Here is a 72,089-nt window from a genome sequence, read left to right on the forward strand (position 1 = left end):
TAGGCGCTTGCTTGTATATAGCCTAAACATGGCGGACGCTATGAACGGCCGGGGCTATTTCTAACAAGGAATTACGGAAATTAATATAAAGCGTGTTTTTTTTATACTAGTTCACTATACTAGCAAGATTGTAAAGACACTTATGGTTAATAAGCTATGGTACTAAACAAGACAGTAGTGTGAAAACTCACTTGGTTTCAAAATCTTAAAAAAATCACACAAAAAATTAACTGAAAATAAAATCCACCAAATCAACACAGTGAACTGCCTTGAAGGTGGATGAAATATGTTACACGCTTGCCGCATGGTAGCAGCACTATCCATGCTTAGATCGCATTGGGAACCTGGGCAGTGCTTGGGCTATATACCTTCTATTATAAGTGCATGCAATTTAATTTTGTTATTTTTAAAACTCACAAAAATTAATACTAGTTCATTTACAAAATTAAAATTTTTTCCTAGAATAATAAAAAATTAGTGAATAAAAGAATCATTTCATATTATTTTCTTTCATAATTTCTAAAACTTCCAAAATATTATCTGTGGCTATAGGAACATTTTTTTATTTGATTGCTTTTATGTGAAAGCAATCAAATCAAAGAATGAAAATTTGAGATTATCTTATGATGATGACTCAGAAAATATCAACATTTTATTCAATATATGTATATATAATTATATGTATATACACTATCTATCTATCTATATATATTGAATAACATGTTGATATTTTCTTAGTCATCATAATAAGATAATCTAAAATTTTCATTCTTTAATAAATGTATATATATATATATATATATATATATATATATATATAATATATATATATATATATATATATATATATACAAAACCCAATCACTCATTTCGGTTAGTCTAATTTTTATCTGATGTTCTTGGAACTAAATTATTGGCAGAATAATAACTTTATTGGCACGCGTAGTAATTTTTCCTCGTTATAAATTTGCCTTTTCATATGAGATCTATTTTGATTGTAATATAAAGTTAATTTGTACCTCATAGATCTCCAACCCCAATTGTTTCGTCCATTCGGTACAGTATAAATAAGCATATTTATTATGAAAGAATGTTTTCAGTGATCTTTCATTATTTGGATGTAGAGTTTTATTATGAGTTTAAACCTAACATATTTGATGATTTCATAGTACATTTAGAGCAAACAGATGAAGAACGATGTACTACAAAACATTCTGGTCTAATTTAGAATTACAATTTAAAAAATATACTTTTTGTATGTTAATAAATGGAGTTCTTAAAAGAAATAAACGACGTTGGAGAATTAAAACTAAAGGAATATAAGAAGTTAACTGAATTAGAAGAAAATAAGATTTTTAATTCAGAGATAATAAAAAAACATTGCTTTATGAACTCTGATATAATTATAAGATTTTAAAGTTAATTAGCCAAGTAGAGTTTTAAGTGTCTCAAGTTATATAAAATTGGATAAATAAAAAATATATATTTTAAATTAAATTATTGTTGGTAAAACAGAAGAACAACGTATTATGAAATTAAATGGGAAATGTCTTTACTAGAGGTGAAGTTAGGAGTCTCTACCAGTATTATGTTAAACTTTGTAGGATAAATTTTATTTTTAATCATAAAAGACTTTTTTAAACCCTTTAAAATATTCATTGAAACATACAACTTTTATGACCATTAAAATATGCTTAACATTTTTTATTTGTTGATTAAAATATAAATACCAAAATATCGATGACTCATAATACTAATGTTTTCTTCTTCTACCGTATATTAGTTATTGTACAAAAAGTTTTGAAATACTTTCAATGCCTAAAAGTTCAACCATTCCTTTTTCATTTGGAGAGGATACCAACATTTCTTTTAGTTATTATGGAAGTTTATTAAATTTGTTATAATTGTCATATTTTACACATTCATTAAATGCTAAAACTCGTAGAGATTTAGCAGAGTTTATTTTCACCCTTTATTAATATTGTACGAATTTTAAAATGTAGTAAAATAATTTTTTATTAAAGAATAGTTTTCATACAATTTTAAAAATCTTTTAATATTAGTAAGTTTTTTCATCGAGTTCTAAAATTTGACTTGAATTTTATTATGATTTAGTGATTGAAAATCAGTGATTCTTAATTTTTTGATTCTTATAAAAAGTGATGAAGAGAGCTTTTTATTTTAATAGACTTCTCAGTACTTTAGCAATAAATTTTAAAGATTTTTGAATGGTACTTTTTTGCGTCGTTGATTCATTTTTGGTAAATTATATATATATATATATATATATATATTTATATTTTTAATTCATTTTTAATCACCAAAAAAGACGTAGGAAGTTTTACTATATAATTTTATAGATCCGTTTATGGTATTTTCTTCAATATTTATATTTAAATTTTGAACGTCTTTGAATGGATCCCTGAAAACATATAGCTACTTTATATAACTTGTCAAGTATAAAATAAAAACGGTTTAATAGGAAAATTAGAGTTTATTTTTAAAATTGGTTAATGCTATATTTTATTCTTCTTGCCTTGATTTTTCAAATGTTTACAGTTTAAATTACAATTAATTATTATAAATACATGCTTAAATTGGATTAATCCTTTAGCTTATCAATGTCCATTTGAATCAAGTCATATTCTTCTTGATCCAGTCCATGTAAAACATCACTTTAGAATAAACGCCAGGATACCCTGGCTCTGCACACTTGAATCCATGTGACACCACTCCAAGGAGGTAGGAGTTGAAGCTACCACCTACCGACGAGATTAACATCAGAGGACCTCCTGAATCCCCCTGGAAACACAGATAGACAATGTGTACTCTTGTATTTCATTATACTGAATGTGTCATTATATGATTTTACGATTTAGTTAACCTTTCTCGATAGTTAGAGTATGATTTTAAATTATTACAGTACATACTATAACGACAACTGGTAAGATGTATAGCCATCTTATGCTATCTTTATCAAGGTCTTTGGATAAGCAACGTTGGTTCTGTTTATGAATTCATTTTTCTTTACGACTATTTTAAGGATTAATATTAATAACAATTCTTTAACTTAAAAATACTCAAAATTACATTGAACTTACTAAATGATTAGTTTTGAGATTTAAGAAAAGTGCAATTGATAAAAATGTGATATTTATCTCATGGAGCCATGAATTAATGATAGTTAAGCTGAGAAATAAAAGTAAATCCTTCCTTAAGCAAAAAGTATATTAGGATTAAATAGCAGATAGTGCGTACATTATAACAGTAAATTGGTTCATGAGCGTTATGATTAAAAACTTACTTGACAAGCATCTTGACCTATGGCAGAGATGGCACAGATGACCCCGTCGTCTATTACAGTCTTATTAAAACGTCTGTAAGCGTTTGAACAGTTGTTATTGTCTGTGATATCTACGCGGGCTTCTTGAAGACGAGTAACAACAGCATTTGGGTTTCCTGTGACCAGTCAAAACAACTTGTATGATATAATATGTTTTGATTTGATTTTAATCTAATACAAACAAAATTACATTTTTCATGAGCTGAGATCTAAAATGCATTGAATAATAAGCACATAATCTTCTCTCTCTTAAAATCAACGAGAACAATTTTCATTAAAAATAAGGGTTGTCAGCCGTCGTTTTGGTGGTAGTACTATAGAAAGGGTTAAAAGTATTAAACGATCATATTTTTCTCATTTGATATTTCCTCAGTCTGACACACTTGTTTGTTTGCTTGCCAACAATGCAGTGTAGCGGGTACGGTGGTTATCGCAAGACAACAGAGACAAACACCGTCCAGCGTGGATTGGTAACAGCTGGAAGTTCTTGCTTGTCCTTACAAGCTGTCCGCCTGCCCGGCCGTAAGTTCAAAAAAGACATCGTAATATTTATATTTTACTTTTAAAACAATCTGTCAGGGACATCATAAAGGTTAAGTCAGAACCATCTGATAACACGTGAAGAGCGAATGTTTGACTGGAAAAGGCGGCCTTTAGGAATAGTTCTTTATCAGAGGGTTTCTCACATCTTTTAGCGTTGCACAAACAAACTAGGCTAAACTCTAAAGGGATCATTTTTGTTCCTTTAACCGTGATGGTGTAATTGAGTCCCACACATTTTCATTAATATGAAAATCGCTATACTAACAAAAACTAGTAATAATTCTGTCATTTCGTTTATAAACATTTCGTTACAATTGTTCAGTTGTTTTAGATTGCGATACATAATACACATAAACGTCAAATGTCATACAATATGAAAGTGTTAATAAGTATTAAGAACGAAAAAACTTAGTGTGAATCATAAACATAGATTTCAATAAATTAAAATTTAAACAAGGAGAAATCTGGCGAATCATGCTAACTGCAGTAATTTAACAACAAGAACTGTAAGTACGTAAAGCATGAATAGCCATATGAATTCAATTTGACAGCTGATATTGTGACATTGACACTGCAGTATAAACTTTGGAACCAATCAGAAACGGGGTAGCATGATCATAGCACTGGTTACCACATATGAGTTTAACTGGGTTTAACTGTAACAGGCGGTTCATAAATGATTAGGAATAGTCTTAAGTGACGATTTTAGAGTTGTTTATATTTATATTATTTTAAACGTAAAACCTTCAGCTTCTATAATAATTACTTTACTTTATAAAACCAATTGAGAATAACTTTTGCTGCAGTAAGTAAATCAAATGTAATAAAACACTATAGAAACTGATTAACTTTTTACTGAAAGAACTAAATTATATCGTCTTACTCAAACATTTTAAAATGCAATTGAAAGTGAAGAGATATGTAGCGTGATATTGTACCAAATGTGTGTGAAGAAGTTTTTTATTCTCACATTTCAAGAAACTTTCAAGGACTTTTTCATGCTTGCTTGTTTTGTTTCGTATGGTAGTGTCATTAAAATTAGTTTTTCTAGTAAGGTAAAGTAATGTAGCTGTTTGGTATAGCCAAAAGCTTTTTAATACTTATGCAATTTTTAATACTTATATTTTTGAGTATTTTATTTTACGGTAATCTGATTGCGTGTTTGTTTTATTTATCTTACCAAAGTTGTTTATTTATCTTACCATAGGCAACTCATTTAACCCACTCTACCATGTTGATGACAATCTCGTTGCTTTTTTTAAAACGATTTTTACATTACTAGCAGTAATTAATAATAGTTAATAGTGGATAGGCTTATTACAATAGAAATCTAAATAATCGCATTCTTGTCTCGCTTCACTTTTTATAGTAGATTAAATAATATGTCATGTGGGAAGTTTTATTATAGTTACAACTAGTCGCACGTTCTATAATTATTTTGTATTGTACATTACACATAATGTTTTGTATTGTATATTAAATACAATACTTTTTTATTTAACTCTACAAAATTTTTGTACCTAATGTGTTGTTGTATATCGTTATAAACTTCAAATGCCTCGTCCTTCACACAATGTCTAATTTTCGCACATTATAAGGTCGTACATGTAGGTATATTTTTTAATTTCCTTACACTTCTGTTCTCTGTATGAAAAATAATAAAGATAATAGAATATAAAAATTATATTTATTATTCATACCTTCTGTTTTACCTCCTATTCTACCTTCAATTGTTAATAAAAAACTACCGATAAAGTTTAACCCCATGGGAACTTTTTGAAGCTTTATGGAAATCGTAATTGTTGGTCAATAATGGTGATGTGAATAAAGTGCAATTTCTCTTTAAATTCAATTACATTTGAATCACAGTGCTTTACTTTTACTTTTAAAAATTTTGTAGTGGATTATTATATTTTGTACATGTTACGTATTATTTAACAAATTGGCTGCGGTGAGCACACAATAATATTACTCAGACTTTCCTAAAGTTGGTACATGATTTTTTTCACAGTGAAAGGTTAATAAATTGAGTATTACGGGTGTAGAGCAATATGTTATAATGAACAAATATTACAGTTTATATTGTGTTGTGTTATACTGTTTACATTATATTGCAGAATATATTGAAAACATAATACATTATTGTTTAGGTTATTGATGTTTTTATAAAGCATTTTATAAGATATACTAGCATATTTGAAGGTACTTCGGTATTATCCGAATGCCACTATTTTAGGCCACTGATGGCCAGTGGCATTTCCGATCGGTACTTCCCGACCTCAGTTCACGTCCTAGATCATAAAACCTTTCCCACTTCAGATCGTCCAACATGAGGTCGCGAAAGTGCTGATTAGAAATGACCCTGTTCATCAGTGCGGGCTTCGGTGGACCCTACACCTCTGGCGAAAAAAGAAAAACTTCCCTCGAGATAGTACTTATATTCAAGCTCAGACTATGTGAGCGCTCGTAAAGGTTATCTTTATCTTGGGTATTGCAGGTAACATACTTATGATAACCTAATCTAAACTTAGCATCTAATGTATAGCCTTACATAAGTAGGTAGGGACAGAGCGGCTCCTTCTGGCTAACATCGTTTCATTTGGGGCGCGGAAAACAAGAGCCGATCGTGATAATGACATGTAATTTTTACAGTAAGTCAAATACATCCCTTTAATTCTAATAATGCAGTTTTATAGGTCTCCGTTAAGACACAGTTCTTCCAAATATAGTGGCGTCCGAATAATACCAAAATACCTATTTGTTTTTTTTTTTTCAGACAAGGAAAATGGAAGAGCTTCTGCCAAAATGACACATAAAACAAATTTAAAATAGTAAATTTGATTATAAATTATTGTTCAGATAACTTAAATGTATTATGAACACATTATGTTTTCCTAGGATTAAATAAATGAACTAATAACAGGTTCAACGAATAGCAGATAATGGAATGTCTGAAAATGTAAATATAATTTAAACTCACTATGAGCCGTTCTTCCCCACCCCGCAATATTACAGGATTTTCCGACCAGGCTGGAAGAACCAAAGGTGTCAGATTCTGGCAGACAGATGGGACGAATGAGAGCTGAAATCAACAGTAAGTTATGATAGTTATCCAAAGAAGCATTGATGTCTTAGAGAACTGAGGAGTGACTCTACAAACAGTCAGCTGGTCATGACCCTTGTACTGAGTCCTATAAAGAGCAGCTTACTTTACAGGGCCCTAGAGAGTGGTTATTTTCTACTTTATGGTATGTTTTTCTTAAATAAGGGCCACCGAATCGGGCACAACCAATGACTGGCCGAAAGCAATTGAATGCCACTCAAATTCCGTGCTGGCAGCTTCAAACAGGTGACTAATGTTAGTCAGTGTCTATATATTCTGTTCAGCGTGTAACCAGGAGACACGCTTGGTAAATTAAATATACGTGGGTTTTGGATGATTTTAAACTCCTCAACGGATCTGTTAATGTAAGGTTTTACTAACTCGCCGTCCGAAAAAGCTTACCAGTCTGTTAATGTGTAACATATTTTTAATGTAGCTCGAATAGCAATCATTCTCATGTCATGTCATGTCTTGGTCTTAGGAACATTTTCACGTTGAGACTACATAGATTTTCAAATATTGCACTTTTTATATTATATTTTATAATTTGATCTTACAACGTATTTAAAATAAAGTTTTATGACGGCAAAACATTTACATTACTTTAACACGAATGTTTTTCTTCACAAACTAAACACAATGTGGCATTGTTTTAAACTACATAGCTGTCTACACTTTACTTATCATTAAATATACGGCATTTACTAACAGCATTTATCATTTTAGACAGGAACATATGTAAAGTAAGAGTTACAAAGCACAAACAAACAAAAACTGAGATCTGCCGTAGAGCGTTAGTCACCGTCAAGAACAGTGTGGAAACTGATACCGAGAGTGAGAAATGCACTAATAACCTACTCGTCCTGCCACATCCTTGCTCATTCTCAGGACATTAGGTGCCTTTAGTATACAATAGACTACAATAGATGGACTTCCTTTTTTATTTTCTATTGCTACGGCTCTAAGCTGTCATTAAGGAGCATGAGAAACTTAATCATAAGAATGCATGGTTTAAGCATTTAGCATTGATTGTAACTATAATCATGTATAGAATGAAATTTACCTTACTATGAAACAATCACATCCTAGTATATATCTAAGTGGGATTTGAAAAGCTATAACATAATGATATTTAAGGTTCCTTTTACATTACTGTTGGTTATTATGTGCTCAAACCTCTTGTATCAGTTTGGTCAATTTAGGTAAAAAAAAAAAAAAAAAAACACAATCTTAAGGTTGTTGAGCACAGTAACATTTTGCATACCGAACTACTAAATGATTGATAATAACGTGTCATTACACACAACTATTGAACACTTCCGTGGAATAGATTTTAGAACAATAAATAATTACTAGTTTTTACTACAGGTGAGAAAGGAAAGCAAGGCTTTTGCATACTAGTCTTAGTTTATTTATATTACAATATTTACTTATGAGGCTTTTTGTTACGGCTGATGATGTGCTCAAACCTTTTGTATCAGTTTGGTCAATTTAGGTTTAAAAAAATAAACACTTTTAAGGGTGTTGAGCACAGTAAAATTTTGCATAAAGAACTACTAAATGATTGACAATAACGTGTCATTACACACAACTATTGGACCCTTCTGATTTAGCATTTAGGTGTAAGATGTCTATTTTTGAAAAAGCCTTTATACGTTTTTTACTAAGTGAAAATTTGTATTAACAAAACTTTCACCATTCTAATTATTGTATTTTATCAAACCATAATGTGTATTACAGTAGGGTTCGTGAATATCTCTCTGTAATCCATCAATTTATTTCAAATCGGACTCTAATTCTTACTTGTTTAGAATAAGTCCTGATTTTATTTTAAAGTAAAGTATGAAGTACATGTTTTAAATATTCTTATGTAAAATATATTTTCAAAAACGAATAATAATTGCTAAGTATCCAATGGTAAAACAAAAAAACCATACAATTGGGTGCTGTGATCAAATATTTAAATTTTTGTCAAGATGAGCTATCAATGAGTATCAAATTTGGCCAAAACGATTTTTTGGATTCCCTGGGCCTCAGGGGATCCACACCTATGAGAGCTAAGTTCAAATTCCTTCTCTAGTAGTTCATATTATTGCTCAAAGAATGCGCTGGTTGTAACAGAGCAGACGCTCCAGTACATTGCCATTGCTGCAAATGATCACAATAGCATGCACTAACAGTAGTACAACACTTTTGTAGTAGACTTTTGTCTAGCTATGAATGCAAGTAAGTAAGATTTTTCTATTAATAATAATGATGCATCAAGTATTTAAAATTAAGCAAAGGAAAATACGTGGTAGTGGCCAACCATACAAGATTGAACAAAGGAGACAACTTCCCTGTAACTCCCATCGCCTACGTATTTTGTTGAATGAATGTTTCATACTCTTCATAGACAAAAGTCTTGTTGCTTTAATATTTATATAATATTTAATATGTTTTTGTTGATAATGTTACGGTGGTGACTATCACTTTTCATGTCTATTGTTGTTAACGTTTTCATTTAAAATAAAGTCAATTGCACTAAAACGCATTCAATTATTAATTTATATAAATCTACATTTAGCTCTGATAGAACTTAACATTAGATAAGTAGCTCTTTTTTAACTTACAAATTCTAATCCCCTGTCCTTGTGTATGTGATGATGTAAAACTACCTAGGCTCTAGCCGCAGTCACTACTTGCTAACACTATAAGTAACATTTTGATACTAACTCGAATATTGAACACGGTGTTTGAGTTTCACCAGACCAATGTCTCCTGAATGGGTAGTATTATTATAGTTATCGTATGCAATGGCTCGCTCTATTGGTACATCGATGGGAGATGCTCCGTCTGCCACCGTGTCGTCCAGGTCCAGATCACCTAGCCTTACCACGTACCTGTGACAAACATTCCTGGGTCATACCGTGGAATAGTTTTACAAAGAAACATGAGTAGAAAGGTTTAGGATTTAATGGACTGATTAAAATTAAACATGTATAATAACTGTTTTAGGCTAGTCTCTTAAATAACATAGCTATAGAGTTCAAAGATTATAATTCGTCTATGGTTTTTGAGAACTAGCCAACTTTGAATGATCACATGACTAGGTTTTGCAAACAGGAGGTTTTACCAGAATTTTTTACATATAACGATGGAACAATCTCGGTAAACCCCCATTATTATTAAATTTTCCAGTTTTAAAGTATCTGCTCGGCAACTAATTTTATCACTGAATCAGTGAATTCATTTTCTCACCATGTTCTTCTATTAATTATATTTTTTCAACCATATGAAAGGGTTGAAACGCTATAATTCTCCCTTGTCTTCCATGTTGGGTGATATTAGTACAAAAACTGAGATGCCACTAGTTTGGCTCAAATTCACTTTAGTTCCATTGTGAATTATAATTATTCACAAAAATGTAATTTCGTCCTAAATTTGTTAATTTAAAAATATGTGTTAGCTCAATATGTTTAAGAGAAGTTGGATTAAAAAGAGGAATTATCGATAAAAATAATGTTTAATCAGCATTATCAGCAGCACCTTAACCTCCTGATCTCCAGGCATTTAACATACAGCAAAACCGACGACAGGGATCAAGAGTTTACTGTATTGTAGTTGTAAATATGCATTAAAGAATTTCAAGTAATTGAAAGGAAGGTCTTGAAAGTAATGTTTTACATGATAATATAGCTAATGTAGCTGATATACGGGTAACAGAGAAATACAAGAACAAACTACTCACTCATGAGTATTACAATAATCAGGTACTTACAAGGAGCCGTCGCCAATGGCGCGAACACAGTGAGCAGCTGTAACCACGTATCTGTCAGATATCAGAGAGCCTCCACAGACCAATTTGAATGTCTTTTTCGGTGTCCTGTACCCCAGAGCCGCCATCCAAGGCCACGTACCTGATCAAAATATATAAAATTACAAGTAGTTACCCGCGGCTTCCACACGCAATTTTCTGTTGAAAAACAGGACATTATATTCATGTATTATTTTTCTACGACATTATAAATAGTCCTGCGATAATTGAAAGTCACTAAAAGCTATTCCAATCTCCTGATTAATTTTAGATTTAAGTTGAGAGAACAGTGTCTTGTGTGTAAGAAAGTATTAAATTAAATTGGAGACAACTTTAATATTAAGTATGTGGTTGCAACCACTGTAAATAAATGTACATAAATATAAAAATATGGTGACCACCTAAATATTATCAGGCAAAAAAGTCATTGTCTTAACTCATGTTGCTTTAGCTATTTCGAGGATAATGCAAACCAAATATTTAGTTTGTTACTGGCAAGACCTTTAGTAATACAGTAATAGTATTTCTAATATTGTTCGAAATATATAGAATTAAAAACAAATTAAAGTTATGTCTTTCTATTGATTTTTAGTTAGATGTACTGAAAACTATAGCAATATTTGTATAATTCTTGATTTTGTAATTTTCATGATTTCCATTGTACTGTTAATTCACAGTGGTATTGTACTATTTGTTTTTTTCTTTTTGAAAGTTCTTTCCTAACTCAGAGTGATATGTAGTATTCTGTTACATGTCTACTAAAAATACTACCTCACATTATGCCAGTGGCGAAACTAAGGGGAGAATGAGAAGGATAGAACTCTCTCCCCCAAAAAAGCCCTAAATAGTAAAAATGTACTTGTAACACCAGTCCAACTTGTTTTATGTAGATAAATAGATTTAAAGTAGTTACACGTTTTATCTTTAATTATGCACTTATAATTGATTTAAAATTAAATTTACTTAATTAGGATGTACAGACTATATAAAAATAAAAATCTTGAAATGGGGTACTTTTGCGCTCAAGGTCTCAAGTTATGAAGAAACTTTCTGTAAGTGCTACCTTGAGGACAACTACAATAAGCTGAATTTGTATACAAAATCTACCTAAAACTGAACATACTCTGGTTCTTTTGGCCAATTTGAAGAAAAGCTGTTATTTATTCACAATAATAAATAAAACATGGTAGGTTATCAACATATCAGGTACACTGCATTTCTCAATTTGTTTTACCTTTTACGGTACAATGATATAAGAACTTTTAATTATTTATGTCGTTTGTTATCAAGGTCAACTGAAACATACAACAATACCAGGTGCCCAATATGTGTGTTATTAAGATAAATATCAGCTGATTTTATTCATTTGTGGTGTACATCTGTCACAACTTACCGAGTGTAGCTGCATACCCATTGACTACTCTTCGACCGCTGGCGCGGGACAAACCACAGATATTACGTCCTGGAAGTGCTACGCTTCTGCCGGATCCAGAGGGGCAGCACACTTTGGGATCCGTGTTCTCGAACCCACACTGGGAAGACCTTATGTGCGGTATCTGTTCATTTTTCACCAGCAGCTCCCATAATTCGGAACAGTTCCTAATATTAATGCAACGGCCAGGCGACCCACTAGGCGTTTGACAGCTGTCAAAACTGTCTGATTCAAAATAAAATATCAATACAATGATAAAGTGCTTAAAAATACAACTATTACATAATTACTTAGAAAATGCTAATTTGTTATTATTATAATATTTAGTTTACAAATATTTTAAATGCATGTTTAACGGTTAAGTAATCATTATGCCATAATTCTTTCCATTCATAGCATGAAATATCAAAGGAACAAGAATGTACAGTTATATAATTAGTATTTATATTTATTAAATTAAAATTGGTTATAGATCTTGTACAACTTTTCTGTAATTTATACTGAAACATATCACATAAATGCCGACGATAATAAAACGAAGCAAAATCAAGTGAGTGGTAGTTGTTTTTGATTCTCAGGTAGGAGAAGCTACAAAACTGTCACTTGTAAACACCGGTAAGTTTTCCCTTTACCATTTTGACTGTGAATTAGACAAGTGGAAATATTATTTACAAAGGTTTGAACTCGAATTGCACATTTTTGTTCTACAAGAGACACGCGAGATGAAAAATAAACATGTTATTGAAATAGATTGGACCGGAGGTTTACAAGCTATATGCGGAAAAGTTTGTTTCTCGTCATTTATCACAGGTGCTTTACGATACAATTGTAATAATTTTGAGCTCATACTTTTAACTAACATTATATTTCATGTCAGAACGTGTGAAATGAATGAAAACTAGACGAACATCAACGTAAACAAATTAAGAATATGTCATTTTTCAAGACATGGTTTCTGACCACATACGCCAAACATTTCAAATAACAAGTCTTGAAAACTAGTTGATTGATTTATGTAACACATGGGGAGATCTTTACTTTTGTTGAGAGTATGTGTTCCAAATTTCCAGTTCGCTTATACTTAAATAAGGTGTACCATTACAACAAAACTAGACCAGTTGTAAAGGCTCTTAAGGATAGCATAAGATAGGAAATCGACCGCCTATTAAAAAAACGGCATTCTGGAAGAGACTGATTATTCCGAGTGGGTTTGTCAGGAAGCCGAATGGAATTTAAGAATGTTTCGCAGATTTCTTCACGGATTTAAATTCAGTTTCGGAGGTGCAAACATTTCCCCTTCTTAGCTAAGACGAGTTATTCACAAACATAAACCCACCTCACCCTTGGTATGAGTCGGTGAGAAAAATTACCATTTTATATTTGACTGATGCTTATCTATCTATACCTATGGAGGCAGAGTCGATGAAATTTTTAGTAATTAACACATCTTTTCTCCTATGGGGAACAAAAGACTTTGTATTGGTGTTACCCCTGCAACTGCTTTTTCCCAAAAGAGAGTGTAATCTCCATTCAACATAGACTGCAATGTGCTGCAGACAAATTTACTTGATGATGTTGTCACTGGGGAAAACGATGAAGAGCATCTCAAAACATTTTGTTTGAACTGATCAAAGTGAAAATTTATACAGAGTAACGTAGATTATGAGTATGAGAATATCCAAGAGGGAATATCTACAAATGTTGATAAGTTAATATTGATCCTGCCTAAACAAAAAAGCACCAAACAACTGGAAACTTTTATAAACATGGCAAATTTTTATTCAAGTTTCGTTTCTAGAGTTCTTGATATTTTTCCTCCTCGCAACGCTCTTCGCAAAAAAGAAGTTTTTTGGATTGTGGATTGTTCAAAGGAAGTGAACAAATTCAAAGAAGCATTACTATCTGCTCCAGTATAAGTGGTATTTGAAAAAAATGTTGCATATTGTATTAGCAGCAGATGCATCATGAGTAGGCGTCGATGAAAACATTGTTAAACGGTATCCAGATGGCAAAGATAAATTAATTGCTTTTAGCTGAAGGACCTTGATATTTATAGAGAGAAACAATTTACCCGTTGAAGAAATTACGTATTTATATTTGGGGTACCGAACTTTTATTACTTATATATCACCATTCCTGTCTGTTATTAGATCGATGAAAGGATCTCCTTAGTTATTTCACGCAGATTACAGCGGTGGGCTTTGTACACAACTCAATTTCTTTTCAAAATAGAGTATGATTCCACCACAAAATTTACTAGTCAACTGTATTAGTTAGGTATACAGTTGAATATACATGAATATACAAAAGTATACATGCTCGTCTGAATGCATAGGAGAAGACCAAGAATTTGACGATGTTTAAGGAAGTTGCAATACTGTAATGTATTCAAATTTTCAGGAAGCATGTAGTCTCTTCCAATTACTTACAAACATGTGAGTGGAGAATCTGAGACAAATATTGTTCTTAGTGAAATAGTGCATTGTGAATGGTAGACTGACTTTCGATATTTAACCTGAAATTAAAGATTATACAACATAAAAAAACAAATCTTACACAAAGTTGTATCATGTGGAGTGTAAAAACTGTCATTCCGGATAAACTTTACAAATAAAATATTGAATGATCTTAAAGATGTGCATCAAAGAATAGTAGAAATAAAATCTTGAGCCTCTGAATACGTTTGGTGGCCTAACGTCAATAAATCCATAGAGTTCGTTTGACAGTCATGCTCCCTATGTACCTACAGAGAATGCTTCTTGTTATTTGGTTATGCTGCAAGTCACTTTGGACCAGAATACATGTGAATTTTGTGTTTAATCATTATCTGTATAAGTGTTTTCTACTTCTCGTTAATACCTTTTAATCATTAGAGAAACAGTCGCAATGAAGTCCAACACTATAATAGCAACTGTAAACGAACAAAACTCCTGAACTTTCAATACGGATAATCTACAACTATTATATCAGACAATAGCACCTGTTTCACTTCTTCAGACTTTTCAACCTTCTTTAAAAAGTTTGGCGTAGAACATATCACAGTATAGAACAGGTGAACAATCCTTTGCCAAATGCGCAAGTTGAGAAATATGTGGAGACAATGAATGATTCTTTTGGAAAGCCATGCAAAGAAGGTTACTCTCGAAATAGCAAAGTAAAATCAAATAGTGTGAGTAAAATTGGTTATAGTTTTTAAAAACATTTATAATATGATTATTTTAATCTAATATCGCATATGTGTTTTAGTAACGCATGAGTCAAAAATGCAGAATATAGCGTATGAGAGACATGCATCTTGTAGACCTTTATTACAATGGACACATTTAAATGTACACCACCTTGATTTTTATTGTGGGTTATAAAAAGTGGGTAATTCAAGATTAATTATGTAATTGTTATTATTTTTCAGCGTGTCGTTATTTAAAAACATTTAAAACAACTAACCTTGCCTACGCTGTCTCGTACTCTCATGGCTGAGTCCAAGGCAGAACATCAGGAGAACATAAGAGGACACTAGCAGATATGATGTCTCCATCTGAAACAATCGTGTGTTTAAAAAATAAATCGTCATCAAATGAATTGTGAAACTAAAATGTACATGAGCTTGATGACTTGCTCTTACTAGTTCTAAAACTGTTGCGTATAAAACAGGAATATAATAACAAAATCATATTTCTTTATTTTGCACATATTATAAGTGCATTAGAAATAACGGGTTGATCAGAGAGATAACCATCAGATATTCATATATCGAGATTTTAATGTGCATACAACAGTGCAAACATCTCTATCTCATTTGAAATATTATTGCTTAACAAGGAAGAAACTGAAATTTTAACTTGCACCCGCTATAGAAATGTGTTATTTTCTACTTAATTGTAAATAACAAAATGTAAGCGTATGCTCCATTAATTTTTATGATAAAAACGTGACAGCTCTTCAAATGGAGCGGGAAGAAAATGTGAATAGAAAACTTAAGTTTTAGACATTACTTGAAATAGTGAATTGTATTTCTTTCTTAAGAAAAAACCTACAATAAACCATTTTATCTCTTATAAAACCCTCTACCTGTAACAATATGTAGTTTTTGGATAAAATGATAAATTGACTTACGACTTGGGATGGCTTAGACGTCTGTGTTAATACCAAGAACACCAGAACTGGGAAACTTTCAGCGGGCACCTGCTTTCACTCATTCACACAACAGTTGTAGTCATTGGAATGAGCAAAGAATGAATAAAAAAAGTATAGTTAAAAGGTCTAATAAAGATAAACTGCATACAGATAACCTAAAAGGTCGATTTCGTCTTCACAGAAAACACTGATACATGTGGCATTGAACGTACGAACGTTAGAATATGAAATGCCGGTTTCTCTTATTGTCTTAATCCGGTGGATTAAGTACTTCTGTGAATCAATCTTTATTGGAATTAAAGTAGGCTATTGCAGCTTGTACAAATTTAATGTATATTAATTATATATAATGAGACAGCTTAGAATAATTTGACTGAGAAGTCAGTGCAACGTATGACCTGCTTATCATGTTTGATAACTTACTACAACAAAGTTACTTTGAAGAATCGAGTGAAAAGGATTTTAAGGCAATAATTCTAAGTCAGTATTTGAATTTTATAATACCATATAATTCCAAATTTTTAAGGTATTCAAAGGTCATGTCAAATAAAAATAGTTACCAACTCGCAAAAAGGATACTTGGTAAATTTCAATAGCTTATGTTAGGTTAGGTTATGTTATGTTATAACTAAAGGTAATAACAGGTAATAGGTAAAAGATAATAACCTAATCTAAAGGTCAGGTTAGGTTAGGTTATGTTAGGTTAGGTTGCAAATGGCACAGTTTCAGTACAACGGTTATATGGTAATCAACGCCGAGCGTGGCTGCTGTTTGGATGGGTGACCGCTGAGCGATCCTGTCCTTGCAAGCAGTCCGCATGCCCGGCCATTAATGGTGGTTCAGAAGTCACTTTTAAACCGTAGTTCTCCAGGTTAAGTGTTAGAGAGGGCTTCTTAGTCCTGTCGTCGCCTGGTAAATAATAAGACATGCATACTTTGTTTTGACTTTGCTGCAGCCTTGAAGTCACACGTTGCAAGTGAAAATTAATTATTTTAAAAAAACCTTCTCTCGATCATTCACATAACCTTTTAAGTTCACTTTTGTGTTATCCGTTATTGCTGTAAGTAAATAACACAGTATGAAACAGCTAATTGCTTGCCTTAAACATTTTCATGAAGAAGTCAATATAAATTTCAGGGCCTTTTCGATTCCTAAACTAAGAGCTCAAATCCACCTGGTTTTGCCCTGAATGCTTGTTAAAATGTGAAATGTTGTCCATATGAAGAAGCTTCCTTTAAAGATTGAGACAACTCAAATCTAGTGTTAGAAAAAAGTTAGGAAGTCTCTTTTCAAGTATGAACACAAGGTGTATCGTAAATCTAATCCGCTAATGTACAGTATTGGGTTAAGTTATTAGGTGATAAATATCTTTGTGTAGCTGGAAAGAATTAAAATACCACAAATTGTCAGTTGTGAAATTAAAAATTCATAACTCCAGAGTATTGGAAATTTCAAGTTCAAAATTCTTTTGCATGTTAAAATGCTCTGCATGAATTAAATGTTCTAATGAAGTTACCTTGGAAAAATGTCCAAGCATGAAGCGTAACATGGTTTTCAAAGTTACACAATTTTTGAAGTGCTCTTTCAATTTTAAATTACGTTACCAACATAAACTTATAAAAATAATTTTAATAGGCTCATGAGGTAACTTAATTTAAAATAATTTCAATCGGCTAGAGGGCTAAGTTTATATTTTTAAATACATTGAAACCTAAAATGTATTTAAATTTTTTTAAATTCGGAATTAGCATAAAAATAAGATTTTGATCTAATGATAAAATGTAATTCATAATTTACATATACATTTGAGAACGTGGTATTAAAACGAGACTGTTTGCATTAACATAGAATTGGCTGTCATGGCGTTTTCCATTTTATCTTATAACAAAGATATTCAGTTATTCATATGGTAGAAAATTCCTAATTTATGGTACTTAATGGTGGTTATGTTAATAAAATGTTCAGGTGAGGTTAATTAAGTTTGCTGAGGAGTTATTTTATTTGTTATTATTACAAATGAGGAAGAATGTAATAAATCCTTAGTTATTCAATTTCCTTCCTGAAGGAACAAATAAAAAACTCGTGGTATATTGATAATACCTGTATCATTCTAATTTAAAAGTTCACTACAGCTCTTGGCGGAATTATATGTTAACTACACAAATTACAGGCTTACCTTGCCTGTTAAAATTGTTAGTACCTTGCACCAATTTAGGATTAACTAGACGTTACGTCGATCAACTCAAAGTGGCTATCTGATAGCAGAGTTACTCTTATGGGCTTTAACTCGCGAAATTCTCGTCAAGGGCTGATGTAGGAATACCTTTAAATCTTATTCATTTTCGCTAGTCGTAACTCAGTGCATCTCATATGAGTTCCTTATCTTGCCGGTTTGGATGGCAATAATAAAGTTGAAGAACTAGCAAATATGTATCAAATAAGTCTTTTTGTTAAATTGCTGGTTATTATTATAAAGTTTTAGCTTCTAGAAATAGTTGTTCTTAAGTAAAACCTTTTTATTTTACTCCTGCTGAAAATCGTGCCTGTTAAAAATGAATTTTCATAATGAATTTTCATGTTATATCTAAAGTTTTTAACAAATTTTGTAACCCACTCATGTCATAACAGTTACACATGTAGAACATGTAGTTAAACTTGATACCAGCTAAATGTTTATAACAGCCAAGTAGAGATTCTGAAACTGTGTTAATTCAATTACTGCAGGAGTAAAATTAATATGTGGGAATAAATAAATTGTTCCAAATATCTCATAAATATATTTATTTTAGTTATAAAAGTATTAGTAAGGATACGAACATATTTTGTACAGAGTTAAATTTAAAATTATCTTACTCTAAGTAAATACACGATTCAATGTCACATGTAAATGAAAACATTTGGTTGTGAAAGTGAAAGAGTTAATTTATAGTTTGCTTCATGTTATTTTTTATTTGGTTCGCTTTGATTCTTTGAATGTTTATATTATAAATTATGAATACTGAAACATTACATTAAAAATAAAGCTTTCGCGTTTAAAGAAAGCTGAAATAATAAATTACAACACACAAGAAGCCTGTTCAAGTACACAGATAATTGTGAACCTTTTCTAGTCTCACTTTCCTTCTCAGACTTTAATTGGACCAAGCCTTTTAACTCATCACTGTCCATTTGGATCAACTCATATTCTTCTTGATCCAATCAACGTATAAAGCCACCTTGCTGTAAATGCCGGGGTACCCGGGCTCAGCACACTTGTATCCGTACGATACCACTCCCAGGAGGTAGAAGTTAATCTTATCGTTTATCCGCTTGGGTAATATCAGAGGACCTCCTGAATCTCCCTGCAAACATATATAATGTACATTTGTATTTTATATTTAATTTACTTAATAGCACATTTGATTTTACAATGTAGAAAAAACATTTTACATCAGTTAAACTTATGTTTTTCGAACAATATAAACACACTATACCGGCCGCACAAATGTATTTAACCAGCCTGATCTAATTTTGTTGAAATATTTTGATGTAAAATATTCTCTTCGTTGAATCATGTTTTCTTAGAAATACTATAGAGTAATAAATATCAATACTCCTAAGAAAGAAATCAATTTTCATCAACGATAATACTCGAAATTTTGGTGAAAGTTGGATGAGAGGTCCGAACATTGACATATATTTTCGTATACAATTGTTTTAGCTTTACACACTTATACCAACCGTCGTATTCGTAAAAAAATGTTACGTTAACGTCAGCTAACCATATAAAAACCCTTAAAGCGATGACTCAGCCTGAATCTAATTATCTAAAACAGCGTTCTACGAAAAAAATAATTTGGAGAAAAAGTATTTTTTTCATATGTTAAACCCTTTTGATACCTTCTCATTTTGAACTCCGCCAAAATTCCTATATCGGTTGTAAAAAAACATATATTGTGTGCTTAAGTAGGTAAGTAATGTAGAAGAATCTTGAATTTAGGCTTATACAAAATAATTGTGATCTAATGACTGTTAAATTGAAAATTAAAGTGAATTACACACTTTTCTTGAGCAATAAGTACATTAGGATTCTATTAATAGCAGATAGTAGCCTACATATATAACAACTTACTTGACAAGCATCTTGACCTCCAGGGGATAAAGCACAGATGACCCTGTCGTCTATCGTGGCTCCCTTGATACTCCTGTAGGCGTTTGAACAGGTGTCCAAGTCTGTGATATCTATCTGGGCTTCCTGAAGGTGAGTAGCAGTAGGGCCCCCTGTGAACAACACGCTTTGATACTGTAATCGTGTCTGATGTAAACATAAGTATTAGCATCCAGGAATCAATCAATCAAATATTTGTAGTGAATAAGCACACAAGCATTTCCCTTCATGAAACTGATGGAGGAATTAAACAAAAAGAAATTTATCAGCCGTGCTAGTTTTGTTGGTATTAATATTGAAAGAGTTAAAAAATATCAAACCATAATTTTATTCCCATTTTATATATTTTTAGAATAACATGAAATGGATTGTCAATGTACATTTGAAATTTAAATCACATTCATCTAATCATGTCAGGATTGACTATTTGACTCGAAATGCAAAACTCAGTTTCTTTATATCCTTGGATGATATACAGTAACTATTACTTATGTGTCTGAAAATTCAGTTTTTTTAGTATAAAACAAGAATTATGTGAGAAAACAATAATTGTTTGGTATTATAAATTCTTTTAATTTGAGTGTCGCAGGTGGGAAGAAAAGAAATATTTAGAGTGATTTCACGACCGCGAATAGTGTAATTGAAAAAGACTACCCACTAAATTCAACACTGAGAATAGGTGAAGCAGTTTAAATCTCAACTAAACGGTATACATTTTTCTGAATCTGAAAATATCCCTGTGAAGAAGTTGGTGGATATAGTTACGGATTACTTGGAATAATTCTACAATTTTGCATTGCAATTGTCACAATTACAATTAGCACTTTATATTAAAACTGTAAATATTTAGAACTATCCAGTAGCATATCTTTAAAATATTTAGTGCGTACATGCAATATGTTAATTTGATTTAATGAATTAAAAGTATATAACAACAAAACAGATATAAAAATTATTAAAATAGATAAAATTGGATGTTTTATAAAGGCTATTAACAATAAAGACAGTGAAGAAAATTTGCTTCATTAAATTACATAACTATGATTGAGATTTATACATGAGAAGGTTTGGTTAAAATAAATCTATTTTGCAGTCAAGCCGCCATTTACGATAAGTCGAAAACTGGTTTTCAATAATCCCAGCGTGTCTCCATAAAACTAAGTAGAATGCCTTGGACTCAAGATAGCTTTGAACTGACTGATATTGACTATCTTGAAACCTGGTGAACCCTCAGGGAGTCGGTTGATAAATCAAACACCATCCTAAGATGGCAGAATTTCAAAGGCTACTGTTCTGTGCTATTTAATGTGTTGTCTATATAATATATATATAGACTTATAATATATATATATATATATATATATATATAATTATATAAACTATATAATATAGTTGTCCCTGTTCCTGTTCTCATAGTAATGGAGGTCTCTGGCCTGTACCATAACACAATTCGAGCAGTAATAAATTGACACCACAAAGATGTAAAGTTAGTTACTCGAGCTCCCCGAAAGCATTCTGACACGATTCTCTAAATTTTAGTTTTGTACTTGTACACCTGGGCCAAACTACAATTCCATAAGAAAGGTGTGGGCAAATGAGCCCATAATAGGTCATTCTTAATATATCAGCTTAGCAATATTTAGCTAGGTTACTCAAGGCATAAACAGCTCATGTAACCCTACTGCAGACTTGGTCAATCTGGTCGTTTCAGGTAAGACCATGATCGAGGATAAGTCCTTGGAACTTGTGGATTCTGTTTCTTCTAGAATGACGTCACCTATCATCACTGCAGAAGAAATAACAGTACATATATATATATATATATATATATATATATATATATATATATATATAAACGTATATATATACGTTTAAATAAGCAAAGTTACATATAAACTCGGAAGACCAAATACCTGTCAAAGGACTTTTATTTACATTACATTTGTATAAATGGCAATAGCTTTCTTTATTTAATTTCAATATACATTGAATCACAAAAAATACTTGCTCCGCCGGGATTCGAACCCGGATCTCTCACTTGCCGGGTGAATGTACTACCATATATATATATATATATATAAATATATCTTAATCCGCTTGGTAAAGGGGTCAGTATAGTAGAGTACATTAGTGATAAAGTCACTATTTCTGAGAAAATATTTATATCTTGTACATAAAAAGGATAATCCTTATTAAAGGATTCAAATTTTTTGAAGCACATTGTCACGACCACTTTGAGATCTTCATAGGCCAAAGTGGTCACTTGTTTGTTGTGCTTTAAGAGAATATTGACTTAGTAGGTGAAATAGATAACTTGAATGAAAGACAACTTTCTTTTCTATTATGCGTTAAATGCTGTGTAAACCTGTGTTACTGTATCCTAGTTTTCAGTTTTAAATATAGCATAACCTGATACATTATTCAAAATACACCAAAATGTACTCACTCTCACCAATACCTCCCCTCCCTGCCCCGCCTGAGCTTATCTATCTGCTGTTACGTCTGCTGAAGCTGGGGGGGGGGAGGTCGCTGTAATCCGTATTTATAGCTCAATTGATCAATGTCTCTATTATTGTGTTGTATTTGTAATATTGTATTTCAATAGCTCTATTTACTGACACTGATATTATAATTTAAATGTACACAATTATTACTGAGTTTGGTTTACAATGTATTAGTTTTACTATTTCACCTTTAGTCAAGTATATGAAGGTTATGTATTTCATTTGTATATTATTCTGTCAGCCGTAAAAATGTTGTACGTTTTTTTAAAGTACATAGTGGTATTTCGGGTTGATATGAAATTGTAAATGTTCATGCATATATGTAAAAAATGAGAGGTATAAAGAAAGATTATTTTATTATTAAAGAAATATGTAAACTCACTATAAGCAGTTGCTCCCCATCCAACAACAAAAGGGGAGTATCCGTACAGGTCAGACCCAAAGGTGTCAGCTGCTGGTAGACAGATAGGACGGATAAGATCTGAAATTAACGTCATATGATTACCAAAAGATGAGAACTATAATAGAAATGACCACTCGAACAGTCTGCTGGTCGTCACTCTAGTGGTGATTCCTCTAAAGCGCAAGTTACCTTACAGGATCACTGGGGTGTTTACTCTAAATAGGAGATTCTTTTTTTGAAGTTTATTTTTGACGATGGAAGGATTGTGAGGGAAACAGGATTTTCCAGACATTTGCTATCGTTCAGTGAAACAAATAATCAGTAACATCAGTGGTAATCTGTTTTTTTCACTGAACGATGACAAATGTCCGGAAAAATCCTGTTTCCTTCACAATTAGGAGATAATCTTAAATTATGGTAATGGTATCTTAGGGCGAGGTATTTCTTTAAGGTAGGGCGGTATGTGTTTAGAAGAAATGTATGGTATGTGGGTAACTGCGAAAAACTTATCGAAAACAGCTTGGAAAAATCATAAACGACTTTTCTCGTGATACACACCAGATAAAAAAAACACAAAAAAGAAATCGCAATTAAAAATTGAAGACAAAATTGTTGAAAAACCGAGCTCAAGTGGTAGACGAATTTAATAAATACTTCTCTTCCGTGGCTACAGTGGGTTTCGGCATTTAACTGAACCTCGGTTTTCACGGAGGAGATGCTGTTGTATCGGTTGCAATCCATGGCCATGGCTCCTGTGTGTGAAGGGGAGGTTGCACGAGTCACACAGGGACTCAACTCAAAAAAATCTTGTGACGCAAACGGGATGTCAGTGTGGCTACTCAAACACTGCTTCAGGCATATATTGAGACCACTCACAAAATTGATCAACTTTTCTTTTGAAAAAGGAACCTTCCCATCACTTTTGAAGACATCCAAAGTCATTTCCGATCTTCAAACAGGACGATCCTTGCCTTGCAAGCAACTATCGTCCAATCTCAATTCTTCCAGTCTTCAGCAAAATTTTTGAAAAAATTTTCTATGAAAAGCTTGCAAGCTTTCTAGAAAATAAACAATATCCTAAATCCGGAACAATTTGGATTTAGGAAAAACAGATCCACAATAGGACGCGGTGAAACAATCTTTTGGTCAATGTTGTCGATGGATTGGAAGGACGAGAAACATGTGCTCAGTATATTCCTCGACCTATCCAAAGCGTTTGACTGTGTGCATCATGAAACACTTTTGCTCCAGTTGGATAAATGCGGCGTTCGGGGGTCTCTCGCACTTATGGCTCACTTCTTACCTCAAGGATCGAGACCAGTGCGTTGAGGTATCGAACGTCGTCTCAAACAAAATTAAAATGACCCATGGTGTCCCTCAGGGCTCCATCCTTGGGCCTCTTTTGTTCCTAGTTTACGTCTGCAGACTGAATTCAGTGATCCAGCATGGAAAACTGGTTCAGTATGCTGACGACACAAACTCTCTGTATCAAAAAAAACAAATCAACTCAAGACCTGGAAATCACATCCTTCATGGGAACTGAATGCATGCATTCAGTATTTTGCTGAATTGAACCTGAAAACAAATCATTCAAAAACAAATGTCATGTGTTTTAGCCTCCGACAAAATGATCACGAAGTTCAGCCTGCCGTGTTTGTGGATGATGTGCTTTTAGAGGAAACTAACTCCACAAAGTTTCTGGGAATGTTCCTAGACAGAGGACTGACCTGGGCTGATCATGTTGACAATGTATGTGCTAGAGTGGCCTCAGGCATATATGCCTTGCGGCACCTGGCAAAGTTCTGTTCCCCCAGAGTTCTGAAAATGGCATATTTCGGCCTGATTCATCCACACTTTGCGTATGGAGTGAGAATCTGGGGAGGTTGTGCCAAAAACAAAATGGAAAGAATTTTCAAGCTCCAAAAAAAGGCAATCAGAATCATTGCAAATTTAAATTACAGAGAGTCGTGTAGGGAATCTTTCAGGGAGTTAGAATTGCTGACTTTGCCCTGCCTTTATGTTCTGGAGGTGATCATGTACTGCAAATCAAAGTGTGATTTGGTTCGTGGCGGTAGCGTTCAACACTATGAGACGAGAGGCAGGGACAACTTCCGAACTCGGCAATACAGACTGACATTATCACAACATCTCCCTCAACAAGTTGGTGTCAGACTAATAAACAAGCTCCCTGAAAGTGTTCAAACTTTCCGCCAATCAACATCAATTCAAAACTCGTCTTAAACGCCTTTTGGTGTCCAAAGCGTTTTATTTCTGTCGATGAATTCATGGTCAGCCGCTGGGATGTCTAAATCTAAATTTAACTTGGATCTGAAGTCAGTTTGAATGTGTTTGAGTGAATGCATGAATTGTAAGTATGAATGTGTTTTGAACGTCTAAGCCTGTGGTTTATCTTACTTACTTCTGACTTTTGCAATACAATGTCCATTGTCAAAATGCAATAAAGAGATTGATTTGATTTGATTTGATTGATTTGATTTGATTGATTGATTTGATTGATTGATTTGATTTGATTTGATTTGATTTGATTTGATTTGATTTGAAGAATGAATGAATATTTGTTTATTTCCTCATAGCCACAACGATCTCAACATATATGCAAAAACAGGAAATGATCTCCACATGGGCATGACATAGATTGATGCTCTAATTGACAACAACATAGACCATCTGTGTTTGTAGGAAAGACAATGGATTATCGTACGGCTTAATTTCAGTAAATAAATAATGAACTAATCTTAAATTAAATTATCTGAACATCAAATATTTGATTCTCTACTATCCTTAGGAAGGCCTGAATCATTTATTTAAGTTCTTTTGCACCACCAAACACAACAAGCAAAAATAAGCGTAAGATATTCTGGAGCTGCCGCTTATTAAATGTTTGTACTGTTGGTCTCAATTTGAGAGCCTCAATTTGACCTATTCCTTGTATAAGTAAATCTGCTCTAAATTAGTTATTTACTATTAGATTTAAATAAATTTGTAATAAAGATATTCCAATTTAAAAGGTTATAATAGTTACCATTTTGAAAGTATTAAAGGTAATATCATAATATTTTTTATAGAAACTGGTAACTTGGTAACCATAAAGATGTTAGCCAAATTCGTTAGGATTTAATCTATTAGTTTTTAATATAGTTTTATAATAGAAAAACACATACAGATGGAAAACTAAGGTCCAGAGAATGTTCCTATGACGAAATATGTTTGTCGTGACCTTGGCTATAATGTGATATATACGTCCAGAGAGTTACGGACACACTGTATAATAGTAGTAAGTTTAGAAAAAGTATTTTTTTTTAGTAACCTTTAAATATTTATTTTATAGTCTTAGTAAATACCTTATTATATCAAAGACTATATCAATATCGTAATTTATATAACATGACACGCGATGTCACTATGATGGGTAAAATTTAAAAAGGTTTAAACATTTTAATGAAAGGTAAACAGATTAACAACTAATAATAATGTGTACAAATACAAATCTTGTGTTTACTTTGGTGGTATGATTTAGAAAACATACATGAGGTTCACAGATCAAATTCTAATCATCATAAATACAAATATAAATTAAACTTTTTTTAAGTTGTCACATACTTGAATATTGAACTCGGTTTTTGAGTTTGACGAGGCCAATGTCCACTGTATGGAGGGCTGCATTGTAGTTTTCATGGGCAATGGCTCGCTCTACTGGTACATCGATGGGAGATGCTCTGTCTGCAACCTTGTCGTCCAGATTTAGATCACCTAGCCTTGCCACGTACCTGTGATAAACATTAAAAGATGTTAGAGTCATAGCAAGAAAACTGTTTATAAATAAACGAAGGTAAAAAGGTGTGGACTTCAATGGCCAGAATACAATTTTACATGCATAAGAATTGTTTGAAGTCAGTTATTTACACACATAGTTGACGAGTTCAAAGATTAAAATTTGTCTGTGACTTTAGAGTTCTTTGAACGATGATATCAATGGAGTAGCCTCTAATAAATGAAGAGAAAATTACCAGAAGGTTGTACAATGAACCTAAAAGAAGGGAAAAACGACGGCAAAAGGTACCAAGATTATCCATCTTGTCCGATTAACATTATCGCATTGGCAATTTATTTCTTTGGTACTGCACAGCGTAGTAACGTATTTAAAACAAGTGCGATTCATTAGATGAGCAATATAAAAAGACGAGCACTCTAAAGAGACAATTTCCTTCTTAATAACACTAGACAGAGAGAGAGAGGGAGGAGGGAAGAGAGAAAGGGGGAAAGGAAGAGAGAGAGAGAGCGCACTTTTTACGTCGGAGAATTATTTTTTTTTAAGAATGAATCCGCGGTATTTACGAACCAGAGGTGCATTACTAAATAATTTGAAGTCGTTGTCAAGAAAGGCTCGGAGAACTACCTAGACCTTATACTGTTTATATACCGGTAATCGAGAAGTACAGGAATCAAAATGCTCACGATCAGCCACTTACATGGTTCTGCTGCCAATGTTGGTGATGCAGTGAGCAGCTGTGACCACATATCTGTCAGAGATTAGAGAGCCTCCACACAGCCAGTCCAGTGGCTTCCTGGGTGACCTGTACCCCAGAGCCACCATCCAAGGCCAAGAACCTGTATATATTATAAAGTAAAGTTTAAAAATATCTATTTCTTAAATTTATTTATTAGTTAGTTTTATAATAGAATTTATTACCCTACTATATTAGTATCATATAAAAGGTTCAGGGTATTTGGAGTGCGATCACTCCAAACATTTGTTGAAAACCAAAAGAAGTAAAGTTTTATTCTACATGTTATACTAATCTCAAGCTTTTTTTACCACATTTCTGAGTTTATCTATGAAAATTCATAATTCTAAAACGGTTTAAGTTACATTATTGCAAATTTAATTAGTTATTTATCAGATCAGAACTGAACTACAAAAACGTTGGGGGGTTATTATATCTGGAAAAGTTATTTTTAGTGGGACCTTAAAAAATGTACATTTAAATCTAACTGTTTCAATTGCATGTTAACTTACAATCAATTTTTATCTTTTGCAACTCTTTATCTGTAGCGTTTGGAGAATGGTATTTGCTTAGTATAAAATTTAGTGACTAATCAATACCGTAACGGCTGTTTTTAGAGATTGTTGTGCAAAACCCATAACCTAAGTAGATATTATGGTTTATTGGACTAAAAAAATAAAAAAAATGTATAGGGCTACCACATAAGATTGAAATGAGCTCGTTTAAAAGAGTTTTGTAAGCTAGACGTAGTAAATGCCATACTTAAAAAATTAAATTATCAATTTGAAGCCTATCAGGTTTTGGAATTTCTACACAAAACTAGTATTTAGTATTTCAACATGTATCGAATGATGATTGTTATGCGATTGTAATTTATACAATTTTGTGTTTATTGAGCAATGTTTTAAGCGTACTCTCAATGTAAACCTTAAACGTTCCGTTTAGGGAAAATTTTGGTTTTACCAAAACACATTTTAAATAAACAAACAATATAAAAAATAATTTAAAATCAGAAAATATTCATAGATAACACTTATATGCCAAAACTCATATGAATGGATGGATACAGACAGTGTTTTACAAAACTATTACTACCAACGTTTGAAAATACTGTTATCACAACACTTTCTATTTCATCTGTGTGCACATAAAAAATTTAAAATAACAAACTAATTGCAAAAACTTTGAGCAAATAGCGTGTGGTTGGAGTCGCACACAAAGGTGAACATTAATGTTCTTGGAAATAGAAACACGGTACACATATTCAATAGGAGCAACAGATTAAAATTAATCGATTCATTGATGGTATAACATGTAAACCTTTGCTCTAAATCTTTATTCATCAAAGCCAAGTATAAAAAAAACAAATAACTAAAAATGGACACTATTAAAATTAAAAAAAAAAAAAAAAACTATCATGGAAATTATTTAATTGCGTTGTACATTTGTGACGACTCACCGAGCGCTGCTGGCTGGCCGTTGACCACCCTGTTGTTGGGGAAATCTGATACACCACAGACATCACGTCCTGGAAGTGCCTCTCGTCTCTCTGGCTGGCGCTCAGGCTTTGGCTGCTCTATGTTTGATCCCAAGGGACAGCACACTTTGGGATCTCTGTTTTCGAATCCACACAGGGAAGACTTCAGGTACTCTGTCTGTTCCCGTTTCACCAGCAGATCCAGTAACTCGTTGCACTTCCTAATATTCACGCAACGGCCAGGCGACTCACGGGGCGTTTGGCAGTCACTCCCACCCTTGTTAGTCTCAAAACTTACTCCTGATAGAAGAATAATTTATTTAATTCATTTTTCAGAGTTAAAATGCTTAAAAATGCAATAACTACATTTTAAACTTTAAATGTTAATGTTTGCAGTATTTACTCTTCAAATATTTAAAATACACATTTTATTACTGTACAGTGATTATTATGAACAGAATCTTTACTCAGCATTAAAAATCCACAATAAATCAGTTAATATACAGTGGTCAGCTGTTAATAAACAAATGTAAACTGCTATTTACATCTAGTGCAGAAAAACTTATTTTAAATATAATATTATAGTAGAGGAAGAAAGAAGTATGAGGTGTAAAACTTATTGTAAAGATAGATAAAGAAGAGGCATAAACGAAAATAAAATAAGCTTCAGATAGTTAGTTTATGAAAGATCTCTTGACTCTTTTCATATTGTTTTTAATTTTAAAATTGTTGGAGCTACTTTTTATGAAGGGTGAAAACAATTTGGCGTTCATTTTAAATTTCGACTGGAAAAGTATTTTCAAAAGTGCATTCAATATTTTTACAGACATTTACAGACATATTAACTGTTTTAGTGAGTTTAAAAAATGCATAACTTCTTGAAATTGGTGGAAGAAAAAGGGGAATGGAAGCTGAAATATTTAAAATGAGGGAACTTAACTAATGACATGTGTATTAAATGTATTTTTGAAAAAGAAACGTTAAGATCAGTCCAAAAAAATCTAACAACAACCCTTTACCCAACTTTAGTTCTAAGGCTTACATGGCTGTTCTCACAACTAACGCGTTAACCGTTCCATACATTTTTTATTCTTCATAACGTAAATAAAGAATGCTCAATTTCAATCAAAAATTTAAAAGCACAGAATAGAGTCAATACCTTTAATATACTATAAAGTACGTTATTATAGTATAATCTCATATGTAAAAGATTACATAAATGTAATCAAACATACAATTTGATTGGCTTATTTACTTACATATTTATTTAGTTAGATAAATTATGAAACAGTTCATCGTACAGTTTTTAACTTTTACGAATTTAAATTGATATAAGATCTATTCCTAGTAGTACTATAATCATGGCTAAGACCCAACATATTCCCATTGTTATCATCTTTGAAATAACATATCAGTTTTAAAATATGAATATAAGCAAAAACAGCTATTATACCTAATTGTGACATATATTGCTCATATCGTTTTACATATAAATAATCCATATGAACCGTTTCTACAATATCAAAATGTTTAATGTTATCATAATAGGACTACCGAATAAAGATATTTGAAAAAAATGGGGATATAAACATGTAATATATACAGACTTTCATGATTTCAGGTCACAAAACAGTGGCGAAAAATTGTGTATATAAATTTATATATTCCATATGTAACATGCAATTTAAATTTTTGTCAACGAATAGTTCAGGACATTTCTATTTGTTACATTATTCTGCAGCATGTTAATTAAGATATTTGTTTTGGCACTGAAAATTCTAGTAATCCCAGAACATGGAATGTATTGTTTCTTTATATTTAGCAATACATTTAGCTGCAATAAATGTAGCTGAATTTTATAAGATAACAAATACAGAAATTTCATTATTGATTAATTTATTATCAGATAATTTTTCATTGATATGTTCAACATGTAAAACAGTATTACACATGTTACTTAATTGGGAAAATAAATACATTCAATTGTTGTATTACAAGAGTAAAAATGGTCCTAAGACTGATCCTAGAAAAACTCAATATTTAACTAGAATCTTTGGTGGTAAAAAGTATTTACGTTTATTTATTTTTTAAACAATGTAATTCAACAAACCTGTCGGTTAGCTGCGATTCTAACAAGAATATCTTATTATTCCAGTCATTTAGGATATCAAGAAATATGAAATGACAGACACTATATTATTTTGGAATGGAATCGTTTAATTTTTATTCCCTCAAATAACGTAAACTCCTCAAACTGTTTAGGTAAAACTGCTGATACACAGAAAAAAAAATCATTTCGCCCTTCCTATTCAAAACAACATTTAATCCTTCACATAAATTTAGGAAATAAGTAGGTTCACATAAAACATTTATCACTGACATTGCTAGAAATTCGTGAATATATAATTTTTTAACTAAAAAAATTAGATTGTGCGACTGAACTTCTCATAATATTGTATAATAACTGTTATTCCCTCATTGAATTATAAGTTTCTTGCGTTTCAAAGCATCGCGAAACAGCTCCATAAACGTTAATAAGCTGATTTTACTTATATAACACAAATGTCTAAGAGATCTTTCATAAACAAACTAAACAAGGAATACAAAAAATAATAAATTATTACGTAAATTAAAGTTTGTCAGTGCATACCAATGTATACCCATAGTGTGATGATGGAATTGAAATGGACTGAAAATTTAGTGATCGATGATTAAAACCACAGTCGATGAGTGGGGATTTTTCATTTGCAATGTGCAATTAAAAAAAGTAACAGCAATATATTAATTAATACAATTAATACAGCCCATGTGGTCGTTGAATTCAGCTCCATTTCAACTTTCACTTAGTAAAGCGTCTGAAATCTGACGTTGTTAGACTTGACTCCTGGAATCTGGAGTCCACGACTGTCTGAAGAGATCCAAAAAAATCGTCCATGAAGAAGCTTAAAACGAACTTGTTGCATCGTTACGACAAAAACCAAGTGTAATCTATATGTAGAGGTATTCTAATTATCTTCTGTATGCACCAGATTCCAGAAGTCAAGGCCAAAATATCATATTTCAAACACTAGAATAAGCGAAAGGTGAAAAATAGCGGAACAACATTCGCACTGGATTAACCCTTCCTACCACAACTACGTTAATACAGTCATTTACAGTTTCTTTCTATGACACAAAGACTACTAAACTTCTAGTCGGGACTAACCAGGCTTTGTCTAAGGCTGTTTGGGACTTGGAATCACGTACTTTTCTCAATCGGACAGCAGGTGTATACTTGGGAACCTTGCTTGTAGCAAAGTGCTGCTTGGAGATATTCTTTGACTCCAGGTTGCCATCGCTTGTTCACGAGGTAATCGAGATGCACTGAGCAATCTTTGATGTCCACGCAAACGCCGGCGGCATTTTGTGGCGTCCTACACGGCTCACTGCTAGCGAGATTAAGGCCTGAACAAGAAATATCTAGTTTACGGAAATAGCTTTTAAGGTCAACTTTAACTCTGTTAAATTCCTTTCAGTCACTGGTTTGTTCTATGGATTGACTCTCTAATTGTATTTATTTTACTACTCAAGTAGGACGCACTATACACGTACTGTACACAAATTATTATGTTTATTCTAAAACCATTGAAATTTATTTAAATGGTAAACATCAAACTAAGAAAAGTTATGGCGGTTTAACCCTTTTTCACTCAACCTCAATATGTTCAGTGACGTTTTTAAAATTACAACTGAATATTGTTATAGAAAAAAGGTTAAATAAGTATAATTTTGTAAGTTTAAATTTGCCTGATGGAATAAACTCTTTGTACAATTGATTTTTTTATAAAATTCAAATGATCATAAAAAACAAATAATATACTAAAATGAAGGAATAGCTAATTGTTGTTTACTTGAAATTAAATTAAATTAATTTTTATTCGTATGCGTGTTTTATTAGCTAAGGTTTTTGTGCATAAACTTATACATTCTAGTACTTGTAGAATATATTTTACTATAATAAAATAATAGATTTTGAAATAGTATGTTTAGAAGGGGGGGGGGGGTAAATACCTTGAGTAATATGCAATTTATTGTTGATATAAATATCTTGATAATCTGAGATGTTATTGCAGGAAAACTTTTATTAACTCCTCATTGGCAAAAATTTATAACTTGATAACAGTTTGTGAAAGAAAATAATAAAATTGTTTTCAAAATTACAATATTGGAAATTAAAATATAAAATGTCAACTATAGTTTTATTTATAAGCGTGAATGAGATGACTCAATGTTGAAGCCCTATTTTATTATTTAATACACGCATTTGTTTTATTTTACTAAAAATAAAAATATTTATATAATTTGGTATTATAATAATTTAGACCATCTGGTTAATAATTGCACTACTAAAGAAGTATTGACATATTTTACTATTTAGTACATTTTTTTGTTTATTAATATTCAACTGTCCATTTTAAACTAAATATTAACAAATCTCTGTAATGAATCTTTATTAAATGATAAACTCTTTTTACAGGGGGCATTATTTAAATAATAGATTTCTTACCAAATAGCCGATTGTACATACGATAATTGTGAGAACGGATTTAAATTAATGTTCAAAGTAATAATCTAATCATCATATAATTAAATATTTTTGTTATCAATAGACAATAAGTGACTGAAAGGATGAATGAAACAAAAGCTAAATTCGTTAAAGCTTATATTGCATCAAGGTTATTTTAAGCTTATATTGCTTGGGAATTATAAGCACCGCTGTAGGGGTTAAGCATAAACGCAAGCATTTCTAGATGAGCGAGGTTAGTAATTATTATTATTCCGTATACTAAATTAACAAGTAAAACCACCTTTACGCTAGTAAAAAATATACGTTTTGTTTCCTCGCATCTTAAAAGCAAGTCAAGTACTCTACATTTTTATTACTTTACTATCAATATAAATGTCATGGTAAGCGAAACAAATTTATTCCTAAGGGCCCAAAAGGCTCTTCTTAAAATCATACCGTTCCCTAATAAAAGTCTCTTACGCTGGTATGGCAATATTGAAATCCAGATATCGCTTGAAACAATTTTAGAATATGGAACTAACCAATATTTAGGTATTGCTTAAATATTGATAGTTGTTAATAGGTAAAGAAGGCTATGTTGTTATGATGTTGATGAAGTGTAACAAAGTTGAGAGGTTATGGTTTTCCTAATAGTTAAAATATGATCCATGGCTATTTACACAATATGTATTTATATTGACTCCTGCATACCTTTTTATAGAACACACAATAATTAATATCGCAATTACTTTTGGAATAACAGGAATACAATTTTTTTTGAAACAATGTTATTTAATATACAACTTTCCATTATTATGAGCTTTTAGTAATCCATAAGGTTTTCAATTATATTCTAATTCCATATTTATCATCGTCTAAAACTATACAATTACTTTGCTCTGTTTTATTTTAACTGTCTAACAATTTTAATCTAAACAGCATATCATTATGAACTGTATAGGTAGTTGATTTTTATAGTAAAATGTTAAAACGAGGGGACTCAATCAAAGATTTCCTCTCTTGCCAAAAGTCTGTTATACTGTCGTTTTACGTACCAAATAAAAATATTGAAAAATTTAGTAATTTATAAATTATGGGGATTATGCAAATGATGACTGACGAATCATGAGAATTTGTATAAGATGATTGATAAATCATGAGGATTATGTACAATCATGAGGATGTACAAGATGAGTAAGATGACTGATAAATCATGGGGATTATGTACAAGATGAGTAAGATGACTGATAAATCATGGGGATTATGTACAAGAGGAGTAAGATGACTGATAAATCATGAGGATTATGTACAAGATGAGTAAGATGACTGATAAATCATGAGGATTATGTACAAGATGAGTAAGATGACTGATAAATCATGAGGATTATGTACAAGATGAGTAAGATGACTGATAAATCATGGGGATTATGTACAAGAGGAGTGAGATGACTGATAAATCATGAAGAGTATAACATAACCAAGAAATATAAAAATTAATAAAGCAAAATCGGCGCCTAAAACAGATTAAGTTTACTAAGAACCTTAGGCTTAATTCGTGTACTAGAAGAGTTATGATATGTAGTCAAGATGACTACTATCTTTCACGAGCGGAACATAATCGCTCGCACCACTAAGTTTATCACATGTGTAAATCAATGCGCGCTCTCTCTCTCACACACACACACAAGTGGTACTTGCAGTTGCGACTGGAAGAAGCATGTGCAAACGTGTCCTACAGGTATGCACATGTCCATGTGACTTTGAGCGTATTAGACGAGTTAGGAATATAATTTTGTTATTTAAAAATTTACTGTGAATTTTTCCCTTTTAGTGCCAAAGACCTGTTATCTAGACGTCTAAGTATAGACTTCCTGCATAGGCATGAAGTGCCAAAGCCCGGTCGACCAAACGTCATGAAAAGAAATCATACAAAATTTTGATATATTTGGAAATCTTTTCTTATTTATAAACATATGGTTTTACGTAATAAACCATTATTGTAGTACATATGTATAAGATTTTATTACGGTAGAATATAAAACAGTGGTTCTCAGAACAAGAGTCTACATGAAATGTGGCTGACCTAACAAATGTTTACGCCGAGGAGTCCTGCCAGAGGTTCCGTAGAGATAAAAATCCTGACATGTATTTTGAAAAAAGTTCTAATAGTAGGAAAAAAACTGCTGTATTTGTAGTGCAGCAAGTATACAAAGGCTGGTGGAAAGAAAAGAAAATCAACATTTATGTGCAGAAAATACAAAAAGGCTTTGTTCCATAAGTTTTTCCTTTCACCGTTAAATTGTTAGGGTTTTTTAATGTTGTCCCATTAAAAAAATTAAACAACTTTTACAATTTATAATAATTGATAGTTTAATTTTAATTGTGTGTTTGTTAATGTTATAAGATCTATATTTTTCTTTAACTTTGTATTTTGTGTAGAATCATAAACTGTTGTAAGACTTAATTTATGCGTTTTATTCTAAAACAAACAACAATCTTTTTTATTTGTGAACATTTTACCATTAAACTTCAACAGTGTGTTCATAATTTAGTGGACTTTACAGTGAATTTATTGAATGGAGCCCAAATATTTTTTCATTGCCATAAGGAGAACTAAATGAATAAAATCTGAAAAATTGTTCATGTAAACACACTTCTTGTAGCAAAAATATTTTAATTTGAGTCATATTTTTAGTATTTTATTCTAATAGATGGAGTTTCAATCCATAATTAGGTACAAACTATTAAATTTGTGTAACAAATAATAGAGATACAAATTTTTTACCAAAACATTGCAAAAAGGGATGGAAACCTTCTGGTGCTGGCAAGTACACCCTTGTAATAATTGCTTAAGACAGAGCACAACTTTAAAAACACATATGGCAATAAAAGGGTTAAATTATGTTAATCTGTAAGAAAAGTAAACAAATTACTATTGTGTAATGTTGACACGTCGACTCGGCAATATTACAAAAAGGAAAGAATATTTGTCAGCACTGTTGTGAATGTAACTATTCGTCATCTGTTTTAATATTAACGATGCTGTACCTTATACGGTAGTTCTAAGGTAACAAATGTATAATATTTTACACTTTGAAAATAAAGATTTATTGTGATTAAATCCATTTCACTGGGTTTAAAAATATTATAATTAATAAAAGCTCGCGAAATGTTTTTGGGGATGATCCAACCACTCCTTTTGCTTGGAAAGAAAGCTTCAATAATCTTTATATCCATTTTCCGTAACCGTTATCTTCGTACAGATAATATAGAGACTCCCTTGAGGGTCTCTTTAGCCCTCATAAGAAATACGCGCTCCTTTCGTTAATTCATTCATTTCTATCAGTAAAATAAGTAACAAACTTTCAAATTGTATATTTTACTACTCATTTGAACTAAAATGAGTCATAAAAGAAACGTAATCAGATAATAATGCTAACCTGCTTATTTTCTGTACTATAAGCTGAACCAGCTTATTTATCAACTCGTAGTAGTAAAAGTTATCATATCGCGTCGATGAGGGGTCTAAGAGAGAGTCATTTTGAAAAGTCACTAAATAGGAGCGTTTCCATACGACCACTTTCAGTGACTTCAGGCACGTTACTATAAATTTGAGCGTGAGAGCACCAAAATACTTGAATAATGCACAACAAGTCAGTGTAGAAGCATAAAAAGGCAATTCCACGAACAACGATCGGATTGCGTCGCCAGTGGTGTTTACTGCATCATTATCTGCAGCGTGGTTGACTGCATGAGGCACTGGCACTACGCGACCTGCATTATTCATTGTTGGACTTGACCAGTTGGTCTGGTCAGCTGGACACAACTCAATTATTTGTTGACCTCAGCATTGGCTTGCTTCAGGTGGTTTCCATTTTGTTATTTGCTCTTCCTCGTGATATTTCTGGAAATAGAAAGGAAGAAATGAAAATGGTAATGGCCAGACAACTGGTTAGAGTGACATCGATATGTCAAGAACAGATTCCGTAAGTTCACTCTCATAGCAGAAAATTTTATTTAACCACATGGTTTTAGATAGGTCGACTTTTCTATAAAGGATTCTTTATCGTTGCATAATATTTTATTCATGTTTTAATAATAAATTCTCAAAATTACATAGAATATCGCTTTAAGGAGAGCCGATTGCCGCACGATCTCACGCATCGGACTTTGGAATTTGAGTGTGAGAGAGCGCAGGTTCAAATAATATCTATGAACGAAGCACTTATTATCAGCAGTTTATCCCTTTTAATGTTTTATAAAATCCTTTTACAAGCCAGTGGCCTACAAAAATAGCTAAAAAGACCATCGGCTTCTCTTTCTTAAAAAATGATATGAAACACTTGCGTCTTGTAAACCTTTTTATAAATTTACAGAGCAGACAGTAGAAACATCTAATCTCATTATACTGAATAAAATACAGAGTTATATTTATAAATAAATTTTATATCCATGCACCACCTTGATTTTATTACATGTTGTAAAAAGTGTAACCAGAGTATGATTAATGATGATGATGATGGCTATCATGATCATTCTTTTAGTTTGTCGTAATTTAGAACAATTTTGAGAACCATACCTTGCCTACGTTGCCTCGTGCTCTGATGGCTGACGCCGAGGCATAACAGCAGGACGAGGTATGAGGTCACCAGCCTTTGCCATGTATCCATCTGAAACAATAAAACTTTATTAAGATTTAAAAATTGTAAAATTAATTGTTTGAACAAAAGGCAAACATAACTCTATTAGATAAACTGTGGAACGGAAATTTACATGAGGTTGTTTTAATAGGTCAGTATATTACAAGTATTTGTTACTCAAACCATCATTTCGGACAACTTGTAGCACGCGTAATGGAAAACCTTGTATTGATATAAATCTTGGTTTGTAGGTTCCCAAGCAACACAAAGACAAAACTTAATCGACGACAATAGATCACACTGCCTTACGTACAACACCAAGTATTGCACACGTTGCCTATTCCGCTTCTAAGGGCTTGACACAATTATTTTTGTATCATGTACATTTAATTTTCCAACAGCAAAAGTTGAAGTCAAGGTTAGTAAGGTTATAAATACGAAAGAAATTAAGATGAGCCAACAACTTAAGAACTTTATTTTTAGCGCATCCCGCATTGGAAGCTTTTGTTTAATATCCTTGATATCACCAATACTCTCAGAACTAAAAACCTGGTTCATACATTCGTCTAAATATCAAAGAGGTCAGAATATCGAATAGAAACAAAGTTAAGGTCCGGGAAAGTTACATATGCATAGAAAAATATCTGTTGTATAGGTTATTTTAAATAATGTTAGCAGACCTATTCTTCATTATCAGTTCATCAGTGGTATTATTATCTTGCCATTTGTCTTGTATGTTCCTGTTATTTACTACCATTCTTGCTACATTACTTTCCATTTTTTGTTTTAGGTGTGAAATATAATCAAATACTTTTGTTTAATATTTTAATTTTTTATTGATTACATTTTATCACACAACAATTTAAGCCCCCACCAAGACCTTTTTGAGCATGTACACTAAATTTTTGTACTGATAGTATTTCTTAGTTCAGTACAAAGGTAGTAAAGTAGTAAAGGTTTTCAGTTCATCAGAAATAACGCAATAAAAAGGTACCACATATGTTAATAATTTGGTGATCAGAGAAGTAACGAATAATTCAAAATTGTTTATTAACTTTCTCCAAAAATCTAGATAAATCTCGCAAATTAATGTGCTTGGAACAGCAGTTGTATAACCTACGAACTATATTACATGGCTACTCGTATGTTGGCTACCGTCTGGAGTATCGGTCAGTTGGATAGCCAAAAGTTCGTATAATCGAAGCATAAATCAGAAATACAAGCAGTTGATTGTTATCAGAGTAATCGAATCACCACAACTTTAAGTTAATGAGAGACAGTTTGTAAAATAGTAACTGTTATAATCGTTAATTGATTAGCAAACTGGGATATTATCATGTTTCTGTATCCTCACAAAACAAAGGTAAACGATCTTGACCATTATTACGACGGAGAATTCGTTACAGGCAAAATATAAGCAAATTAATGATTATCACAAGTGTTTATTGCGCGTGTTGAAACTAGACTTGATTATAGAAACCAGTTTGTTCGGCGGTTTAATGCTTCAAGGCTGACCAGGAGCCGCATCCGCCTGGCTGAGGAAAGAACCGAGAAACCCGCGGCTCTTCCCACATTACACTTACAAAGCGTTAGTTCACGTTTATTGTAATATTTCCAGAAGAATTTGAAATAATACGTCGTTTACTACTTTAGTTTACATTAATATTTTGGAAAGTAAATCTTTTGTAGTAAAACGTAAACAGGTTTAATGTTTGCTACGTCATTAATATCTCTATTGTTAACTGCTCAGCAGTTCTAGTGGCACTTAATTATAATTATAAAATTAATGGTATATGAAAGTTTATTTAATCACACTCAAAATTTTAGAAATCAAATATATACATATTCAATTATGGTTTTATGTGTTATTTTTTATAGTTCGTACAAAATATTACGTAGAAATATTTTGTAGTGATAAATCCTATCTGTAAACACATAGAAAATAAAGGTTAATGACCTGTTTTATGCCATTATTTCAGATTATACACTTCACTTACAAAATTATCAAAATTACCATCAGAAAGATAAATAAATAAAAATATTTTAAACACGTTGGACATAAATTTAACCTTTATTTTTTCAGGATTATAGTTTATTGTATATCGTAACATCTTACACAGAAACATTTCATTTCATAATATGATTTATGAACTTGATGTAATTGAGATAATTTTATAAATTGTATACCTAGTACACAATGGAAATAACTTATTTTATCCATTTACGTGTGATTGCTGCTAACAAAAATATGTCTTTCTTTTTTGGGGACTTTAAGATTAGTTTACACTCCAACTATGGGATTGAACAAATGTGGACATCGATGGCACACTAATGAACAAGATTAACACACATGAGATGAGTTATTATTTTCGTACTAGGTAAAAAATTGAAGATGATGAATTAAAATATAGTTGATAACCTAATGTATATTATGTTCTCAGTAGTCCCTCCGCTATTTTACAACTCTCGCCCTATTGGAATTTCCATTCAAGAAATCTTAAATTCCACATAGACTTTGGACCTCAAAAATCCAAACCTTCCTAAAACATAAATATTCTAAAAGGTATAATCGACGTCATATCCATACCGAGCATGGATACGTATGTTCTGAACAATATTATTATATTCAATGTATTTTTAAATCGGTGTGGATAGAGCAAACCAGGCAGTCTGTTGTTGAAGAACGGAAGTCGGAGAGGCTGCCGCCGTAGCGGGAATTCCACTGACCGTGATTTCGTCAGTCTGTTACAATACATCGACCCTTCCACCTCCTCTCTACTTTCAGCTGTGCGCAAACGTAGAAGAAATTAAGAACTGAATGCAAGGGATTATAACTTTCCGATTAAACTAAACATGGTTTGAACGATATTTTACTAGCAAAATTAAAAAATGTTTGATGAACGAAAGTTGTTCGACTTTCTTACCAACTATCCTACTTGAGAAACAGTAGGAAAAGGGAGAAAACCGCGACTTCTGACTGTTGACATCAGCTCGCTGTAAAAATTTAATTTGTTATATGATTTAGAACTCTAAAGCATTTGCAGATTTTTCTATGTAAATTCGTTTCCTAGAGGAGAACAATCATGGGATTTTACCATGCAACATCTTTATAAAAAACAGATATAACTTATTCATACAGTAAACAAATAATAATGCAGAGATTTAATGTTGAAAGTCTGAGACAAAATTTAATTTCAATGCAGTCTTGCGTTCAAGTAACCTCTCGACCTTACTGCAACTTTTATTATTTAAAACTGCTAAGGAACTTAACTCAATGAGTAAAACGTAAAAAATATCGTGCAGCACATATCTCGAAGAACATTAACTGTAGAGTTTGAATGTTGCTAGAAGCTTGAATGAGTTCTATAATGGTGAATGTCCAACCACGCAATGTAACTAAGCGTTATTGAAGCTTATCACTCAATAGGCAGACTATTTTGTCTGGGGGATGTAAACATTTTTTGGTATGATATATGCCCGTCTATCAGTCTGCAGGCAATTACGAGAATAAAAGGATATAGATTTGAATTGCAATCTCAAGGAAGTGTGTTGGCGTACTTTGCAACGTATAAGATACCTGTTTAGTATTTTGTCAAGGTAATGATAATATTGTAAGATTTACTGTATTAATCTACATTAATTGTGGTTGCAAAATAAAATAAACTCATATATTATTACCAGTTTTTGTCTTCTACTGACTATTACTCTGACCTTCTTTATAAGTTAACAAGTACATAAAATCCACAAGTGCAAGAATGCAATGCGGGTGATTAATATGTGTTTAATGTCTGAATAAATTTGCATGATAAATAGTAATTTGAGGAAGGAGGGAAACTCCTCCAAGGTCTCATAATATGTCTCTCGGATCACACGAATTTAAGCAATAACCGCTGCGTACTTCGTGTCGTTTATTAAAATCTGACGTTTTTTTAGAAATCCAATTGAAACAATGTTTCTTATCTTATCCTTCACCCAGTACCCATGACTAATCTAAACCGGTATACAATTGCGTTCTATTGATAATTCGAGATAATGCAAGTAGAAACCATCTCCTTGATTACATACAATAATACACACGATTACAGGCCTTTTAATGGTAAAATTACGCGTGACTGATGGAAATCGTGAGCAGGAGTGATGCTTTTTATTAATGGCGTAGATTAATTCTCGGGAGTTTCCAGATGTGGCTTAAACAATCCCAGTCCGTTCTTTGAACACTGAAAAATCCCGATATAAGCATGTTTTTGGAAATGCGACTAACCAGATACTATAACGGAAACCAAAGATGAAAAGAGTATAGGTTTCTGTCACATGGTGCTTTCAAAAAACCTTTACCCAATAAATGCAATTATAGTATGCGTAAATTATGTTTTCACTCGCTATGACATGATTGAGTCCTTCCACCAGTATTCAATTTGGATCGAGTCTTTACCCATCATGATAATTAAGTAACATATTTTCACGTCATGTTTTTGAGTTGGAAAAAATTCTTTAAGTTTTATATATATATATATATATATATATATATATATATAAATTGTATAAATTGACTCCTGCCATCATAAAGTCTGACCTCCTCCTTTATGAAAATTCTTGGGTTCGATTATAGAGAAGGATAATAATAATTGGCCAGAGTTAACAGTTTAGTAGGCTCTATAACCGAATAAAAATATCCAGTTCATCGATCTATTCTCAAAAAACTATTATGTTAAAATTATTTTGCCATATTTTAAGATCCTGGCAAAATGTACTGTTGTAGTGTGTACAGTGACAGGTTGGCCAACCTAATATCGGCCAGAAGGAATTTTCCAGCGAAAGTAATTTATGAGACCCAAAACTCGTTATTAGAAGAGAATTTTTTCTAATATTGTAATATCTGTACCTAGTGTAGGCATATGGTCAAAGTAGTATTTACAATATTAAAATCCTAATATGAGGTTAATTATGCAAATTGAATCTTAAAATCCAGCAGAACAAATTTTTATTAATAATATAAAAAGGATTAAAAATAATTTTTTTAATAAATTAAGAAAAATATTATTATTATAGAAATTATAACTTCTAGAATCTCTGGTTTAAAGCTTTTTGAAATTGTTTTGAAGTTTGTATATATCAAATATTTTAATACATAAAATTTAAGAAATAAAAATGTTGTATGTAGATATTTTGTTACTTACTTATTTTGAGCGATGAGGGAAACTAATATAAACAGTCTCACTTGGTAGTCTATCCAGAAGCCTCCAGTTTCTCCAGCGACCGAGTGGGGACTGGAGACCTTCCGCATGCAACGTGTTATAAATACATAAGGAACGGACACTCCTCGGAGCCAGGGCTGCGCTGACTTGGAGCATTACGGTGAGTAATCTGTTTAAGTCGCGGAAGTCACTTGTAGACTGGGGAGTTTCCCGACACAATGCGAAAGGACCACAAGCCGCGCTGTCGGTGACTAAGAGCTCTTATCGAGAAGTTGGGTTACCGTGGAGAGTGATAACCACAGTGCTGACCCGAGCTACGCATGCTAAACAGCTGTGGACACCTGGGACTACTGCGCTACGGATGTACTCGCTAATGAAATGGTAAACAGTCACTATAAATACTAGTGACTACTGCCAGTACTATCTTCTCTCAAGATACTCATGAGTTGTCAATGGAGGCTACAGACCATTGAGACTGTTGATGCTCTTAACGTAGTTGTGTAATACAGCTACTAATACATGAAGGCAGATTTGAAGTTTAAATGAGGAGGTATCTTTCGGGTTGGCTTGATGACCACGTATAGTTTCTGCTCAAAATATACAGTATCATGGAATTTCTGTGTTGCGATGGCGTTTGCACAACTCAAGCAAAAGCTATCTTGAAAACAAGTAAATTTGTATTAATTACAGGAAGACTATTAAAAGAACATTAATTTATAGGTCCCTTCTTACTATAAAATTAAACATCTAGACTCAATCGACTGTAATTCAACATTAATAGGAACACAAACCGACATAACGAGAAGTGTGGACTACCATGACCCGCAAAAACTTCTGCAGTTCTGGAAGATATCTTGTTTCGCTTAAGGAAAGATTTTAGCGTCTTCGACATTTGTCATGATTTCACTGAGACACTGAGGCAGGAGATCCAGTATTTTAAAGACCTCTGCTCTCTTACAGAACCAAATCCCAAATGAAATGATCTTACCGAATTTCCACAAACTAAATGACAGTACTAGGGAAGATTCCGTACAGTAAGACATGTGTACGAGAAAATCCTACAAAAATATCGTACGTGACCAAATTCTATACACTAAGCGATCATGTACGACAAATTGTAAATTAATCAGTCGTGCACGACTAAATTCCATACGGTAAGATATTCCGAGAGAGATTTCATCCGTAGAATTAAAGTTTTGCCTGAAACTTTATTTATACATAAACAAGAAATACTCTAACAATAATACATGTCCAGTATTTGTAATTTAGCTGATAGTAATTGTTGTGTCAAATTTTCTCTGCATTATTATCTTTCTGTCTATCTGATACCAAGATATCTCAAGAAGGAAATTTATTATAAACTTAATCATAATAGATTTTCATGTATCCTCAGCGAAGCCTGTTACGCAACACGTTGTGTGGCGTACTTCTACCTTGTTTATATAATGAACTGATTGTTGAACAAATGAACAGAGAAGACATGATGGAATTCATTAGGTTAAATTAAAAATAATACCAACTCGTCTTATTAAACCAGTCTAAGTGAGTTTGTATTCCAAAATTCATATTATGGAAAAATGTTTAACTAGCAGCGTTGTAAGTTTAGGCGGTCTTTTATCTAATTAGGACCATTACAAATATTTTTCGTTTGATTGAGGGAGTCTTTTCTCATGGAATTTAAAAATATAATTTACGTCCTCATCCTTTAAATAGTGATAAGGTAACAGGAATTAATTCAAATATTTCCATTTCCTAGTACAATGGCAAACATGTTTTAATATAGCTGCTCTGTGGGAAACATAAAATTAAAACCCTGTAATAGCAGTAACAGTTCTTGAATTTAACACATCATAGACTAAGGCAATCAATTTAAACAGATTAAAGTTTTCAATGGGGTTTAATACATTGATATTAACAGGTCTATAATATCACGAAAAGGGAATTCTGGCCCACAAATTAAATTTATTTGTCTAAACTATGATTACTGTACTACATATTCAAGTAGCTCGATCCGATTAATATTCTTTTCTCCCGCCGAAACCTTCGCAACTATCTCGGGAGTTCAAGGACCAGGTCTTAAATTTAGGTGAAAGTATCAGAGGCGAAGCTGCCATTCCTAGAGCAGAATATCTGTTTTTGGTTTGAGATTTTATAATTGAAAACGAATTTAATCAATTTCTATTTCATCTAGTACTAAAATAAAAGTATATCCTCAACAAAGTATATCACCATTTTTACTCTGTTTGTAGAGACATGTTTATTAGTTACTACTGGAAACAACTTTATTGCTTTTCGTTACTCTCAATTTTCAATAGATATTTGTTTAGTCACCGTGTTTTTAGTCACCACAAATCTATAACATGGGATATGTACTCTAAAAACACATCGTCTTCTTCTTTTAGTTGATGTCGATTTAAAAACAAACAGTATTTTGAGGATTCCCTTCCATAACTGGTCTAAATTCTTTTCTTAAATAGTTCTCTAACAGTATAAAAATGGTCAAACTTATTAAAGAAATAAAGCAGGAATGTTATTAAAAACATCACATTATCACAGTAGTTTGTACTAGCTTAGAGTTAAAATTTTATTAAGGCAAGAAAATCGCAGAGAAAAAACTAAAAACGAACTGTGATAATATGTAAATGTATGAATAATAAAGAGTTTATTTGACTATAACGATATTTTTATATTAACCATGAGCCGAAATGAGTGTTTACAAAAAATCCGAGTTAAAGAAGAAAAATAGTAAAATAGTATTGAAGATTTTGGTATTTTATCCATGAAAACTGAGCTCAACCATAAAAAGTGAAAAAAAGAAAATGAAAAAAAGAATGAAAATGAGAATGATGTTGAAAGAAATGTTCAAAAAGTAATGGGCGAAGCGTCCGATAATCTTGTTGACACGACATTGTTAATAACAAAACAAAACACAAAGATCCCCATTCATTGCAGTCCATTCGCAGCTTATAAATCTCAAAGGTAAGAGATAAAATCAGAGTATGTGACCACAGATCCAGTGACCTTAGCGGTATTCCCGGCGCGGCCGCAATTTGTCGCAATGATCCCCATTATTATATATCACACAGCGCCGCCGATCCGTGCCGCGGCCCAACTGCTGGACTCCTCTCGTGAGTCATCGTCTCGGACGTCACTGCAACATCCAATATGACGTCAAGGCCGTAAGTCACACGTGGCAGTGAAAATCGATTCTATTTTTAGAAGAAAAAAAACATCACTGCAAAATTCATATAACTCTGTTGAGGTTACTGTTGTCTTTTATGGTACTTTATGATGGTTATATCAGTAAAAAACAATAAAGTGCGGCTGTTAATGTTTCTTCCAGATTATGCTAGATTCTTCGCTGGTTATTACTCACTATTTTTGCATTAATTTATCCTAAATATTTCAATAGTGGGTCTAGTGTCACACCATTTCAATAGGCAGAGTTGGTTGACATCATGTTTTCTTCATTTTCCATGAACGTTCGTGGTTTAATGAGCCACTAAAACCAGTCATTGCTGAAATTTATGGTAATTTTATGGTTGTTATGGTGGTGAGATATTCAGGTGAGGTTGTTCTCTACAGTTTATATTAGTTTCTTAGTATTTACGGCTGTTTTCTTAATGCAAGAGGAAATAAAATAACTCTGTAACAACATTGGGTCTCATATCATTATAATTTAAAAGTATAGTTCACCTCCCAGAATAGGTTTAGCAGAAGTTTTGACAAATGACTGCACAGTTTTCCAGGCTGATATTCACTCTGAGCTAATATGAGCTGTCGAAAAGTTACGCCAATCAACTCATAATAAATCTAAGCAGCTCATATGGCCCAAAACGCAACAGAATTCACTTCAAATCGGGCATTTAAATGCTATAATATCTCATTCTCGCTAGTTAGTCGTAATTTAGTATGTCTTATTGAGGTTTCTTATCACTGACCATGCCCGTTTTTACCACAATGAACACGTTGATAACATGACAAGAATACTTTAGACAAGTTTACAATAAACTGAATCAGTATTGTTATACATATAATTAAATGTTCCTTCAGAGACGAGCATATCTTTTGCAGAGGTTTCTCTGGATATATATATATATATATATATATATATATATATATATATATATATATATATATATATGGTAAGAAATGTATTAAACACATCGAAAGTGGGTTCACGAACTGGCTAGTGAGATCGAGTACGGCATTAAAAAAATATTATTTTTCTCTGCACATTTAGGAATCTTCTCTAAAGGTCCTAACAGTAGACTTTTGCATCAACCTGAGTAAATTTCCAAACACTGAAACTAGCTGTAACCCACGGCTTTGCAGGCAATTTTCATCATAATACTTATTAAGAGCTTTTACGATGTAATGTAATGGATTCCTATGATATATATGTATACTATATATCTATATATAAACATAATATACATATATATCATAGGAGTTTTTAAATGTAAGTAGGCATATAATATCGGAGATTAACCTGAATTATATTATGTTTTCGTTTTGTAATCTATTTTTGGTCTAAGATATTTCCAGTACAATATTTGAATTTGCCTTGGTGTCCCGATGAGGATATATACAACATATATACATAGAACTGAGAAGTCTAGTACGCCTAGGGGGAAATTCTACCTACTTCCGATATTAGGAGGAAATCCTTATTAAGTTTACGCATCTTAATCGTTTATACATTTTTGTACCATAGAAGTCTTGTTGTTACCGGACTTTAGTATGAGAAAGAATGAATCAGTGTTGCATGTCAGTGTTTCATTTCTCTGTTTTCTCTTAAGCCACTGTTAAAATGCTATATCACAATGTAAAGGAAGCCCACCAGTTTGGAGTACTCTTGTGAAAACATTCTCAGCTTCCTTCATTAAGTTTGGTTTTATAGCAGAGTTTACATAAAATGTACAATGCATTAGATTTCTTAAATCGTCATTGGCAAAATCTGGAGTAAAAGTTAGATATTAACATTGTATTTGCTATCTCCATTACAGTACTCCTCAAACACTATTTTTTATCTTTATCTTTACAAGAAATATCGTGTCTCTATGTTCTTTTACACTAATCTCTGAAACTATTGAATAGATTTCAATGAAGTTTTATAGATATGTATTGTTTGGTCCAACTTAAAAGATAAGGTAGCTTTTATCTAGATTACTAAACGTAATTTTTTATTGCGAATGTAAGGTTGTTTATAGATAAAGAGTTGGATTCACTCCTAGAGCGTGGTACATGTAATCAACTGTTCTGTGTAAACGTAGTTTTATGACAGTACCATGTTTAATTAATTTAACCACAAGTTTCAATCTGTTTACATTAAGTCTTGCAAGCATAAAGTAAGCTTCATAGTAATTTCTTATATTAACGTTTTCTGCAACTGTTGTTTAGCATAGAGTAATAAAATATCCAGATAAGAAAATTAAAAATTTTTATAAAAGATATACTTTTAACTGTACATTTGATCAAATGTTATGTATGCTTGGTTATTACTGTAATGTTGATAAAAAAGGCAAAATTGCTATCTAACTTTTACTGTATATTTAAAGTGTTATAAAACCCATCTTAGTTGTCTTATGACATACGTAGGATTCTTTGTCCTGTGTATGAAACCAACTATGGAACGAGAAATACTAGACGACATTACAACGGCCATAAGTATAAACTTTTTTTAAGATTTTCTTGATCGTGGCACAAAGCAAACTCAACATTGGTGACGGAAATATACTTTAAAAATGAAACACTTGAGAATACCCCATGGCCTAAATAAAGGAGTATAATAGCTCATAGGTTAACGGTTACTATGTCGCGGCATTGCAGCCAGCTCTTAAACACTGGATATATTTTGTTTTACTAAAATCATATTATTGATGTTACTTTCTTTAACTTGAAGTATGTACTTTAACTATGTGGTAGGAATAATAAAACATTACTATTGTGTTTAAAGCTACTCGCGTTTATGAATGGTTTGGTAAACCAGTATTGATCCTTTCGCTTCAAATTTCATTAAAACATTTAACGACATTTACAGAGAAAAATTGTTGTTTGCTTTTAAATTTTTAATATTTCCAAATTATGTAAAGTAGAAAATAATATTTAGCGAGAAACTTGGAACTTAAATCTGGAAATATTACAATATTATTTATGACAAATAAATGTTATAATTTTTGAGCGGTTAAAATTTTAAAATGGAAGTAAAAAAAAAGCTATTATTATATTAAATCATACCTCATTCACTCTCATGCACTTATTAATATTTAATATAAATACTGTTTATATTAATAACAAAAACCTCTGTACGTCAGGTTCCAACTGTTTAACAAAGTTTAGCAGTTAGCCGCTAAACATTTCCGTCTGTATCTTTAACCTTGCGGATTCTGGAGACAAACAGGATTGTAACTAAAATGGAACCTATGAGCCAAGCGAGCAGAATTCCCCGCAGCCCCAGCAGTGACAATGTCCTGTGACCTTCCCCGGCTCCGGTGACCTTACTCTATGGAAGTGAAGGATGCAGACCACTTAGTCACTTCCACCTGACTAGAACAACAACACTGCCAGAGTAGACTAGGTGAGTAATCACGTCACTTAGGAGTCACCGAGTTCTGTAAAACTGGGTGCGGCGCTTACCGAAAATAGAAAACAAAGGGGATGTAATTTATTAAGGTATATTTACTATGTAAATTTACTAAGGTGCAATTAATTATAACTTACTACCTGATTTGGATCTCTTTATTTCCTATTTGCATCCACAACTGGTAAATATGGTAAGTATGATATAAAAAACTGCGCAAGGCAACGCTATGTAGCAAATAAATTATCGCCATAAACTTTGACAGTTTTATGCTTCCTAAAAATATGACGATGGAAAACTTCTAAAGTCAGTGAAGGCGTGGAGCAAACAACAAAGCAGTGTTTTTAGTACGGTGGAGAGTTCAATAATTTTTTAAGGAGAATTCGCCCAAACCTCGCTTGATATCAATCAGTAGAATGTGTGTGCATATCCTGTGTAGATGGCAGTATTATTACATGACTGTGTTAGAATTCCTTCTGCAAGTATACAGGGTGTTCTAACTGTGTCGACTTCACTTCGACCTTTTTCTTAGTTTTAGGATAAATTTGTGGCTCTTTCTTTCGTGTTTGAGTAGAATGTTTCTTTTATCGAAATGCCGTCAAATTTTATAGTTTTGGTATGCTTTTCATAAAAAAAGTATTACTTTACTGAGTAAATACCACTGGTGTTGACAGAAACCACGCGGAAATGCTTTATTTTCGCCTTCCCTCAATTCTGTATTTCGCCTTCTAGTAGCTCACGTACATCTAGCTAACGAAACATCAGAATGCCATTATATCTCGAATCTTCCAGTTACTCCTCTTACGCTACGAATGCCGTGAATAACATTTTCTAGCAATGATTCGAATTGTGATCTTGGTTGTTGCGGAAGGCATTACGATGCATGTGTGTTACTTTTTATATACGATATGGAGTAACCCTCTTGGTTACTAAGGACAGAGCCTTTTTATAATCGTACCCCCTCGTCTGAGCAAGAAATCGTCTAACCCTATTTATTTTAGGGTCAGAAGGTTAAAGAGCAATCCGTCCCTCTGTGCAATATATTTTGATAAAAAGTTCTTACTGACTTGAAACTTGATATATAGGTTTCTCTTAGTCCAATAAAGAACTGTTCTACTTTTGGAATCACAAAGTCAAGTGCAGCTTAACCGCCTGTACGATAGGGAGGCTCTAAACTTTAAATTTGGTATTTATTTTCTTCTAGGCTCAAGGAATAACTGTATTAATTTTGGCCAGAGCTCTTTAGTTATGCTTTACTGGGTCCATAAACACTTCGTTGTATTCGTTTATTACTCCAGCGATAAAACAAAGCAACGTTGTATTCGTCATTGACGTTTTATATAATATGTATGATTTGCTGATTGTTGAGGTAGTAGCCAAGGAGCATGGACGTTACCAGGCTTATGTAATTAATTACGCAGTATTTCAGCTTCTATGCCATGTATTACGATCCAAAACGTCTAATTATTGATTCTTTCTAACCCACCATATCTCGACTCTTTAGAGGAACGAGTGGGATTTTTAGATAGCTTCATAGTATATCTTTTAATTCTAACCTATTTCCATCTCGGTTAAAAATATTTGGACCATTTTCTAAGGCTAAAAGTAGACAAGGAAACATCTTAACATACAATCACTGAATGACTATCTTCGAGAGGTTTGCCAACGAGGTTGCGTAAAATAAAACTGAGGTCGTTTGAAAAACACGTCACCTGGACAGACGACAACTTTGGAATCTGAAGTCCCTGACTCACATTTGCAACTTAGCATACGTACGACGTGCAGATAAATCTCTTCCACATGGCTGGTGGTGAGACACTGCGGCAGGTCTGGCGCAGAGCCAGTACTAGGTAGAGCCGGGACTCACTGCATGCCAGGTGAGCGATCTTGACACAATGTTAATTTTTACCTTCAGTTTAGGGCCCTTTTTAGAGTTATGCATCAGTTTCTGGTTGGGTAAATTTTTTATTTCGAAGTCATGGCCCTTCCAGATAACTTCAGAACATAACCAAAGAGAAGACAGAAACATAAGAAACTTCAGGAGGAGTTAGAGGTATTTTTCCGTTCCTACTTTTAGCTTGCAAGTATCTTCTTCGTGTATAATGTAATATACCTACTTTTTATTACTCGATTGAGCTTAAATTTTGCATATAAACTCAAATTCCGTGATATTTGTTTTATATATATTAATAAATGTCTTTAAAAGGAAATTAAATTTTGTAATTAAAATTCACGTCATGTCCTCCAACCATCCTTCACATACATACTCTAAACCAGTTTGCCTTTGGCCTTGATAATAAGATGCACCTAAATTCTGCAATAATGCCAACCACTCTTCATTAAACGATAAAAACGTTTTCGTGTCCTTAGAAAAAGTAAATTTAAGAGCTTTAAACGAACATTTGCTTAAAAATTCCAACCAACACTGATTACACCTTAAAGAACAGATTTCTTAATTAATTCAGAGCTGGCATTTCTTTCTTGGCTTTAAATTCTTTGAGAGCTTGAGAGAATTTTAAAGCGAAAGATGAACGGATATGTCACGAAAATATAAAACTTTGACTAGAGAATCTGGGATGTAAACTGTATTGTATATCAGCAAAACGTTTTTGGTATGATTAATTAAATACTTATTAAGGATTTTACTAAAATAAAATGTACTGTATCGTATATATACATGTGTGGGTAGTTGGAAATGGCAACCCAAGGTCTGCAGGAAGGATATAAGGCAGATAGCGAACAAGCCTTGTAACAAATGCAGACCGAGCAATAATATTTGTAATCTTAATATGATGAAATAATTGGTTTAGACTTGAGATCAAGAGTTTTGAGAGAATTCGGCGCACAAACAGTAGCGTTTGAATTAAGGTTTTGAGTTTGAAGCGCCTGAACCTATAATTTCATATTTCACGGTTGGGTTGCCGAGGTCAACTTGAACTCATTATCATAATTACTTTCCCTAATATATTAAGAGAAACTGTCATTTTTGGATTCACCTCTGTATCGTGTTCCAGTTTCAATCAAGAACATGCTTTAGTAGTAAACATATGAAATACCTGTACATATTAACAATTAGGAAATTAATATCGCCCGATTATCATACTAACGTATGAGTTTAATTTAAATTAAGTCAAAAGATTTCTATCATACTTTATAATGAAAATGAGATATAAATAAGTACTTATTCTTATTATCTAAATTACTCTATTTAGATACATTTACATACATTTTCATTAGATATATATACAAACTTTAATTTAGCGAGCTTCAAACCTATTTGACACAAGGGCTCACCAGACGCTGAAACTTTAAGTTCTGTTTCAGAAGTTGTATCTTTGTCTTGAAAATAGATGGACATAAATAATGGAAATGTATCACTCCTTAATCAATATTTATGTTTATAAAACTAAAATTATGAAAGTTTTCATTTTAGTATAAATGTAAAATTATTTTCATAATTCAATTTCCCCCCTCCCCTTGAATAAACCACTAGTCACATGTGTACATGCTCATTAGACCCAAGAAGATTCAATGTTATTGATTAAAAAATATATTACATCTGCTAAAATTTTGAATTAAGGCTTAAATTTTGCTTAATCCAAAATTCTGTTATGTTATTCTGGGTGAGTGATTGTGAGTTCTAGATTAGGGGTCTCTTTTTCGTTCAAGGGCATAAATGCAAGATTGCATTAGATAAACGGATCATGTATTTTATTGGTAACAAATGTATTCTAACTGCCAAGAATAAAGGTTCTACAGAAACTAAACTAATGCAATAAGTTGACTGTTATATATTGATCCATACGCTGAAATCAATCCACTTGGAAAGTGCTCTGTTCCCTTTACGCCGTCACTCAAAGATATTCAACAAAAAATATAGAAAAATATGTAATGTTTTGTAGCTCTGTTTATAGTAATGAAAATAATATTAAACCGTTCTCGGGACTTAATCGTCATCCTATATAATATAGAAGTATTTGTTTTTAACAAGCCCTATCTAAATAGTTGAGTAAGCCTGTCTGGCATGAATGTCTCATTCATGTTACTAAAATCTATCGCCATTTCACTATTGACGTAAATTTATTTTTACTGATCAAACACGGGCCGGGTGATATTCTAGAGCTTGATTATGCTGGAATTTAGATAGAGGCTCGTGAAGCCTGTAATCGATTTTAATACAAATATGAACTTCAGAATATATTAAGATATCATTTAATTTATATAAATACGTATAGGATAATGAAAGCAGCATATATAATTGATCCATAATTCAAATTATATGAGCCATTCAGTTGGAGTGACTCCGAATGTGAACCTAATTATAACACACCTTTCCACTATTCAAGTCACCTCTATCAATCATGAGATGAAACAATCTTAGTTCTCATCTAACCTGGTAGGTGTTGAATGTTTAAAGTAAACGAACATTGACACGTTGATAATCTCTCCACCGCTTTAATTTAAATTCCAGATTAATTTCCAGGAACCCTCGTCCGCCCAATAAGCATTCCTCTGAAAAAAAAAATACTTGTTTTCCACTGGATCCGGACACGTACCCGGAACTTTTTGGATCTGAAGGCGATGCTGCGTGGGATAACCAACAGATTGGATGTTCACCAGAGAATAAAATGCTTATTTTAGAATGGGATAGCCACACAAACTTCAAGATATAATCACACATAGTTTGAAGACAAGCATTCAAACTATTTATATATTTAATATTATTTATTGCATTTAAACTTTCAATATATTAAAATAATTCAATTATGAAAATGTACATTCGTAAAAAGTGCTGAATGTATTAAAAATTAGAACGAGTAAAAATAACTAAACATATTATCATTGTGATAGTTTTTTTTCAAAATTTAGTACTGAATTATTTATTTAAGCTCTAATAGCCAATATTCACAATACATTTTGGTTGCTCAAACTGGTGATATCAGGTATTTATTTTACATAAAAATCTATATTAGTACTCTTTTGAAATTTGAAATCTTGTTTTTTCTACTTCTTGGAAACTAAATTTGGCAATTAATACATGATTTTAAAGTATGAATTCCATCGTAATCATAGGTATTCAACAAATTACGTTAATCAAAACATTTATGGATAAAAAAACAGCTGTCCTAAGTGCCAGCTTGTCTTTAGGTTTTATTTTGTTTTTGTTGCTCCTTACCTACCATTATTTTCACAAATGAAAGAATTACCTGTATATGGTACGACCTTACCGTTTTTTGCATCCACATGCATCATTCATCAGAACAAACAATGCAACACCACAAAATATTTTATTTTTATATTTTAAAATTACCGACAACTTTATCCATTCAATATTGTTCTAAACATTTTGAAAAGTTGTTCCGTTACTCGAATACCTAAGAAAACATAAAGCAAACATTTAATGCTAGAGATTCTGTATATTCCTTTTGAATGCACGTTTGAAGGCTTTATTTTAGTATTCGACTTTAAGGTAAGAAGCGCAGGAAAAGGATATCTTACCTACAGGTGTAACTGAAGCTTGACGGAATTATAAAAGAATTATAACTAATCAGACTAAATGCTACTAGAATCATAACAATTGATTTGAATGAGAGCAATACGAAGAACTAGGTCCAATAGTTCCTTACTTTATGAGCAATTCGTCCTTGTGTTCAAGTACAATCTGTGGGACGCGCTCATTGTCTACACAAGTATTCTTACAAGTACATTATAAATCAATTACTATAAATCAAAAGCATTGAAAGTAATGTAATAGTTTTATTATATACGTTTTAAAGCATTATAAACGGTTTCTTAATGTTATATTTTTCATACGAGATTCTAATGGATTCGGGTAAGACAAGGGAACAATATGAGTTGGCTACGATATAGTTGACTCATTCACTGCTTTGGCAAGTACGCAAAAGTATTAAAGAGGTTACTTTCCATTTACCTGCATAAAAGTTAAAAATTCAAAACCAGGGTTGCAAAAATTAAAAAGTAAATAATATAAATAAAATATTTGAGATAGGGAATAAAATGAAAAAGACTATTTTTAAAATTATGATATCTCATTTTTGAAATCTTACCAAACATCAAGAAGACATTTTTCATCACCGTCTGCCACAGAAGAATTGATACCAACACTCTTTTTACAGGCCTTTACCTTAAAACTTTTGAAAATAAAATATTCCAACATAAAGGTGTTTGTTATTCAAATGTACCTTCGTTCACTGTTCTCAATTTAACGGCTATTGCCGCGAAAATACATAAGAGGTTTCTAAGTAATTTTAAAATCAAAGAACGAAATAAATATTTCTGTCAACAAACCCTTTCTTATTTTTAACACATTTATAAACAAGGAACTACTATTATATTTTTGCAACTAACTGATAAAACCTTTTCTGAGCAAACTTTGGCGCGTAAACTGTTAAACTTACAGGAAAAACTTAAAGGTTACAGGCAAAATTGAAATATTTAATGTTTTAAAGAAATAATTAACCAGAAATTGACTGATATCATTCTAGAATAAATGCGTAAGGAAAAATTTTTCCTTTTTGGGGCTTCTTTTGAAAAATAAGAGTAAAATACCAAACATTTAACCATTAATAAATATAACGTACCATAAAAATTGTGTGTTTCTGCAAAATATAGGATGGTAGTGACGTCAGGATCCTGAAGTATTCGATCTAGTACATTACCTATTCTATAGAGGTTTCAAGAGTTACTTGGGTTGTTTGCAAAAGTAATTAAAAATACAAAAAATCGAGAAAAAGTACAGTAGTTTCACAACTGTTTTCAAAGTACATAATTGTTGCTTAAATTTGCAAATAAAAGTCACAAAGCATTAAATTGATATGACGAATACTTTATAAATCACCTTATCTTAGCAAGATAATAATGTTAGTATTTTTACATACGGCACACGTGGGTAATAAATATGCATTTTTATTAGTATAACCGCATAAAACTTATGAAATGAAATACAAATACAAGATTTGCTCCCATCACTGCTAACATGTATCTTTTGATCCTGTAACAAACTGTATTAACAATCCAACTAGAAAGTAATCTAGTTTTGAAAACTGTGCCCTCACCAGCGGAAACTTTAACGATCGGGTGTACGGATGATGAGTATATGACCGCTTGAAGTCGAGATAAATAAAACAAATTTAACTTACAAAACGCGGAACTATTTGAATGTCTAAACTTCAAGTGCACACTGTATTACATTAAAATACATATGTATTATTTTCAATATTCAAATATTGTAGGGTTAAAATATTTAAAAAAATGTTTACTAATCAAAATATCGAGAAAAAGTAAGATTTTATGAGTATTACCTACTTTTCAATTGAGTTATCTTCCACATGTCTACGATTAAAATAAGGGAGTAAAATTGTTTGAAGTTTAACATCGCTCCTATGCAGCAAAAATCAAAATGGCCTTCAGTATATCCGCTCTTGATGCCCTTAATTGTGGCCTGTTGAGACAATAAAATACCAATACATCTACATGGTATTATATTTTTATATTTTGTAGTCTTGATGTCTCTGATGTCGAACGTTACATAAAAAATCGTAAAGAATTCGTTTTCCGCTTCTTTGTCTCTAACTTTTTTTTGGATCTCTTCAGACGAACATGACTCCAGATTGCAGGATTAAGCCTGTGAAAACTTCAGATTGCAGACGCTGCACTAAAAGGAAGGCGAACTGGAGCTTAATTAAGCATTCACAGTGTAATTTTGTCAAAGGACATTACGTGTTAGAAGTAAATTAATTCAAACACAAAGAACGTTGTGGTAAAACATATTTAAGAGTTATTCCAGGAGTGTATAAAATATAAACACTCATTCAGTTATACACATTGCACAGAAGATGAATTATTTATTATTGTAAAAGGTACTCTAGGTATCAAAGTGTTCCTTTATTGAAAATATCAAAGGTTTTTCGTTGGAAAAACAATTTAAAATAGTTTTGATTCTACTCACTAGAAAACCTTGATATACTCCGGCCATAAACCGGACGCGGTTAACCTTTCGTACTAGTGATAAGAAACCATACTATCAGTGGAAGCCACAGAAGGTCTTTTAGTGATAAGAACGAATTAATTGTATGTTGAGTGCTGTGTTAAAACTAAATGGTACATTTTAGGATAATTTTGATAACTCATTCACTCGATGTATATCAATGAATCAAAAACTAATTATAAACTGTAAAATCGTCAAATCTAATCATAGTGAGAGTGCTAATCAACTTCTGACATAATGTTGAATGATGGATACGTGAAGTAATTTAGTCGACTCATGCCTGTGAGTTCAGGGTCTACCTCTATAGACATTATTCCTGGTATCCCCGGAGGCTATTAGTGTAAACAAACAACGTTACAGAATAACGCGCTTTGCGGAGAGTTGGGAGACATCCACTCAGTACTTCAGTTCTCAAGCTTATACAACGTGTGACATGAGTATCATCAAGTTTTCGTTTTAACGTCTGTTCGACTGAAGGTCCACTGCGTTGCCAAAATATTCCAAGAATTTATTTGTGAAAGAAATGTTTCGACAAGGTGTAAATCGGAAAATTTTGACGTTAGTCACTCAGTATTTGTTATTTTGTTGTTGTGTGTTTGACGTTATCAACTCAATTGTGTCCATGGATAAACCAAACCGATTTGGTAAAACTTTCATTCACTTGTATTTGATTTCATTCAGATTATTTGTAAAAAAAAAACATAGTTAATTGTCTTCAGGCAGATTATCTGTTCAAATTACCATTTGCAACAAAGTTAGATTGGATTGACCTTAATATAAAAATGTTCAAAGAGCAAAAGATCCGCTAATTTGAATGACTAATGTTGCAATTGGTATTTTAGCAATAACATCTCAGTGGATTGTGTCCTGTAAAATGTATTTGATAGTCAGACCTATCAATTAGCTGAAAACTACAACTAAACATAACATTCTGGTAAAGCTAATCGTGTGTATCTGTAGATAACTAAACGACTAACCTCAATGTTGAAAAGCACCGTTTCCAACGAGGACAAGAGAGGTGGCCCAGAGGAGAGCAGAAGAAGAAGATTGCTACTGGCAGCGGTTGCCACTAACAGCTGATAATGACCTTGCCCCCCACCACTCCACCTTTACCTCAATCAGCTGGCACTGGACACGACACTGGTTTGTACGGACCGCGCGTTCGTTATCAAGTAAGTCTTGTTTTGGGCCGGGAAAGTCAGACAGCTCCGGGAAACAATCTAATATACAATTGGAATAGTCGTTGTTTCTAACGTTTTCAGAAAATTTAATTCATACTGTGGTCGACGTTCCAGGAATTGCACCTCAAGTGTTATTGTAGGATATATTTAAACCTCCTACTAGTGGCCGTAGGAGGATTTATCAACAGAAGGAATTTATTTGCCTAATTAAAATTAATAAATAATTTAAATAACCAATCATTTGCTGTGTATGAATCACGGATGATTCAACGGCAAGCACACGCATATGAGCGTTTTCGTAGTCGAAAGGATATGAAACTTAACAAATAGCACGACTCCTACGGTGGATATGATATGATATATATATATATATATATATATATATATATATATATATAAATCCTTTTATCACGATAACATAGCTCTGAACCAACCACAGATAGTAATATGCCAAAAGTGTATTCCTTGGGAAATTTAACATATAAAAAAAAACGTTTTCAATCAATAACATTAACATCAAAATTTTAAGTAGAAATTAACATTCAATTCTGTAACAATACTTAAAATTTTCCATAAAAATATATTGCTGCATATACATTATGTGCTTTACTTTATATACAGGGTGTAAAAAAAGGCTAGCCTAGATGTGCATTTTTAGATTTTATGTGTGATTTTAAGCTAAAAATGAATAATATCTTTTCACCAATTTCCACTTCGTTTAGCCGCTAGCCACCATTTTGTATTGTTTTATTACAAATTATCTCTAATACTAGTAAAACTTAAGAAACCAAATTTGGCATATTAGGTTTGAATACGTAAAAGGAAAAAAAATCGTGTTATTTTCTTTAACACTAACAAAATGGCATCTGGTGAAAATTTTAAGTGAAATAAAAAAAACCAGTATAGTCATATTGTAATGTTCACATATGGGTTGATGATATTTAACAGGCTCTTTTAAGTAATACAATTTATCTACACCAATATATTTCTTATGAGAATTGTCATCGCCTTTAGTGAGGAGGAACCTTAGATCGGGGAGAAAAATTCTTCCTTGGTGTACCCTTGTCTCTATCTTTCATTGTTTTTGCTGGATCTTAATGAATCAATCAGTCAATCGATGCAGCTTTAAAGAGAATGTTTAAAACACCTGGAAAATTGAATATCCGAATTTCCACATACGTGGTTGAACACTTTCCGTCACACCACAAAATTACACATAACAAAGATATAAAATTCGCCAGAATATAATCAAATTAGTGTATACGAAAAGTAAAAAAAAGTAACTTAAAACTAACAAATAAATTTGATACACACAATTTTTAAAACATAAATAAATCAAAACAGTTAAAATTAGTGTAAATGACTGATTGATAACTGATCGAAGCAGTCAATTCACCTAGATCCAGCATTGTGTGCACAACCGTTGGTTGCTGCCCAGTGATACGGTATTGAATAAAATTTAGTCTTTCGTCAAGACTGTACGTAATGTTTGTTTATATCTTCCCACAACACAATAACTTTATATATTACAACATAGATGAATAGGATTGGATAATAACTGATAAGACTAAAGAGTCATTTCGTTAACCGAGTCCTTTGACTATTCGCCCTGGTCAATACCACTGACTCATTTACCTGATCTAGTTGTTTTTTTCATGTTCATCTTAAAACTTAATGAATAGACCATATAAATACGTGATAGTGTTATGAAAATGATGTATAATATTTACTTACAGTAACAGAAGACTGTAAAGATATAAGCAAAATCCACAAACCTCTTTACATAATGTTTTGATGAGTTTATCTACACTTATGTTCCAATTTAAAAAGGATTTATTATTTGTTTGTATAATGGTTACTGATTAAGATAGACAGGAGAATTCTTTCTCAAATTACTATAAAACTTGTTTAATACAAAAGTCCGTTAAATCTCTAAAACTAATATTGGTATTTTCCTATGGGGCTTACTTGAAGTTTTTCAAACTCTTCTGAGAAATTAGCATGAACTGAAGGAGAGGAAGCCCAGGTAGTTCCGGCGGCTTTTTTAGTTGTTTGAGGAATGTCAGCGGGTTCAAGTTCGTCATTTAAAGGATATGTTTAAAAAAATGATTTTGACAAAGTAAAATTGTATAGTATTTCTCATGTCTTTATATGCTACTTAGCAGTAAAATATTAAACATGTTAAATTTGTGATACTGTATAAAATACCGGCATCGTTTATTACTAACATAGTTAATAAATGGTTTTGCGTCACCACCCGATAAAACCACAGGTTACTAATCGTTTGCAGGATCATAAAATATGTGCTACTGCTACTCAATTTTGCAAGCAAAGCTATCGTTATAGCCAGGTTTATAGTTATGTGTTCTTACAATTGTCAAATGACTGTCCAGCCGCGTCAGTTGGGAAAGCCGGTGCCCACACAGTCGAACTTTGGATCTGAGTTACAGAAAGCGCAGATTCATATCCTTCTTTTTACCGCAAGACTATTTATCAATATACTGTACCGACTCATCTCGTTATTCTGTTAAATAAGATCCTCCGCACACGTGAGCGACCCATGAGTATCGGTAGCAGGAGTAGGCTAAACATCGGCCTCTCCTATTTTTAAATATCCATACGTAAATTACCTTCGTCAACGACATGGAGCCATATTACTTTCGTCTTCTGTAAGCCATTTTCACTACTGATAAAAAATACTAATAATAAAATGTAGTGCATGAGTTGAAAATCTGCCAATATCGGGTATATAATTTATTTGAAGCTCTTCAATTTGGCAAACATATCCTTGAAACTACGGTACTTAAAATTAATGCAATGCCACATAAGCATATTTCAAGTAAAGCATTGACAGATTTAATAATTAATTTTTAGCATAACAATTTGGTCTTAATTAAACGAAGATCTCCGAATATATGTATATATATATATATATATATACAACGAACCGGTTTCGATTATTAATAATAGTAAACACGTAATTTATACTTAGTTAACTTTAACAGTTTACTAACAGACCCACCACCTTGGATCTCCATTTTGAAGTAAATAATTTTTTCTACATTTAAGTGTACAACATTTCAACCTAAAAGAGTTGGTAAGCATCCGGAGGCCAGGACTTGCTAGACCGAGAGGTGCTAGAGGCTGAGAGCTCAGGACTGCCAAAGGTAAGCAGCTGCCAGAGAGGCCTTGGTCTTCCGAAAGCCGGTACTTGCCATGAACTACCAATAATAATTCATTTTAACATAGATTATATCTTCAGAACAAATTACTAGTTCATGTAATTTCGATTATGGAATGTTAAGTTCTTCTTTTATAACGAAAAATGATAATGACTACGCTATCAAGAACTAGTCTACTGGTTCAAAGGCATTCTATGTGATCTCTAATTGTATGCAATTATGATTTGTTTTTTACAATATTAGTTCGTATTTTTAGTTTTTTTCGTTTTATAAATTTTACACAATACAAGACGTAATTTTAAAATCTCAGATATTAAAATAATATACAATCTGAAGTTTGTTCACGTTTATGTTTTTATCTGAACCATTTTCCTGAGGCATTTGCTTGATAGAAATCAAAATATTTGATTGGCTGTTTTCTAAGGTACAACATTTACAATATTCAAGGATTATTTAACATGTTTGATAAAAGTAATAGGCTATAATATACTCTTTCCTTAATTAATTTATAGAGTTAGTCTGTAAATGACTAAAAGTGGTTACATCTTTCATATTTCTAGATATAAAGATTAGTTTTGGCATAGGTTCCAATGTTTCTGCGATCTACAATATTTTACAAGTGAGAAGAAAAAATAATTTATGAAAAAAATATTTATTTATATAGTTGAGGACGATATTGAATTAATGATTAAAAAATCAAAAGGAAAACAAATTTCGTCACTGAGGTGAAAGTTGCCCCAGAAATCCCATCTCAAGAGTCACTAGGTGTACCAGCCTTGGAATAGTATAGAGAACTGAATCTCGACACCTAGTGACATCGGTCCTCCTACCTACCTCTGTCAGTACCTTGGGCCTTTATTCTATTGTGATCACTTGGCCGGCACTTTGAAATAGGACGATGCTCCAAGAGCAGGCTAAGATTTCGTTGCTGACCGTAATGCTCCATGGTGCGGTGAATAATACCTGTAGAACTGTGTAGAGTAGATGCTAAAGACAGTACCTATATTGTGTTGAGAACCGGATAACTATTTGACCTCTCGATCATGTAAACCATGATTATTGATTATAAATGTTCCGTTCGTTGCACCAGAACTTTCTCCAATAGTTTTATGATATATTAAAAAAAAAAACACACACACACACACACACACACACACACACACACACACACACACACACACACACACACACACACACACACACACACACACACACACGCACACACACACGCACACATTCTCCAATTCGTTACTGTACACCTATTTGAGATTTTATGCATTGAACTATAATTTTCATAATCAATGTCAAGATTAGCAGTAACTAGAACTATTCTTCTATTTACTCCAGCTTCGAATTTGTTATTTTGGACCATGCCTTATTTCTTGTTTGTTATGTGTAAATAACAGCACTAAATGAGTCAAGATTATAATATGTACTCATTCAGAAACAAGATTTAGTAAGAACCCGGTTCGTGTAACACCCCAGGAGGCAGTGCGTAAATGTAAACATTCTCTATTTATATGGCAAGTATTATAAAAGGTGATTTTTTTTATTGGTGCGGTTTTTAAAACTAAATAAACAAATGAAAAACAACCTGCATTGACATAAAAATGCATTTATTTGAACTACAGTGTCATGACATTAACGTTTAAAAATGATTTCTGGCATATGGGCTCCATTTCGTTCGCGTAGAAAGCCCAATCGAGAAGTCCAATTTTCGAATACTCTTTCCAGCAGCTGTGGTTGAATTCCACCAATAACTCGACGAATGTTAGCTTCCAAGTCATTAAGTTTGTGGCTTGTCAGCGTATAATTGAGACTTAACATATCCCCACAGAAAGTAGTCTGTTGGCGTGATATCACACGACCGTGGGGGCCAGTTGACACTACCTCTAAATGAGATGATACGTTCACCAAATGTTTCTGCCAAGAGGCCAATTGTGTCGTTTGCCGTGTGGCACGTCGCGCCGTCTTGTTGGAACCAGACATTTTCTAAATCCACTTCAAGTTCGTTTAGCTGAGGAAAGAAAAAGTCCCGTAACATTGCCCGATAGCGTTGACCATTTACCATAACAGTCTGGCCAGCATTGTCTTTAAAAAAATAAGGGCCAATAACACCACCTGCCCAAATGGCGCACCAAACGGTAAGTTTTTGTGGATGAAGGGGCATACCAACAAATTCTTTTGGGTTTTCATCACTCCAAATCCGACAATTCTGTTTGTTGACAAAGCCGCATAACCAGAAATGAGCCTCATCACTGAAAAAAATCTTGCCTGCGAAAGCTGGGTCACGTGTTATCTTATGTTGAGCCCATTCAACGAAATTAAGACGCTTGCGATAGTCTAATCGTTTCAGTTCTTGCACCAACTGAATCTTGTATGGATATAGGCGTAGATCCTTCCGTAAAATATTCCATAGAGTTGAGTAGCAGATCGCTAATTGCTGCGCACGATGACGAATCGACACACTTGGATCCTCTTCAACACTATGAGCAACAGCATCAACAGCCTCTTCGGTCCTTACTGTGAGGCGTCTCTGCCGATGCTTGTCAACAAGAGTGTGGGTATTACGAAAACGATTAACTAAAGCTCGAATACCTGACTCTGATGGACGATTATGAGGTCCGTAAATCGGACGAAGAGCTCGGTAAGTTGCCCGAACTGAACTGCGGTTTTCAAAATAAATTTGCACTATTCGCAAATGCTCTTCTTTTGTAAGTCTGTTCATGGTTACTATACAATAATACGCACTAGACAATACAAATATTCATAATTCATAATCTCTTTATTGCGTGTTTGACAATATGTAACATTGTATTTGCAATAGTCAAATGCATCATAAAATATATCCTAACTACACATTCACTCACAGTCATACTTACATCTCAGCATTCTCACGACACAATCACACAGACTTCGGATCCATGATTTTCAATCATCCCAACGGCTCGTCATGAATTCATCAATCGAGTAAAACGCTTTAGACACCAACAGGCGTCTGAGACGAGTTTTGAATTGATTGAGGTTGTTGGAGTTTTTTATATCCTCAGGGAGCTTGTTGATTAGTCTGTACACTCACCTGCTGAGGGAGGTGTTGCGATAATGTCAGTCTGCGTTGATGAGTTCGCAAGTTGTCCCTGCCTCTTGTTTCATATTGGTGAACGTCCCTGCCACTTATCAAGGCACATCTCGATCTGCAGTACACGATCACCTCAAAAACGTAAAGGCAGGGCAATGTCATCAATTCCAGCTCCCCGAAAGATGCCCTGCACGACTCTCTATAATTCAGTTTTAAAATTATCCTGACTGCTTTTTTTTGGAGCCTGAAAACCCGCTCCATTTTGTTTTTGGCACATCCTCCCCAGAGTCTTAATCCATACACAAGATGTGGATGGATTAGGCCGTAATAGGCCGTTTTTAGAACCTCTAGGGTACAGAACTTTGCTAGGTGCCGTAGGGCAAATATGCCTGTGGTAACTCTAGCACAGATGCTATCAACATGATCATTCCAGGTCAGTCCTCTGGTCAAGGAACATCCCCAGAAACTTTGTGGAATCTGTATCCTCTAAAAGGGCATCATCCGCAAAAACAGAAGGTCGCATCGCATGATCATGCTGACGAAGACAAAAATTGATGACACTTGATTTTGACTGGTTTGTTGTCAAGTTCAATTCTGTGAAATATTGAATGCATGCGTTCAATCCCTCAAAAGATTTTATTTCCAGGTCTTGTTTTGAATTGCTTTTGAAACAGAGAGTCGTGAAATATCGAAATGACATAAGATAATAAACAAAGATCAGCTGTTTTTATTCAAATTTAATTGTTGTGTTTAATAGTGGTGCCAACTTAAAAACCACACCAATAAAAAAATCACCCTTTATATATTATACGTGCAATTGGAAAGTTTTTAACTGAGCATTTATTTTGGCGACCTTTGAGACAATGAGATGGAACTAAGTTTATCGTTTAAATCCTTTGCGATCGGATATATTGTAACCACAATTTTTGTAAGGACATACTACAGTACTATAGAATTAATCACACAAGCAATAATCAACACAGGATTGATATTTTTAGAAATAGTTCGGAGCGTAGCTCTAAAATGTCGGGAACTGCCAGTGACCTGATAGAGGTTACTGCAAAAGGTCAGGGCCAGCTAGAGGCCGGAAGTTTCCATAAGCCAAGACCTGCCAGGTGGAGGCCGAGAGTTTCCACAGACCACGACTACTAGAGGGCGGAAAGTAAAAAAGGCTGAGAGCTGGTCAAGGTCAGGAACTGACCATGGTGGGGGGTTGCCAGAAGTCGGGACTTGACAGACGCCGAGAGGTTTTAGAGGCTGAGTGCTCTCAGAGGGTGAGAGGTGCTTGTGTCAAGGTCTGCCAGAGGCCAAGACCTGTCAGTGGCCAGGAGGTCCTTGAGACAGAGAGCTGCCAAAGCCAGGAACTACCAAAGGAAGGGAGCTGCCAGGGATTAAGATCTATCAGAGGTGTGTGGATGAAAGCTCTTGGTGGCTGAGAAGTCCCCAAGTTAGAGACCTAACAGGGGCCGGAAGCTCTGTGAATAAGAGACCTTAGAGTTTTAAGACTTAGTTTAATGTACATTCCTGTTACAGAACCAGGTAGTTTAGTAACTTAAGTTTCAGTGTACCACTATTATGAACTATAACGGAAATAAAAATAAATCTTGTGACCTGTTTTATATTTAACTTATTTAACGTGTATCACACACACACACACACACACACACACACACACACACACACACACACACACACACACACACACACACACACACACACACACACACACACACACACACACACACACACACACACACACACACACACACACACACACACACACACACACACACACACACACACACACACACACACACACACACACACACACACACACACATATACATATATATATATATATATAAAATTTCAATAAACATTGAATAACAAAAAGTACTATATACATTATTTTGTTAATTCATTGAGAATGGGACAACTGTGGCTATTTGAAATATGCCTCTGAAAAGAATGTTTCTTTTCACTAACTTATGTCCAGGGGTAGTCCATTCCAAAACATACTGAATGTTCATTTAGCCTAAGTTTAGCTCTCAATGCTATTACACTAGATTACACGTGGTATTGAAATACTTTACAATCCTCTTGGTTGAAATAATGAATTTCTACTTCTATTTATTTTTAAATTATTCCATTACTATTTATCCATATTTCCATTACGGTTTATTAGACACCCTTATTTTAAATGTACATTTTCATGTTTAGTATTGTAATAAATATAACAATAATATTTTCATATTTTTTTATACAGAAGCTAAATCGAATTCTTCTGGTTTGTAGATTATTACCAAAGAAATAAACGGACAATATAATTTACATTCTGATGAAAACAAGACAACCGGAAAATGATTCATACTTGAGGAACAGAGCTGTGATTTGCGTACTTTGAAGGTCACTTATTTTAGAGCGTCGACTATTTGATTACGGTTTACTCATGATGTCTGTACGTCAATGCCGTTCCCAGTCTGTACGGACGCTTCTAGAAAAATGTGGAATGTCCAGATTAGGTAGGGTACGTCAATCGAATCTTATGAGCTTACCCTTGTCTATGTGGTTTGAAACCCAAGTTAAAAACTACGAGGCATTGTAGGTCCCTCAGTTTCTCTAGTCACTGAGACATTAATTTTTGAAATTTTCTATAGTTCAATCCACTTAAATAGTATTAAGACTACACATAATCCCTTCATCCATTCTACAAATAACTTATCATATGTTGACAAATTAATGACTTAATAAAAAGAACATGTTTACTTCTCAATTACTACAGTTTTAATAATTATTGTGTCTAACACACTTAAAAACCATTAAAACACTTCGTTTAAAGTATTGTATTAAAAATAAGGTCTATCTGGTATTTTAAAAGTACAGTATAAGCAAATTAAAAAGACTCACAATTTAAATAATAAATGTGTATTTATGTTTTTAGTATCAAACGAATAAAAATAACACGCTAAAATTATATTTAATCTGCTTATTTCTTAATTGAAATGACAAGCTAACTTGCATTACCGTACTACATTGCAGTGCAAGGTTATGTAGTTCCTCAATCTACCACTATAAGCGCAAGCGCAGCTTTCAGTGAATCAGGCATCAGTTAGTTGAGCTTCTAGCCACTTGAGTGCGACACATTTCAAATCACGAAATTGTTCGAAGTCATTAACCTTTACAAAAATGCAACGAAATAAATTTTGTATGTCCTATGCATAGTTTCTTTAAATTATACAAACCTTAAATAGCCATATTGTTTTGAATTCTCTAAAGTTAAATTTTCTTCTCTAAAATTTCCTTTTACACGAAAACATTTGAAACCATGTGCAACTTTTATCACTTTTGACATGAAGCTGAGTAACCCCCCCCCCCCATGGCACTTAGGCCTGACAAACCACGTTTGCTTCCGGAGTGACGGGATATTAAGAATAGGTTATTCACTCCAATGGTTTTCCTTTGCAGAGAGGATACTAGTTCCATAATTTTTTCACTTACTTCTTATCGAGTATTTAATTCTCTTCGATAAAGCCTTAAACTTATCTACAACTAAGCCTATTCTTACATTGGTGTTTCTTCTTTGATTCCTTTCGGGCCGATTCTGAGGTGTAAGTGAGCTAAATAACTGCAACAGATTACGAAAATCACATGCATTCTTATTTTGAATGCTGTTGCCCAAACTACTAATAAAATTAAGTGCTAGTATGTATACTCATAAAAATGGTTACATAAACATGATTTTATACCATCTAAATGTTTGTAACGATCAGCCACAAGTTATTTAATACAACGTAAATTAAATCAACGCCGTATTTATTTTAGATGAATTTTAGGACTTCCACTTTTTAATATGTTCTTTTCTAAATTTAACCTTAGGTGTAAAAGAACGATCCAGATACTACTTCCACATATGCTGGGATTGGTATATTCTGCAATTATTGATGAATTACTATTTTATAATCAGTGAGATTTAACATCTGACAGGAAAGCCCGCTGTTTTTCGCTGCTGAATCTAACTAAAACTCTTCTCACAAATTCTGGTTCAAATATTCTATAAATATCGTTGTAATGCCCTTTGTAAGAATAATTGTAGGGATAAATATTTGGAGAATTGGATTCTGGGAGCAGAACAATTGAAATAATAAGATATTATGGTAGTGCGATTGGGATTTTATCATGTTATTTTTTAATTTCATAATCAAAGCTCTTAATATGATATCACCATAAAAAAGTATCACGTATTTCATAGAAGAATGACTGATAATATAAATTGCTATCTTTACAATAAACATATATATCTATATATATATTACAAGTTTAAAGAATGACACGTTTTCAATTCTATTATAATTAAGAAAATTACAACTTTATGTATAAAACATGTAATTACTTTCAGCTAAACGTTATATACTTATTATAATTCATATCATATTTATTTAATTATTTTTTTATTTATAAATTATCATTTTGTTTTACATTGGATCGGGCGAACAGCGCTACGACACGTAATACACAGTTAACTGATACTTAACAGCCGTTAACACTTTCAGCTGAAGTTCTCAAAGAAAAATAAACATTGTTTTACATTTAAAGTTTAGAAAATATTAAATAATTGTAGAGTGCTTGATCAGGAATGTAATTCAGATTTCAAAGACGAAGTTTAAATTTTAAATTTTGATTGCACCAACTCATCAACAGAGAATTTGATTTTACTGTAATGAGAGTAAGTATTTACAATAAATATTTTCAATAAAAGGGTTGATATTTTTCAAACTGAGCACGCTCCAAACATTTGTATTTTATCTACACTTACTTGTTTAACTATTTTGTCGATTTCTGAGATCAATTGACATTGGATTAGTCAAATGTGCCTCAATGTGACACAGCATCTTCCCATAGAGTGCAAAGGATAACTTTATAGGCTCATATGCATAAACATTTTACTACTCACTAAAACTATAAAATCTCTCCAACCCTCAAAAACATAGGTTCACCAGAAACAAGTTTAAAATTTGTTTTTAAATATTCTATAATCCGTAAAAGTTCAAGTTTTCTTTGAAAACATCCTTATCCCGAGGTATTTGGGTTTGTGTTAGGATAATTTCAGGTGGTGATATTAGGTATGTTTGTGTTCATGCCTCGTATTGTGTTTATGTTTGGTGGTAGGTGGACATGGTTTTTGGATTTTTAATGAAAAAATTATTTTGTAAAGATGCTGGGTACCATAAGGAATCTGAGACGAACAAAAGTATTTTTACAACTGACCTAGCAGAGCTCTAATGGCTTTTTTCTGCCATAAAATATCCTATTTAAACTTTAGCACTCAATACAATTGTATTATAGAATAATACATTTGTTGGACTTATATTACATAGTAAAACAATTTTTATACAGTATTCAAAATTTTTGTAGGTTTCGAATCTTGTGCACTAAGACAGATATCCCATTTAGCATTGGACCTAAAGAAGAGTTGTCGTCCTCTGGATGTGACACTATCCCTACGTTCTGTGGCTTTAGTGATTCATGAAATATCCAAACATAGCAGTCGTGATGGCTGATTCTTACAGGAGTGCAGCGATAACGTGGTCACCTGGCGCTGGATTTGACGTGTCAGAGAAGGAAATTCTTCGTAAGTTCCGTGTTTCACATCTTGGTTAGGGTCATTATAATATTTTAGACAGCACAATACTTGTTCTTCTTCAGATGACTTTGGACATATATTCTACTAACATTCGAATTTCAGAAGATATGGGTTTTCAAAACCACCAAAGTTTCAGAGGCTGCCTTGGACTTGGCAGTAGTAGTAAAGTCGTACCCTACGAATATAATAAATGCGAAAGTGCCTTTGTTTGTTTGTTTTTACGTGTATACTACTCAACCGATTATACTAAACTTTTACATGGACTTTCTTACCGTTCCTGGAATGAATATAGGCTTATTCTTATTTCAAAAATATCTTTGAGCTACGCCTCACTGTTCTTTAAAACAGCTAAAAATCCCATCTTGGTCTCTAAAGCTGTGCAATATTAATATAAGTTCTATGTAAAATGTGTTTATTATTTTCAATTTCTTTTTATTTATTGTGTAAATTTTATTGTCAAAATATTAACTATAATTTGTTAAGCCAATGTAGATTTCGGCGATTAGTAAGTACTAATCTACCTTAGAAAATATTCTAAAAAATAAAAAGGTTAGAATTTGACTCCAAAGACTCCCTTTGAAGCAGTCCACGAGGAATATTCTAGATGAAATTTCGCTAGATTGGTC

At 32.6% G+C, this 72,089-nt stretch overlaps 1 protein-coding gene across 1 annotated transcript; it reads right to left on the reverse strand.

Moving 5' to 3' along the window:
* Nucleotides 1-2,474: 2,474 nt before the first annotated feature.
* LOC124353995 (transmembrane protease serine 9-like) lies at nucleotides 2,475-59,511 on the reverse strand. Its single transcript, XM_046804108.1, has 18 exons — nucleotides 59,358-59,511; nucleotides 38,534-38,624; nucleotides 32,655-32,852; nucleotides 29,391-29,708; nucleotides 27,896-28,034; nucleotides 27,027-27,193; nucleotides 23,385-23,483; nucleotides 20,463-20,611; nucleotides 19,530-19,692; nucleotides 17,202-17,260; nucleotides 16,331-16,399; nucleotides 15,662-15,752; nucleotides 12,179-12,442; nucleotides 10,750-10,888; nucleotides 9,705-9,871; nucleotides 6,867-6,968; nucleotides 3,305-3,459; nucleotides 2,475-2,802 (listed from the first exon to the last, which is right to left on the reverse strand). The coding sequence occupies exons 2-18, from the start codon at nucleotides 38,622-38,624 to the stop codon at nucleotides 2,635-2,637; spliced, it is 2,538 nt and encodes an 845-aa protein (XP_046660064.1). The 5' UTR covers nucleotides 59,358-59,511; the 3' UTR covers nucleotides 2,475-2,634.
* Between the last annotated feature and the right edge of the window lie 12,578 nt (nucleotides 59,512-72,089).

Source organism: Homalodisca vitripennis, chromosome 1, assembly GCF_021130785.1.
Source record: "Homalodisca vitripennis isolate AUS2020 chromosome 1, UT_GWSS_2.1, whole genome shotgun sequence".
NCBI classification, from domain to species: domain Eukaryota; kingdom Metazoa; phylum Arthropoda; class Insecta; order Hemiptera; family Cicadellidae; genus Homalodisca; species Homalodisca vitripennis.

Excerpts from the sequence above, each read along its gene's own strand:
- LOC124353995 (XM_046804108.1), bottom strand. The coding sequence starts at position 38,624 with ATGGATACATGGCAAAGGCTGGTGACCTCATACCTCGTCCTGCTGTTA. Across the intron at positions 20,612-23,384 it reads ATGGGGAGCAACTGCTTATA|GGGGCCCTACTGCTACTCAC; the intron begins GTGAGTTTACAT and ends TGTTGTTCACAG. Across the intron at positions 9,872-10,749 it reads GCCATTGGCGACGGCTCCTT|GTACGTGGTAAGGCTAGGTG; the intron begins GTAAGTACCTGA and ends TGTTTGTCACAG.